Below are 72089 nucleotides of genomic sequence, written 5' to 3' on the forward strand. Positions count from 1 at the left end.
TAGGGGACGTTTGGATGTTGGCATTTACATTGGCTTTATGGTTGATTAAACAGATAAATAAAAGTATTTGCTAAATGACTTTTAAGCCAATTGAAAACTAGCTTTTAAGTCAAAATAAAAAGATACTCCAATTAGTTTTTTTTTGTTGGCTTTTCGTTTGTTAGCACTTAACCCACTTTTTTCTATTTAACAACCAACAACTAATACCTAAATTTACAAAACATCTCTATAAACAGCTGACTTTTTCAGCTAGCTTAAAAGCCAACAAAACAATCAACATTTCCGGCTAGTCAAACAAACCAACTAAAAAAGTCAACAACCAACAACTAACAACCAATTATCAAATACCTCCTTAATATAGGAAGATAGGAGCTAATCGGGGAACGAACTAGCACTAAGATAGAACTTTACAATTAGACTTTTAGCACACTTTTAATATGAAGGAGTATATGTAGAGAGACATAGAGCATCAAATGGGGTAGCAGCTATGCAAAGCACAAAGGGTCGGTAAAGGTCACTAAACTTGCAACAGACTCTGCCCGTTCGAGCTGTTTTGTCGCTTGTTTGAGCATGTGCAGGGCCAACACTTCTATGTTGGTTTCTTGCCTCTTCCATGTGTCTTATGGTCCCATTCGGTCCCCCAACACTCCTACACTTGTCCAATATTTGTATCCTTGCACTCCAAGGCCATCCTTGCGCTTTAAGGCTCAACTCAACCAATGAGTACATTGTACATTGTATAATGTAATTCTCCCCCATCCAATCCCAAGATATTACTTAGTACTCTTCTTACCTACATTAACATGTTTGATTGATACTCTTAGTCTTGTCTTAATTACTTGGTGAATCAAGTCACCTATAATCTTGTTATTAATTAATACAAACCAAAATTTAGCCTGATAGGTATTCAATATAATATGAGTCGAAAAAAACCTATGACGACAACCTAAAACTAACGTGATTTTATACCAACTGGTTCTATGGCTGACTAGACTTGATATTAACTGAACCTGCATCTGACCCAACTCAATATCGATTTGTATAACAAGATCATATTCATTTAGCTAATCAATTGATCGAACAATCTTGTAAATCTTGTATAACAAGCCCACCTACATTTTGCAGATGGGATACATTACTATACAATGGACAAATGTTGGAGGGGATTCCTTTAGAGCGAGTGTACGAGATTGGGATGAAAACATGGGCACGATGGATCCACAAAAACGTCGACTCGAACAAAACAACCGTGTTCTTCCGAAGCGTTTCGGCACAACACAATGGCAAGCCACATTGCTACAACGTAACACAACCTATAACGTCTTTAAGTAATTCCACCTACAAAAACAATTTTCCAATGTCTTTGATCAACATTATTGAAAATATAATCAGTGGAATGAGTAAACCACAAGTAAAATACCTAAACATTACAAAGTTATCTGAGTATAGAATCGATGCACATCCATCATTGTATAGAACATGGGAATGGAAAATGTATACCAAAAGTCAAAGCTTGATTCGGAGTTTTACTGATTGTAGTCATTGGTGCTTACCAGGATTGCCCGATACTTGGAATCGTTTGTTATATGTTGCTCTGTTTTTTGATTTTTGAGGCTATTTGTCTTGCTCTTACCATTTTTATAGGTTTTTGTTTATCATTATTTGTTTCATGTCAAAGATACAATGTACTCTACCCTTATTCTTTGTTTAGTGGATTAATATGCACATTGTAGAACTAACTAGGTTTTTTCTTTGTTAATAATAGAATAGATATTATTGTAAATTAATTACATTCCTATTTGTGTTTCATATGAAGATATTTATTATGAATTTCTAGTAGTATATTTCAGATAAAAATAATTTCATTGCTCAATGCCATCGAGCTCCCACCTTGTTTATAATTGTTAGTGATAATAATAAAAAGTTATTTTTAATTAATCATTGACAGGTAAGAAACAAATATCTGCAATATCGTATAAATAAAGAGTACACAAAATTATAAAGAGGTTGTTATACACTAGTATAATTTCAGATAAGTAAAATCAATCAACTGTTTACATGGTCATTGAACTAAAAAAAATCTAAATCTTCCCCATTATTATAGTTATCCTATTAAACTATTAATAAGATTTCAAACAAAAATAATTAACTAACTAAGAAAAAAAAGTGTAAATTAGAATTAAAAGTAGGAAAATCCCCTCAAATGTCCAACAAAATAGAAGCATATAACAATCTATTCCAAGTATCTGGCAATCCCGGGAGACACCAATGACTACAATCAATAGGTCGTTTAAGATTATCTTCAACCTTGTTAGGACTATTGTTCATATCCATATCATAAATAGAAGGATGAGCATCCATTCTATACGCAGAAAGCTTGGTGATATTCAAGTAGTTGACTCTCAATTTTGTCATTTTTTTGGTTAAGTTTTCAATTACGTCCATCAAAGATTTGGGGAATCCCTTTACATCATATGCATCAATTAATGGTTGAGTTGCATTGAAGCAGAAATGAGGATGGTAATGTGTAGGGGATACACTTCTAAAATACACGATTGTTTTCCTTGGATCCACGTTTTTCTTTATCCAAGATGCCCATGTTCTCATTCCACGTTTATAGGCTACTTCTTTTGCCATGTCTTCTACTAGCTTTCCCTTGTACCTAAACAAATCCCACCTACAAAACATTTATTGATGTCATAAGAGATGTTAATACAATTAATTTAATCAAAAGTTTAAGCTGTTGGTGATTTACGAAACAAAAACTCATAACAGATGTTGAGGCTTTGTTCATTAATTTACATATTATGCAATTTATAGGTATGAGTTGTCGTCTTTTATCCCTGTTCAAAGCCGATGATGGTATTGCAATTTATGGTCTAAAATCAAGTAATCAAACTAAATTATAAAATAATGTAAACAAGCGTATAAAGTAATACTTATGTTCCCTTAATTTTTGAGATCTTGTATCGTGTATCTTGTACATGCCCAAAAGTACCCTGGTTGACCCCTAGATATATTTTATATTATTGTGTACTAGAAGTGAAGAGTGTATGACATTTAAACCTTTGGGTTGTAACCTATAATCACATTGACTTATAATACCATTTTAAAGTAATCATTTCAATTTTAAACTAAAAATTTAAAGTAATTGTTGCAATTTTATAGTATATAAATATTTAATACTCTATCAAAACATGAAGAATTTGATAATTTTCTTGATATTCTCATCGTTCAATTGATTTATTATTACAACTTCTACATATTTGCCGCAAATTTATTTTTTTTTTCAAAAATCTCACAAATTTTATCATTTATTTATTTTTTATTCATTTTGCAGTTACAGATTAAGAAAATAAATTTTTAAATTATTGTGATGGAAAAAGTAACTCTTAAAATTATATATTACTTTCATTTTGAAACATTTGCAACTGATTGTTAGAGTATATAACATATTTGAGGCTTTAACTATACATTTAAGCTTTAGGTTATGTTGATTCTTTGACATGGTATCAGAACTGGGTTAAGTTTATAATTAAAAATGCAAAATATATAATATACTGTGACATTGATAGTGACATATTTAGTTGAAAAATATTACTCCCTCCGTTTCGCAATGAAGTTCCCAAAAAATATTCACGAGAATTAAAAAAAATAGAATATTTTAGATGATGGATATATTATTTAATTGAATGCTAAATTTGATTGGAGAAAAATAGGGACTACAAACATTAGTTTTATAAATTTGGAAAAAATATAGAGACCACACCTAGTAAAAAATTAGAATTTATAAATTTAATGGAAAACATGTACTATGAGGAATATAAAAATGTTTAATTGAAGTTAGTGGAGGATATGTGGGGTACATAAGCATTATAAAAATATTAAAGTGAATATGAATAAGATTATTTTTATCCAAAATTTGTGATATAAATGAAAAAATTCTCTATAAAAACAACAAATAAAACACCTAAAATAGCAAATAGAATTTTCTTTAAAGAACCGAGGAAGTACTATTTATTACAAAAATAATATAAAACGGAGGATTATATAGTGTGATGAAATTAATGAAGGGTAGGTACTTACGATCTTATAGCTTTCCCATGTGTCCACCAATGGGCAGAGTTGAAAACCATAAAATCAGCGCCTTCCCATTGCTTGGAATACGGTGATATTCTGTCTAGATTTAGCACTCTGCGGCCGCTTACGTGCTTTTTGTCCAGATCCACTAAAAATGGGGCCATATAAAATTCTACTGTGAAATTATAATCCTGCATAACAACCATAAATTAACCATTAAAAACATTATTTTTCATTGAATTACACGAGTCTAAATATGTTTATATAAAATCTTATTAGATTTATGTTGATATATAAAATTTTTGTCTCTCTGTTTGTTAAAGTTATTTTTATTTGTCTTTTTGATTTACTCGTATTTTAATAAAGAATCTTTATATTTATATTATAAATTTTGGAAAAAAATTAATCTTATATATCCTCAATTTAATATTTTAATAATGTCTATGGTCCACATATATCTTTCATCAAGTTTATTTTAACATTTTTATATTACTTCTGATCTTCACGTGTTTCCTACTAAATTTATAATAACATTTTTTATTAGTTGTAGCCTTTATATTTTTCATAACTGTCTTTTAATATTTTTAATTTTTTTTTTTGCTTTTCCTCCATCAAATTTATTATTCAATAAAATAATATATATATTCATTTTCTAAAAGATTATATTTTTCTTAATTTTCGTAAACATCATTTATAGGGAATTTTTTGAGTAACAGAGAGAGTAGTATTATATTCTCTTATATTTTAATTTACTGTCTCATTTGGTTTGACACCAATTTAAGAAAAAAGGGAGACGCTCACGCTACACCTACATGGGACTATATACGAGGAGTAAGGGAAAAAAATAAGGGAAAAATGGTGATTTATGGCAAAGAGTTGAATTTTATAGGGACATAAGTAAGGGTAAAATGTTATAATTAAGAAAATGTGATATTTAACGTGAATATGGCCAAAAAAAAAGTGAAACATTTAATTAGAATAGAAAAAAGTATTTATAGATATTAAGTTTTAAATTATCACTTAAAAACTATGTGAGAAGCAAATGTAACAAACTTAACAAAACAGATAAAGTAGAATTTAATTACCTTGGCTTTTAAAGACTTAGAAGCGGGCAAATTAACAACTTCAACAGTGGATGAAGGTATTGAAGAGTAGAGAAGGCAAGCAAGAGATTCCCACATATTTCTGTTTAATGAGTCTCCAACTACAACCATCCTCTTATTTCTAAGCCTTTCTAACATGTCTCTTCCATTAAACCTAAAATCACATGACATATATATATCAAATTTTATCCAATAATAAAACTTTTTATTAATTGAGTAACATAAAACTTTAAGACTTATGATCACACTACTTACATTTTGATTATAAACATCACAAGGTAAAGCTAGTGTAGATTATTCTCATATATATATATATATTTAATAAATTAAAGTTAGTTATTTTTCTAACAATTACTAAGATATAAAGTAAACACTTTTTCATTTTAGTATATAACATCTAAATTAATGAATTATAGATTGATATAAAACGATAATTACATCTATATATATAACAATCAATAATGTCAAACTTATAAATTATCACTAATCAATTATAAAAAAATTCAACAACTATAAAATTACTTGTTATGATTGAATAATATATAAAACAATTTGTCAATTAATATATTATATTTTTTTGTTAAGTGTTATTTTATTTATTTTGATTTTTATGTTTATTTCTGTCTCATACAATAAAAAATTATTTTATAATTGCAATTATAAATATTAAAATAATATATTAAAATAAAAAAACAACTGAAAAGAAATAAAATAATTGTAAAGCGGGTGACGATATTGGTGACGACACTTGTGGTCGCCATTATCAGCATAAAGTGGCGACGACGCAGGTGACGGTCAAAGACATTGCCATTTACAAGGCCATGACCAGAGTGGTCGCCACCTACAGAAGAAATGTGGTGACGAGCTTGGGCGATCACCAGGGCTGTCGTCCTTTTTGGCGATAAGCTGAAGTCAAATTCTATTTAGTGTTCATTTATATAGCGACGTGATTTAACACGACTGGAGTCAAATTTTGTTTAGCGTCCATTTATATAGCGACGTGATTTAACACGTAAAGGGTGACACTGTATATTGTCGCTATGTATACAGATAACACATCCAATAGTACTAAATCCTTACAAAAGTGGACGCAAAAAAGAAACGTTAACTTACAATGGTATATCACAATCTGTTGCTTCCCATCTCCACTTAGCATAGTCAAAATCCGGGCGACCATTTTTTTGGCAAGTTACACCAATTTCCAGAAAAGGGCACGTCACTGCATTATAGCTAGGTTTATCTTCAGCCTTATAAACCCATCTTCCATTAAACATATCGCATTCGGCATGCCCTTTTTGCGTCGGTTTTTCTTCTAACATGCTGCTAATGTTTAAACTTGGTTCTTCCACCGGATTAAATAATGTAACAATGGGTGTTAAATCTACCAATGCATTTTTAACACCTAAAGTATTTGTATTGTGTTGGATTTTATCCATGAAAAGGAGGATAATAAGAGACCCACATAAACACCCAAGAAAGAAGAGTTTCCATGTGCTTAAAATGGTGGGTTTCACTTCCATGACTTTGGAAAGTAATCCTCTTACTTCATTGTTGCATTTGGTGCATTAATAATGACGGAACGAATTAATAAATTAACTAGCCTAGCTAATATAATATTTCCTTTATTGAGACAAATTGTCCCACTTGATTTCATATTTTAATTTTGATATAGATGTTAAAAAATAATTTAGTAGAATCTTGTTTAATTCGTCTAGACTATTAATATTAAGTTTTATTAATTTTTAAATTATGCATAATTAGAAATATTTAGGATTAATTTAAATTAGTATTTGATCGAATGTAAAAACCAAATAAAATAATTGGTGTGAATTGAAAAGAATACCAATTTGCTTATAATTAAATTATCATTTTTTTTCTTATTTTTCTACCTATTTAATACATGGGACATTTGATTAATGTAGGGGAGAGTATATTTTTATAAATATTTTAAGGTCTATAGGATATCATATTGAGATGTGAACTCGCTCTCCCAAATACTTCTAATTTGAATACTTCCAAGGTAAATTTGTCTTTCCTAGGTCAATTAAGGCTTGACTTAATATTTTTAAGGGTATCAGAATTATAAGTTGCTAATGACTTCCAAGTCCAGCAAAGCCTTTGATATTTTGTGATTAGACCTTCGGTCATGTGTGTAAGTTTTTAGTCCAATTATTTTCAGATTATTTCGATTTTAATTGGTTTTGTCTATGATTTATTTGGAACTAGCCAACAAATCAAGAGTTTTTTTTTTTTTTTAATAAATCTTAATATTAAAAAATTTCCAACAAAATATATTATAATATTTATTATTATATAAAAAATATTTTTTTTTTCAAGAAATTCTACTCAAAATATAGAATTTTACTAGAGCTGGTCCTCACTAGATATAATAACACGAAATTAAAAAAACTCTAAAATTTGAAAAAACTGGTAAGATTATCAGATTCAAGTTATGATAGAGTTTAATCTTTCCATATATTTTTGAGTTAAAATTTAAGCTTATGATCTATTAAATTTCAATCGGACATGATATTAAATAATAAAAAATTAACGATCTACTGATACTATTAAGTCAACGAAATCTTATTTGGATAGGGACTTTGTGAGCTGGAAAAGATAGCGAAAGTTCTAACAAGATTCTTAGTATTGTTAGTACTTGCCCAAATCAGTTGCATTTGTAACGTTTTGCTCTTGAATTAAGTGTAATACTTTTAAAGACACTTTTTGTTCATCGATCTTTGAAATATGTATTATTTCTTGTAATAATATTTTGATCGTTCTAGTGGTCTACATTACACATTTGATAATTGTATTACCAACTTTTAAAAATTTAGGGACTATTTGATTTTCGATATTTACAATCGGTAATAAGTAATTAAGTAGTTATTATCATTTCAACTTATTTGTTAGCATTAAGGGATAAGTAAATCAATTACTTAGGGGTAATAAATTTCATTACTTTGTTGTCATACTAGAAGTAGCAATAACAAATTCATTTTTTATCCTCTTCTATCATCCCATTCTCCCTCTACACTAACGGTCAAAGAAATATATGGATGTGGCAACAATACTCCAATGCTGATGCACCACCTCACACGATCTCTTTCTATTGATTCCTTTTGCCCTCCTTGTACAAAACAAATTTTGATTATATCTGTTAGGAATTGTTATGCATTCGGGCCCATTGTGTTTTATAGTTTGGGTTAGCTTTGTACTAGAGTTTTTTAAATTCTGTTGTATATATACCTTGCATATATTGAATTACATTTTCAAGGGGTTAAGTTTCCCTACATGGTATCAGGTTTAGGTTAATTTTTTCCCGCTGCATTTTCTTTTCGAATTTCTTCTCCACGGCCATTGTTCACGGCAAGGTATTTCAAAGATAATTTTGTTCCAGTAGCCAAAATGACTATGGTCTGTGCTTTCCTTGCTATAGCCGCTGCAAAAAATTGGGAACTGCACCAAAGAGATGTCCAAAATGCTATCTACATGGGGATTTTTCTGGAAAAATATATGTGAAAATGCCTCCAGGTTTTTAGAGTGCTCAACCTGGTTTAGGTATGTCTTTTGCAGAAATCTCTTTATGGCTTGAAACAAGCACCTAGATGTTGGTTTGCTAAGTTGGCTACTTCTCTTCGAAATTATGGGTTTCGATAATCTTATTCAGATTATTCTCTTTATACTTATCAAAAAGGTGTTATTCAACTTAATATTTGTATTTATGTGGATGATTTGAGTAATTCTGAGAACGATTCCACCGCTCTTTGCACTTTCAAACAATATTTGTGCTCATGTTTCCATATAAAGGATCTTAGTGTGCTTAAATAACTTTTAGGTATTGAAGTTGCAAGAAATTCAGAGGGAATTTACTTATGCCAAAGAAAATATGCCCTTGATATAATTGTTGAATCAGGTTATCTTGGCTCAAAACCTGTTCATTTTCTTATGGAACAAAATTACAAGTTGGTCACCTCCTCTAGTCCTATGGAACAAAATCAAAACCTGAGCAGTATCGCAGGCTAGTTGGTCGACTAATTTATTTGTCTTTTTATATTTCTCAAAACCCAGTTTTCATGAGCGTACAAAACATATAGAAGTTGATTGTCATTATGTGCGAGATGCTATTCAAGATGGTACCATCAGTCCTTCCCATGTTCCTACTTCTATGTAACTGGCTGATATTTTCACTAAAGCTTTGGGGCAAGCTCAATTCTCATTTCTTCTTCGCAAGTTAGGCATTTGAGATCTTCATACTTCAACTTGAGGGGGTGTTAGGAACTGTTATGCAATTGGGACCATTGTGTTTTATAGTTTAGGCTAGCTTTGTACTAGGGTTTTCTAAATACTGTTGTATATATACCTTGCATATATTAATAACACTTTCAAGGAGTTAAAGTTTCCCTACAAATCACTTAACATTACTAAGGATGTGCATAGATATTGATTCGATTTTTTAAATTTTTTATTTTTTATATATAAATGTATATATTTTTTTTTTTATAAAAAACGTTGTCTAGGTTGTTGAAAGTAATAATATTTACGATTTTCAAGTACAATTAAGTTACGTAACTAATCTACTGTTAACTAAATTAGACTATTGAATATCCAACTATATTCTCAAAATGATTTTTAAAAAATCACAATTAAAAACAAAGCCAAAAAAAATTAAAGAAAAAAAGAGAAGTGAGTTTGAATATTTTTATTTATGTGTAAAAAAATCTCACTTTTCTTAAACAAAGCCAGAAAAATCGGATATACGGTATCCTATCCAGTCTACACTGAATATACAAATTTTAAATTTTGGTTTTTTGGATCAAAAACAGATCATAATTTTTACTATTCGAAAAACCGGTTAACAAGAAAACTGATATCCAATTTTCAAATCGAATTAATCTAATATCCAATTTTAAACACCCTTAATCATCCTTACACCTCTACACTTTTCCTTTCCATTTCATTTACTTTACTCATACCAAACACCACTTCCTTGTCAAACCTTGAACTAAAACTAACTAATAATATGTGTTTAACTTGATAGACTTTTTATTTTGACTTCACACACGGTCAATCGGTTGGTTTTCATGTGGGGTCATTTTCGGTAAAGATAATTTTGGACCGAGTTGTTTCTGGGTAAGTCGATTTGGATTAATCCAACGGGTCTTAAATTAAAAAATATTTTTATAAATATAATTTTTATCAAAAAGTTATTTTAAAGATAATTTATTTTTTGTTTTTATAAAAGAATTATGGAACTTTCTTATGGTGATTATGAGTTTTCGACTTTTTCAAATGGTAGACAAATTTATTTATTTTACATGGTGAACATAAGTTTTGTCATATCAGAACTTCGTGACCTTATTTTGATTTTTCCCTTTAGTTCTTCTATAACAAAAGAGTATTTGCTCATAAGAAAAGATTTCCTTGTCTATTAATTAAGAGGGAAAGGTCATTTTATTTATAAATCTTTCTAATTTTTAAGAGATATGTCAATTAATAAAATTATGGCAATCAAATCTCTTCAAATTCCTTCCAAAAAACATTATTATTATTATTATTATTATTATTATTATCCAAACAAAAACAAAATAGATCCCTCTAAAACTTACAAACTTAATAGTGGAGTCACGCAGGGTACAAGACAAGCCTTTCTCTCTCACTTGCATATAATCACACCCCAACTACTCTCATCAACTAAATTATAAAGCTTATTATAAACAATCAAATCAGATAAAGATAATGTCTCATTAAACTGCATACACAACACGCTATCGTGGACTGCTCGAAAGTTCGACGACAATGCTTGCGACCATATATGAAAAATTTGGTTCTTGCTCCGATTACATGAATATTCATATATCAGTTAAAATAGTCGTCTATATGAAGACTTCTTTTTCATTCATTTCTATTTTCTACCATCTCAATTTGAAAAAAATAAATAATATACTACATATTTTATGAAAAAGTATGAAAAATAAAAAAAAATTAAGGCTCAGTAATTAGTAAAATCAATTTTAATAAGTAAAAATCTGTTTTTTAATCAGCAAAAATTATTTATAATCAGTTACAATTAGTAAAACTAGTTATAATATGTAAATATAGTTTTATCAATACATCTCTATAAATAAAAATCTATTTCAATCACTAAAAATCAATTTTAATTAATAAAATTCAGTTTTGATCAATAAATTAATTTCAGTCAACAAAAAATAAATCGGTAAAATTTAGATATATTCAATATGGAACAATGTACTTATGAAAGTTAAAAATCAAAAGGGAAATTCCACGTGGTAATTCTGAGGTTTTGTGTTTTTCACGTCGTAACCAAAACTTTAAAAAAATCCACGCGGTAATCCTGAAGTTTACTAGATTGTTCCACCGTGACTTTTTGCACATAAAACGTTAGCAAACGTTAATTTTGAAGCTTTAAGGTAGTTGTACGCCTGTTTATGCGACTCACTATTTCAAAAATGCCACAAGTCTCAACTTTGTCCGTAGAAGATAAAACTCTACCATCTTTGGATTTTGGTGAAAACATATGATTTGGATGAAACATACTAGAGTCAGGGTTTATGTTTAAGGGAGAAGGTTAAAACTAATGGCATTTGAAATGAGTCGCATAAATAGGCGTGCAACAACCTTAAAGCTTCGAAATTAACGTTTGCTAACGCTTTATGTGCAAAAAGGTCAAACAATTTAGTAAAATCTCAGAATTACCGCGTGAATTTTTTAAAAGTTTTGATTAATAGGTGGAAAATCCAAAATTTGAAGTTACGTGGAATTTCCCAAAATAAATTGAGTATATGACGGAAAAATAAAAATAAGATAAATTTAGCAAGAAAAGATTAAAAATGGCAATCTTGATAGGCGAGATGGAGTACTTCGCCCCTTATCCTCTGTTCATCTACTCCTATTTGTTTTCAATCGGTGTTCCAACAACAGTTTCAAATTTGTTATCCTTCCTCTTGAGCTTGTTTTCATGGCAGATGAAGATAAAAATGAGATCGTTGTACTGAGTAATGAGATCAAGAATCCTTCTGTTTCTCTCCGTGTTTATCACAGGAAGAACCGTTCAAAACTAGATCACAATCTACCCCCCGATTTGCTAATCGAAATCCTCAAACGATTACCAGTCACATCTCTTGTTCGATTCATGTCTGTTTGTAAGTCCTGGTACTCTCTTATTACAAACCCATCTTTTATTTCTACTCATTTATCCCATCAATCTGATCCGACCTCTAAAAATGGTATCACAACTCTATATAGTACACAATTTCACTATTTCTTGCATAATCTTGATGAACCTTTAGAAAATTGGTCTGAAATTCATTCCCCTATTGGGAATGTAAGTTTAATTGTCGGTTGTTGTAATGGGATTATTTGTTTGTATGCTGATTTACCCCGTGGTTTTGATCCTTTGATTTTATGGAACCCTTCAATTCGAAAAGGGTTTAATCTCCCCCTTCCAATCGCACCTTTTAGGGTTCAAAATGGGAATTGTAGTTTTGGATTTGGGTTTGATTCAATTTCAAAGGAATATAAAGTTGTTAGGATAATTTGTAAGTGGGAAATGGAGAAGAATATTACTTTTCTTCATTTTGATTTTTGTAGCCTTAGCAAAAGTGATTGGAAGAACGTTGTTTCATGTATTGAGGGTGGCAAGTTTCTTGTCGAGTGTCGAGGGGTCCATGTAAATGGGGTAATTCATTGGGTAGTGAAGAAGATAATTGATAATAATGTTGTTGTCAAAACTATTTTGGCTTTTAATTTGGCTACTGAGGAATTGAGTGAAATCTTTTTGCCAAATCCCTTTTCAACTGCTGTTTTGTTCTCAGTGAAGTTAGATGAGGATAAGCTTGCGGTTTCGAGTAAGGGTGATGAGAATAATGTGTGGGTGATGGAGGAGTATGGTGTTCATGAGTCATGGAAAAAGCTTCTTGAGTTTCATTTAGGAGACAATGTGGGTACAATTTTAGGTACAATAGTTGCTGAAAATGGTAAAATTGTGGTGTCAACTTCTGTTGGAAATTGGATTTCATGGGATCCAAGCAATTTTAAACTCAAGAACCTTGCCCTTCCTATCCTAAATCCAAATTATGTGCATACGTATATCCAAAGCCTAGTCTTATTTAACTTTAAAAATCGAGCTCTAAAATGTCGTCCTTTGAAGAAGAAAGTGAAGAAGAGGTTAACAGCTCGTGAATACAGGTATTCTTAAAAATTGTAATGGTATTATATATAGTATATTGTTAGCTTGATCTCAGAGTTTGTGTATTCTGATAAGTTGAATGGTTTCCATGGTTTTTATGCTTTGCTAACATATTGAAGTCTTGTTGAATGTTATGACTACTCAATATGCTAACTTAAGATATGAAACTTGTATTCATTCACCTGTTTGCGTTTTAGAAGCAAGGATCCTTTCTAATCTCAAACTAACATAACAAACAAGGCAAAATACAAGTTATCTATTCGAATACCTAACAGATGGCACACAGTGCCTATTAGTGTATGTAAGTTGTGAGTAATAGCATGTTTGGTTTATTAATTACCTCACAAGGATACACATTGCTTTTCTCTGCATTTTTGGAAGATATGAGTTATAATACTTGCACCAACATTAGCTCTTGCAAATGATAACAATTTATCTACATATATAGCCTTCCCCTTAGTGCAGAATATGTTCACAACATCGTATATTGACCTGCCATATCGTTAAGGTTTTTGAACTAACTCAATCAAGACATCTACCGTGAAAGCCACTCTACAATTGTGCCATAAAAACAAATGCTATGATGTTAAGCATTGTGGACAATGCTTTTGATAAGCATGGGGTGAGTCTACACCTGTTAGCTGTAGATTTTATTGCTTTCCTAGTATAGTAATGCTTTCTTTTGGAGATTAACATAGGAAGCCTCTTATTTTTGAGGAGTCATAAGTAGAGTCAGTGTTTCATATTATAAGAGATAATATTGTAATTGATGGTGTTATCCTAGTACAACATTGGTGTTTCATTAGTTAGGCTTCATTCACTGTCATTATACTTTAACTGATTTATCAATGGTTACTGAAGACCCTATATTTGTAAGGGGTTGCTGAACACCCTCATGCTACCCACCATGAAAAGCAAGCATGGGGGAACTCATTGCTTCTTTATTCATGTTTTCTATCTTATAGTTTTGTATGAACTTAGCTTTTATTTACATTGTATCTTTAATTTTTGTAACTGAGTGTGTACATGTTATTCATTGAAAAAGGGAAAGAAAAAGATAAAAGAAAAAAATATATTGAAAAGAGAAAAGCTCGACTAGGTTGAAAACTTGAGAGGGCAACCTAGGAAAAAGAGCGACATGAGTGGGTGAGCAAGTGAGAATTGGAAAAGTTAATGAGTGGTTAGGCAAAAACCCAAAATGAGTTCCTGAGCAAAATGAGATATAAACAGAGATTTTTAATTTTTTTGCATCTCATTTGTACTTGGAGTTGGCGACATAAGATGTGGGAGCTATAAGGAAGATATTTGAGTAATTCACCATTAGAAAAATAAGTATAAGTATTTTTCTTTTTTATGTTCTTTAGGAGATATAAGAAGGTTGAAGTGTAGGGATTTGGGGTACTTCTTTGTTTTGTACTGTTATTTCTTTTGTGTTGTGTTAGTGTTAGCCAGATGAAGGGGATTAGTGCTTTGGATATATTTAGACCTTTGGCAAACACTAGGGAATTAGTGAAGTTTAGGAAAGGGAAGTACAAGAAGTGGATTGGAGACCGTGTCTTAATCGTGATTTTCACCTTCTCACCTTGATTTGCTCGAGGACGAGCCAATGTTAAGCATGGGAGAGCTTGATAAGTGCAATTATTTGCACTTATTGTACGGCTTCTTGGTCATACAATTGGCCGCGGAGTCGGTGTAGCTCCTGGAACACGTGCTGACGGTTTCTCTCCACTACTTCATTTAATTTGTTTTATCTTTATTTTTATTATTAGAAATCAGTTACTGTTTGGGGATTTTGTCCCCTAAAATAGTCATTAGTATAAATAGGTTAGTTAATTTCAGATTTTTTTTTTTATTAAGTCTTAATTTATGTTTTTATGCCCGAATGTTCTAGTTTTGAGTTCTTAGTTTAGAAACTCAGTTTTTATGTTTTCCATTGCTACTTTCATTTATTTTCATGCAATCAATGGTTTATCTACAGTCCATCGATTGTTCATTTAATAGTCCCTACCAATTTCTCAATGCTTGTGTCAATTGTTGGTGTCGCAATCTTTTAGGGACGGATGGAATATTTTATAGCACGTGTGATCGTGAAAACGAGAGGTCTATGAGTGTTGCCTTTTACTTCATGGAAAGGGTTGCAACTCAAGACACTGTTGGCTAATATTGAGTAGAAACAGTAGAAATACAAGTTAAACTACAATTAGCAAAACTGTAAAATGTGAAAAGGTGAATTCAAAAATGTCAATTCGATTTAATTATAGACCTTTTATCAGCTACTTGATCATAAACCTTCAGTACGTGCGCTTCCTACTAGCTGTAATATTTATTGAATTTACTTATGCACAAGACATTGTCTGAATCTTCTGTTATGAATGTAAATGCACAGGAAGCTATTCTGAGTGATGGGCCGGCCTGAAATACAATTACACAGAAAGGGGGCATTTGAGCAAATAACCGTATGGTCGTTGCAATGGGTGAAAAGCTAAGTCGGGAATTTCCCATTTCAGTTTTAGCAACATTCTCTCTAAGAACTTGTTACAAAAAAGTTTCGTATGTTTGTTTTTTCATTAATTGCTTGAGCAAACAACACCTTCTGTATATATAATGAAGAGAATATGAAAGTTAGAACTATACTTGATATTACAAATCAGTGTATTTACACATTTGGAGTGTGAGTTACTAGAAGAAACTCTTTGATGAGTTCTTTGCTCATTCAATTACATGGTACAAAATCTGAAATTCCCCTCAAATTTTGCCACTGTTACCTTCTATTCTTTTAATTCTTACCTTCTTTTTTTGATTCTCATCCCATTCTTCAGATCTCTTCTATTGCTTGCTTCCATTCTCATCTTTCTCTTCTTTTGATTTTCACAAAAATCTGCAGTATTACATTGGTATTTGGGCATACTAATCTATGGCACCAAGCCACCAACACATATTGCTCACTTTGAGCAATATGAAACGAACTTCAATCAATCAAGGAGTCCGTACATGTCAAGATACAATCCATTGATTGCGCGGGTAAAATTGAGGCTAAATTGGGCATGTTTCGTGTGCCTTAATTCATACCCTAGCAAAAGCCATAAACACAACATCTGGAGGTTAATTAATTGGAAATTCCAGGAGAAAAAGGACAATGGATTATGCTTATGTTGTGACAAAAGTGGATTAGGGAGTTTTTGTAAGAAAAAGGAGCTTAGTGTTCTCGTTGTTCATGAGGACATAAAGAAAAATTTGAAACATGAAATTGAAGAGCTCAATGATCTTTAGGACGTAAAAAAATTTCGTAGCATGGAATTGAAGAGCTCAATAATGAAGATCTCGTTTCTATTCCTCCAGTGAGTGTCTCTCTCAATATTGTTTTAGGTATTAATAATCCCAAAACGTTGAGGCTACTGGATAAACTAGAAATTTGAAGTTATAGTCATGATAGATATGGTTGTTACCAACAATTTCATTATGATAATCATGATAAATACGAGTGCCACCAACAATTTTATTTTTTTCTTTTATTTTTGAAAAATTAGATCAACAAATGTTGCGTATGGAGTTTAAACTGGCTTTTGCCAGTGGGGCTTCGAGTAGATGAAGGGGTGAGCGTCATGTTGTGCTTAGGAGAATTTGTTTCCTTAAGAGCTTCTTATTTCATTTATTATTCTAGGATTGAGCGGTTAGAGAATTAGTAAGGTCTCTTAGTTGCTTAGTAGTGGCTTCATTTGCAAACATGAGAGCGTCACTCCATTAGTTGATAGAAAGGTTAGGAATTAGCAATATATGTAGTAACAGAAGCTACTGCAGAATGGTTTTCATACTTCTGATAATTATCATCTGTCTGTAGTTTAGCTACGGACTTATCCTCTTTAAGTGCAGAAAGTATAATCTTCAGAGTTTATCTGTCCTTTAGCAGCAAGGAATTCTTTGAAATAAATACAAATAGAGAATGTCTAGCAGTTTTATCAAGTGACCACACGAATAGAATTATGCCCATTTGAAGGAGTCTAGTAGTTTTTTTCCACTTTCTATAAATACAAATAGAGAATGTCTGCCAATTTCATGTTCACCAACAGCTGAATCAGCAGTCAATGATAATTTAATCTCTAAATACTGTGATTTTCGTAAACTGTCATTCAATGATTCCTGTTCTGATGATTAGGACTAAGTGGCAAAGTAAATTTATAAGATTGCACTGTGATTGCTGATTTTTTCGTTGATGGATGTATAGAGGCAGACTGTGTGTTAGCTCAATGAATTCTTGAAAGTTGCACCGTTATGGTTCCTGCTTGAGGAAGAAGATTTGGGACTAATGGGCTTTCAGATCGATTGAAATCACCTAGACAAGTAAACTGATTTTGAAGCTCTAATAGATGCTGAACTTGAGGAACTTCGCTGTAGGTATTTTTTTTTTTTTTTTTCATATTGATTGCTTTATGTTATAGGTCACCACTTCACCTTAACAATAGCGTGAAAAGAGATAAGGGACAATTTTTGAAGATATGGATTCAAACCATTAATGGGTTTCGTATGACTGGTTGGGTCATTGTTAGATTGAGTTTTGTTTATTGGTCAAGTTTTCTACCTGGAGTGTGATGCTTGTTCATGGATACCTAAAGGATTAGGTTATGTCCCTTCTATTTTTTCTCAATATTAATTTTTTTTTTTTGGGAGGGGGGGGGGGGGGGGGGGGTGGAGGGGTGGCGGCGTGTATGTGTTAGGCATGATAGAAGGTTGATGTTTCCAAACTGGAAAGTGAGATACTTCAGGTGGGATTTGGTTGCAAATACGGATCCACGAGCATTTTATTACCCTAATGATATCAAGTGACTCTTATTGAAGCAGCGTTTAAAGTTTGCATGTACACAACCTAACCTCAATTAGTGATAGCAAAGAACTACTCCCTCCTACCCACGGGTTTTGCTACATTTTTCTTTGTAGTTCCTTCCTTGAGTTTTGCAAGGCCATGTAATCTTGTTTGCCAAACAAATCCACGTTATAAATTGAAGTATTGAGTAATAATCACCCAAAACCAAAATATTTGTCAAAGCGCCATTTTCTCTAACCTTAAGAATGTCATTGTTCGTTTTTACTAACAGCGGACGATTATTATACCGAGTCAAAAGTCATCTTAATAATTTGGCTATTTGTAACAACGGATAGTTATTAAGCTAATTTTTAACTTAGTTTAATAATGGTCCGCTGTTCGATAGTATTTGGCTATTTGTATCTATTTGCCATACAAATCCATGTTGTAAAATTTTTTTTATAATACGTTATTAACTGGAATTTCATTGTATTCAATGCGTGATTGTTTACCAAGAATTGACAATCCCAGTCGAATTTAACCCTCTGGGGGTACATCTGTACAAATATCATTAATGGCCTTATTGGAGCTTAAAGAAAAGAAAAAAAGTTAAATAGTTATCCATTTTAAATCCTTTTTTTTTTTTGAAATTTTAAAGAAAAAAAGTTGTTAGAAGCTGATCAGTGACAAGTGATAACTGATAACCCTTATTTTAAATGTAGTAATATTAACATTGGATTTCTAATTTAATTTTAACAAGATTATATGTTGATTTAACTTTGCTACATTTTTGAGGTTTAGCTTTAGTCTCATATTTTTTTAATTTAATCTTAACAAAATTATTCTCTCTTTTATTTGGTTTATATATTTTTTAAATTACTTATTTTATTGTCTTATTTTAAAATTGAAAATCGATGAAATAATACTCTCTCCCATCTTTGCTATTTGTCCCGTATGAGATTTGACATTATTTATCGATGATTTTTAATTTGTATTTGATTCTTACTATATAAGTTAAAGCATAGTTTAGTGGAATTTTATTTAATTCTTTTTAATGTAGATTTTATCAATATTAAATTTTTTTTATTTTTTTGGAAAAATTGATATTAATAATATAATTTTTTGCTCATATGATGTGAATAATCTCACATATAGAATATTAGTTAGCAACATATCTATTATTACTTATTATTAGTAGTATGATATATTGTGGGCTAATATATAATAAAAATTAGAATATTAAAAAGTAATTCAAATGTGAGATTTTTAATAGTAGATGAGTTTAATTTTATTATAAATAGATAGTAATATATAGTAAGCATTGAATCAATACATTTACGAGCGTGGAATTTGCAAATGGAACAAATACCAAGGCTAAATAGTAGTTCATTATAAGGTGTCAAATATCCCGTTTTTCAAGGATATCGTTTATCACCGACATAACAAATGAATTTAATTAAAAATATTGCATTATATTTGTACTTAATATTATTATTGTAATTATTAACGACCTTTTAGGGAGTTTTGAAATTTTCAATCTCAGACCGCTAATAGCAAAGTAAAATATGAGAGTCATGAGCTGAATCATCCCATCCTACCAAAATATATGTAAAAAGCAAGTTAAAGTCGCATAAAACTAAGACATTTATATATCTGGTTTTCCTTTCCCCTCCGGAACAATAAAATTCACTTTACCTTATTTACTATATATGACAATAAATATATCAATTTAATGGTTCAATGTCGCAAAACTTTGTGAGGATGATATAATGACACATGAAAATTTTCAATTCTTTTAATTAATTCTATAATTAGTCAAGTCTTTTCAAATTTCTCATTTCTATTTTAGTTTTTTGGTTTTTTTTTTTATTTTTTTTTATTTTTTTTATTTTTTTAATAAAAAAATCATAAATGGACTCTCTCTCCTACACATGTGGTCCCATTTAACTATAAAGTGGACTATCTTTCCTTCGCATGTGTTAAACACCAATATGAATTGAATTCTCTCTCCTACGCATATGGTCTCGTTTAACTATTTTAAAGTTGATGAAAAATCAAATGCGACACATATGGTGAATAGAAAGGAGTATATTTTAAGGAGTATTAGGGTATTAACTGCGAGAATACATAAGTAAATGACGATTATTTAAGAAAGGATATTTTGAGAATTTATTTCATCTTTTTTCTTATTTTGTTTATTTTAATAGTATGGATTTAGTCTTTTTGTAATTATTTGCAAATAACCGTTATTGTTTATAATTTTTGCTCACCTAAAAATTGAGTTAAGAAATATCAGAAATACCTAATTAATAGCTTTGATTTTTAAATCATCAGAAAAGAACAAAATAAATACTAATAAAATAAATAAAACAAAGAGAAATAAATTAAAATTCTAAAAGCCATACCTTATTACATTTTTTCATATAAGGGTGATTTGTCAATATTATAAATAATTGTTATTTACTTAGACTATCTCAGTCAAGAGTCCATGATAAAAACTGCCACTTCAACTTTGATGTAAAACAAGTTTGGATTTTACTAATGTCGCTGCTGTTATTTGATGTAAAATAAGGCCATATTATATCGCATTGAATCGGCAGCATTGTAAAGGTTTTCAAAATAAACGAACTGATATTTCCCGTATTGTAAAGATATAAAAAAACCGCATTTTGGATCTCACTAACAGATATCTTATGGTTTCGACCGATATTTAGGCGCTATGATAACCGCATCACTCTCATTACCGCATCAGTGTTCGATTACCGCGATCGGAACCGTTATCGCATTTTTACACTATGCGTATAGTTAATAATAGGTATTTAAGAAACTAGTAAATTATTTTTATGAGCCCAAATAGAAAGACTTTTGAGATTTTATTTTTTTATTTTTCTTATTTTATTTAATTTAGTATTATATATTTAGTTTTTTTGTGATTATTTACAAATAACCATTAATATTTAGGATTTTTTAATCTCTGTCAATTCAATATAAAATTGATCAGCATTGACCAGTTTCATTGGTTAATTTAGCTAACCAACACATTTACTTATGTTAATGTTGATGTGACTTGAGTGCATCAAATAAATTTTATGAATTAGTGGGTGCATAGAGATGGAATTCTATAAAGGATTTATGATGGGTGAGTTAAGTATGTGATTGATGATAGTGTTTAAGTGTGGATTAATTCTTGAAGTTATGAGGGAATTAAGGTGTGACTTAAACACATGAGAATAATGATGATAATCAAACATGATGAATAAATGAGAAGTTCAAGAGGTGTGTAAGAGTCAAGCTTTGTCAAGAACAAGTTGTACCGTCATCAGTAGTCTCAGTATGCCATGCTCGAACGAGCCCCAAACAGCTCGAACGAGCACTTCAATAAACTGAAGACATAAGTTGCTGCATAAGGCAGCTCGAACGAGCACATGGTGGTGAGCATCCTTGGATTCCTTTTCTTCGGTTGTTGAAGTCCTTGAAACTGTTTTATATGCCATTTATTCTTAGTCATAATTATGTATTATCATTAATGTATATCCTCTATAAATAAGAGGTCTCATTTGCTCATCAAATCATCCATAAAATACGCCCAAGCCAAACACTAGTCTAATATCTCTTCTCTATTGTAATTCTCCATATTTGAGAGTTGTTTGAACTCCTTTGAAAATATAAAAGATACTACACACCGGAGGACTTAGTCTTAATTGAGTGAACCTCTTTAAATCCTTGTGTCATTTTATTGCATTATTATCTTCTACAAACATCGATATCATTGATAGTGTAATTTGTTTGTCACAAGACTTCATACATTCAATCTTGGTGATTTTCAACTTACTTTTGTGGAATTTTGAGTTAGTTGAACAAAAAAATTTTAATTGTAAGTAGGTTAAAGAATTTCTACAGTTAAAATGATGAAGATGATAAATTTTTACGAACTATAAGTGGTGAAAATTAAATTCTATTATAGAATAAAAGAAAAGATTCTAAATCACTAAAATATATAACCGTGATTTTCAAGTTAATTGTATAAGTTAATCTTTATTACGGTTCAAACATCAATTTTTTAACTAAGGTATAAAACAATTTATCAACTAGAAGTTTTATGTCTACTTATTAGTTGACCAATAAAAATAAGCTAAAAACTAACTCACCTAAATATCAGTTACCTACCAAGGCGTAGATGCCAATATTAAAGTTACTTTTTTCATAGGGATTGTAGAATAATAATTATTACAAGTATTAAAAAATTAATATGTTTTAGTATATATTGTTGTGGATTTAATTAAAAGTGAGAGGAAATAGAAAATAATATGTTACTAAAAATTTTTAAAAAAAACAGAGAAAACACTACTTAATTAGAAATGTTTAAAAGATGGACTAAAATAAAAAAATATAATAATTTCTTAAATTTTTTTAATGAAATAATTCAATTACAAATTGCAAATATTTGAAATCACTCACAGCCTTTTAATTTTGGCGAGGATTGACACGTGCATGAGAAGTGGTCCTCAGGTGACAGAAAACGATTAGGCTCACTAAATTAGGGCTATTGGTGAGATTAACAAATCACTCCTATATGCTAGGATTTAATAGGATGAGAGTTTTATTATTTTAATTTATCTTTTTTGATTTTGTTTATTTTATTATTATTCTTTTTGTTTTAGTGGTGATTTACAAATCACAGTGATTAATTGGGGATTTTTGCACTAAGTGAATGTCTTGTTTCTAGAGCTGTTTAAAAGTGACCCGACCCGAAAATTCGATCCGAAATCGAAAGTAAACCGATCCGAAAATGTGTTCCTTTTTCAGGTTTATCGAACTAATATTAGCCGACCCGAAGCTATACCCGAACCGGTCGACAACCGAAAATGAGAAAACTGAACCCGAGCTGTAACCGATTTTTCTAACCGACACGTAACTATTAACCGAGATTACCCGAACTTAATAGTGACCGACCCCAGTAATATCCGACCTGAATCATGCTCAAAACCAAACTCGATCCGACTAAAACCGACTTAACCCGTACGAAGTTTAGATCGAACTGCTGTAAACTGGAGCCAATATTTTACATAGAAGTATGATTGACTCATATTCAATCATCTTATTAGTTATTCTAATAAAATCATAAATATTTTAATAAAATAAATTTTATAAATACATGGTTTCATATATTTAGAGTTAATAATCAATGGTCAATGTTTATTAACTACTTTTAATCAAATTATATGAAAATTGATAGAACTTTATAATTTTAATTTTCGGTCAAACAAGCAAAAGTAACAATGTAATAATGATCACTAATTGATTTGCATTTTCACTATTTTGCATTAAATAAATGAACCTTATCATCAATTAAAAAATGACTAACAACTTTATCTGATACTAACTCGATCAATAGTAATTAGTAATTCGCAATTTGTAGCCGAATTCTACTTGAAAAATACCCGAACCCGATCTGAATCCGGTAAAACCGAATCAAATATTAACCGATGACAACCCGAGACCGATTGAAACTCGACACGAACTTCAACCGACACCGAACTGATGCTAACCCGATAGCTCGAATAACCGATCTTCAACCGAACCGTGACTAACCGACCCGACCCGAGTATGACCCGTCGCAACACGCATTCGAAATATAACCGATCTGAAATACAACCGAATCGAATGACACCCGTTCGAAACCGACCCGATTACCCGAATGAACACCTCTACTTGTTTCATAAAGCCGGTCCACTAAATTGTGTGAATTTAACTTTTTTGTCCTTTTCTTTTATTTTTCAATTTAAAACATAAAAAGAAGTTAAACGGTTTTGAACGATTTTGGACGGAAAAAATTTAAAAAAATTATGGTTGCAAGACGCTCAATAATATAATGGTACCATTTAGGGTATATTTGGATTGAGTGTAAATATTTAAGAGGGTGAAAATAAATTAAAGTAAGAAAATGAAGTTGATAAATAAAATTTTAGTGAAATTTGATTGTTGTAAAGGTGAAAAAATAGTTGCAAAGTGATGAAAAATAAAGGGAACTTTTAATTTTATAGAACAAATATTTATCCGAGGGGAGCGTGGAGGAATTTATTACCTCCACAATAGGAGAAATCATCTTATTTTTCCTTCATTATTTTTATTTTATGCTTATTTTACCTTTTTTAAAACTATCTCAACTATTTTAAATACATTTTTATTATTAGTTTGACTTTATTTTATTACCTCAAATCTAAACATGCCCTTATAAAAAAAAACCTAGACGTAACATTAATAAAAAGTCAAAACACATAAATTTCAATGACAATTTCCCATTAAATTAAAACTCAAACTAGAGAGAGGGAATAAGCGGCAGCGCGATATTGAATAAGATAATTACTGAAGGGCGGAGAAATGGATAACGAGGAATCTAAAGTCTAAAGTGGATAGTCAAGTTAGCAATTTCATGTTCTTCAAGGTATAATACTGGTAAGTAGCTAGTAACCAACTAACCAATATTAAAATCATACCCAAGTCTTCCAGTTTGCTTTTTCGTAAAAATAAAGGTTATTTTTCCACAACTAGGTGCATCAGCTTCATGTGAAAAAAATAAAATAAATTAAATTTAAAAATAAAGTAAAATAAAAACAGATGCATAAACAGCTTAGCATAATGTCTGAACTTATTTACTTTATCACCTCATCACATGCTTAAGCATATGCATGTGACTGTAGCATTATAGCATACAATATTGACCCATTTTAGCTACTTAACCATAACATAATACTAAATTAAGGCACAAAGGAATCTGTTTAGCCTTTAGTTATGGAGCTTACTTCGTCTGTAAATGATACATGGAAGTATTTTGCTGCTGGAAGCTTTGCTGGCTTCTTCCTGCTGCTTCTTTTAGCCTATCAAACACACCCATATACTAACTTATTAGCTGCACCAAATTCGGTCGTAGACTTGACTCCATTATTGGGTCACATTGATGCAGCTAATGCTAGTCCAGCAGCCAACCCAATTCTGCAGGACCGTGCTGACGATTTGGGTGAGGCCGGTGCAGCTAATTCTAGCACCGCGGCCAAGCCTGTTCTGCAGGGTCCTGCTGATGATTTGGGTGAGACTGATGCAGCTAATTCAAGTACTGTTGCCGAGCCTGTTTTGCAGGACAGTGCTGATAGTTTTGACACTGATGCAATGAATTTGAATATTTCAGTAGAGGAATCAGAGAAAAAGAGTGAAAAGAAATGTGATATATTTGAAGGGAAATGGGTGTACAAACCAGAAGAAGATCCTGGGTATGATTCAGTTCGGTGTCCTTTTATTGAGGAGAAGATGAGTTGTCGAAAAAATGGAAGACCGGATTTTAAGTATGAGAATTGGAGGTGGGAAGCTAGGGACTGTGATATACCAGTGTAAGTACTATTGTATTTACTTCTACTTTCTAGTTTTAATGTTTTTATTGGAACATTATCCATATAGTCCACATCGAAGAATTAGAGAGATGTTAACTAACATATATATTTGATGGGTTAATCCTCCTAATACCAAATCTCATATTCTATTGGTCTTGTAATATAATGTACAAACCCAATAATAAATTTATCGGTTATTACATGAACTACACAAAATTTCATAGTCCCATGTCATAAAATGGCACCCACGTAAGTAGAGTTATAGAGGATTAGATATGCGCAACCATTGAAATAATAAGGGGTGTTTTACATGAACTAACAGGATATTTTTCTTGTGTTAGGTTTAATGGAACATATATGCTAGAGAGGCTAAGAAACAAGAGAGTGATTTTAGCAGGGGATTCACTAAACAGAAATATGTGGGAGTCATTAGCATGTCTTTTGTATTCCTCCATTCCATCATCTACTGTTGAAGTTCAAGCTGTAAATCCAGTTTATAAAGTTTTGAAAGCCAAGGTAATTAATCAGGATTAACAGTAATTATATATACAAATAATTACACCAAGTTTGATTGTTGATAGTTAATTAATCACTTTTTACAGGAATATAATTGTACAGTTGAGTTTTATTGGAGTCCTTTTCTAGTGGAATTTGTTGAAAAGCATGTGAGTGGTAAAAAAGTTCTGGTGCTCGACAAGCTTTCACAAAATTCTATGGAGTGGTTAGGGGCTGATGTTATGGTGTTCAATTCAGGACATTGGTGGCTTCATGGGGGCAAAATGAAGTCGTAAGTTTCTAAACTCTTCTTAGTCTATTCTCGGTGTAAGTTTTTATGTTTGAATTGATAGAGTATATAACATTTTGGTGACCCAACCATCAGCATACGATTTTGATGATTCCATGTGCAAGGAGTGGTGGGCTTGGGCTTTGATACCAACAAAAAGTTTAGGCTGATAGTTGAGGTTTCAAGATATGTCGCTAATTATCATTATAACTGGTGTAAATAAGAATTTTAATGTAAGCTTCATTTCGGATTTATAAATATGCAAAAAAACTCAAATTTTTAGCACAAATTTGCAGATGGGATGTGTTTGAATACGAGGGAAAACTAGTGAAGGAAATGCCAATTGAGTTAGCATACGAACGAGCAATGACAACATGGGCAAAATGGATGAAGAAGAAGAATATTGATCCTAGAAAAACAAATGTGTTTTTCAGGAGTCTTTCAGCAGTGCACCAAACATCACAAGACTGGTGCTATAATGCAACACAACCTATAACAGATGACTCCTACATAACACAAGCCCACCATTCGGATACATTGGTAGAGGTAATCCAAAGGGTGATACAGGGAATTAAGAAAATACCCGTAAAATACTTAAATATCAGCAAATTGTCTCAATATAGAAGGGATGCTCATCCATCAATATATAGGAGTAGTCAATGGAAAGTTCTAATCAAAAAATTTGAAGATAATTTAGCAGGTTATGCCGATTGTAGTCATTGGTGTCTACCTGGATTGCCAGATACGTGGAATAGATTATTGTATGCTTTACTTTTCTTTGATGCTAATGTTGATAATTTTAGTTCTTAGCACTTAACTAATAACCCTTGTTTTACTTTTTATTTATTTTATTTTATTTTATTTTTTTCTTTTTGTGGGTAAAAGAAAAATACATTAAGTAGAAAGGTGGTAGTGATAGTGGAAGTGGTAATCGCACAGCAGCGCAAGCTATGATTCAGCTCGCTAACTACTCCTTTGCCTTTTATGAAACAACAACACTTGTCATTTTTTTTATGATCTAAATAATTTGATCAATGCTATTACAATATTTGAAATATTTGTGTCACTATTGTAGTATTCTTTTGGCCTATTCAATAAACTTTAATTGTTTCTACAAAAACTATTGTCCTCTTCTTAGTATAATTGTTTTATATATTCTTCTTAAATTCAATTTACGAATTTTAGTGTCAAATTTTGACTACAATTTCTCATCGATTTATAAGAAAAAACATATTCATGTGGAATCTTGTTAGATTCGTCTTAATATATACTTTCTAAATATTAACTTTTTAGAATTTTTAAAAACTCACAATTAAAATTATTTAATTTTAAAATTTGTATTATAATCTGCGAAAAAAATAAATGAAAAAAACATTTGAAAACATGGAAAGTACTTTTTTTTCTTAATTTATCACAAGTATTATGGGTTTTTTATATTTAGAAAGTTGTTTATGGCCTATATTTGTTTGATTTCCAAGGATTTTTCAACTTTGGTTTCTATTCATTAACTTATATTTTTTTTATTCCTCTCATTTTGCGCAACTTTTCATTTTAATATGTCTTATTAAATTTTGACAATTGTCCCACTCTCATTTTTTAATCTCAAACACAAACTTATACTATCTCTTCATTATAACCATTTATTTCTATCCTCAACTTATTTTTAGTCTCTCTATTCTCCAACCCAAATTCCAATTTATCTTTTCATTAAATTTCATTCATTTTGTATAGTTCCAAAATAAAAGAAATAAAGAAAGTATGAATTAATTATAATCACAAATGAAATTGATTTTTCTTGATATGCATAATCACATGATATTTCAATATTATTTTACTTGGACGAATCACATATGAAAGGTCATACTTATTATTTTATTTTCTAGATTTGTTATGATTTATAAAATCCATTCTCATTTATTAGCACCCCAAAAAGATAGAGTGATTTTAGGTGAAATGAAAATTTAAGCAGAAAAAAAATATATCAAGACTTAAAACAAAATATTGCAATTACCCTTTGAGTCCTTCCTTACCCAAGGGTCAAAGTTTTCTGAGTTACTCGAGAGGTCAAAATATATAGATAAATAAATAATTTGTGATTTTAATTGTAATTAATTGAAAGAAGAAATTAAAAACAACGACTTTGTGAGCATATATGTCATCCATAATATTTGTTTAACATGACTTTTATTCAAAGCAAGCCCCTAAATTGTTCGCAAGACTTTTTCTTGTACGCCTATTTGTAATATATAAATAAATTGTATCTTGCTAATAATGGAGGTCTTCGAGATGTTTGTTAATAGTAAAAATAGACGATGATAATCTCAAGTATTATTCATTTGCTCAAAATAATTTTAATTATTAATTATTTTATAAAATTCCAAGTATAATTTGTACTTAACTACTCCTTCAAACGTCTTATTATTCTTGTAAATGGGCGTTTGTCAGCTTTTGCCATATAAATTTGTATGATTTCAAAACGCGTAAGGGCAAATGTATTCTTGTTTCAATAATTGTAAAAATATGATAATTGTGGGCTTTTCTTATTACTTTAGTTAATGGCGGATTCATTAGATTTAAAATCACAGTTAGCATTGATTTTTTGAAGTAAATAATTAAAAATTATAAAATTTGATAGAGTTTTATTTGTAAAAGTAACAACTTACAAAAATTTATTATTCCAAATCGACCTATACAAGCAGATTAATAAAATAATCCCAAGATATAAAAAGGAATAAAAAAAAGCCTAACTCCTAAAATTGGAAAATGTTAAAACTAAATATAAACAAAAATCATGGATAGCACATGCTACCTAAATTTAAGTGTAAATCTGCCTATAAGTCCCTAGTAATACGAAAAATGGCGAAACTTAGACAAAATTTTATGGGACGGGGGTTACTATAACACATTGGTACATTTTTTACTTGGTTTTTCCACATAAGATCAATAATTATAACATATTTAAGATCATACTTGTATTATGCATAAATATTTATGAGAAAAATAAAATTCAAACTAAGAAAGCAATTATTAAAGTAAAATATTAAAAGAATATTATATTATTGTTAGTTGTCAAAGCTAAAAATTTGTTCCAAAATAATGAAAAAAGATTTTCCGTTAATGTTTACCCTATTGGAATGGATGGCAAATACAAGTTCAGTAATAGTTATTACTTCATGGTGCTCTTGTATCAATCCTTCATATGTTTCTCGTTAGTCAACTAAAAGAAATATGCACCGAATTAAAGTATAAACTAATTCGCACTAATTATTACTTTCTCCGGTTGTTTAAGAAAAATATAATCTCTTAGATATTAGATTGAAGTATATTATTTTATTAAATAATAAATTTGATAAAAAAGTAAAGATATAAATATTAAAAATGTATTAAAAGGAGGCTAGTGAAAAAATATAGAGACAATAACTAATATAAAATACTTTTATAAAGTAAGTGGAAACATTTAAGAACTATAAAGAATATAAAAATATTAAAATAAAGTTAGTGACAGATATATAGGGACTGTAAGCATTATTAAGATGTATTACAATGATGATAAAGAAAGTTATTTTTGTTTAAAATTAGTGATATGAATTGAAAATTTTTTATAGAAACAACAAATAAAACAATTCAAAATAACAAATGAAAACTTTTTTAAGAAAATCTAAAACTTTAGAAATACTTTATTTTGAACAGATTTAAATTTATAATCACATTTAAAAAGGCCGATATTATACTATCAACTTGCATAATGATTCCTTAGCATATCATAAATTAGTAATAAGATTTAGACTAAAGATCCATTAATATTTTAGAGGCACGTTAGCGAGAAATAGCTGTACTCCGACAGCGGTCGAGAAGCAGTTATAATTAATTCCGGTAGGACGTCTTCATCGTAGGACGAAAGTCTAAATATTAGGAGACCTAATACAAAATGCAAAAATTTTCGAAAATAACTTAAATTTTCACTCATCCGCTATAGATAATTTCATTTATTGAATATTTTTTAATAATTTTATTTTTAATATGTATTTGCTTTCAACATATCTAGTTTGAGAGGTGAGGAGGGTTATAGACCTGTGCAGTGTCATTCCTGATATTTTTAGGCCCTAAGCGAAAATAAAAATGGACCCTTAGATAAGTAAAAATTCTGTTTTTTCTCCAACTATACATCATATAATTTCTTTTTTTCTATCACATCAATGTAATATAAATATATGCATTTAAGATCATATAATAATAAAGTACAAAAATATAATTAAAAAACTGATTTTAAGTAATAAGGATGGACTCAATTTGGGGCCTTGGACGATTACATTTCAAAACTACCTTCAGAAACGGCCCTAGACCTATAATAATTTAAATCAATAAATATGCTGAAAGCAAAAATATAATAAAAATTATATTTTATATAATAATTCAAAAGTGATATTTTTTACGGTATAAGAGTAAAAAATTAAATTATTTCCAAAAATTTTTATATAAAAAAATCAATACCGCATGTGCTCTCGAGTCTCGTCCACTGGTTACGGCCCTTACGGGCTAATTAAATTATTTTGCTCTTAAGTCTTAATAATGTTTACATTTTCAATGCTCTTAATTAACGAGCTCTGACTTTTCAGACTTTATTCCCCTCTCCATCGTGAACACGTTAAACTTACTCCTATGTCCTTTTATTGCATTAGTTTTTACGTACAATTGAATTTTTTTTTTTATTACATTCGTAAAATGTGTTTGTTCTTCATTCATAACACTACAAATTGTTAAATTTGCTAATGATAATAAGTGAGATTGATGATATTTAAATGTTACTCTCACAATCAAATGTTTCGATTGGTTTTGCAAACTTGTATGCAATATTTTAGTCTCGAATATCTCTTATTATGCTACGTTAAAAATTAAAAGATTTAATTTAAATAAAATTTACATTAAGACGAATTAAATAAAATTTTATTTAATTATGCTTTACCTTAAAAATTGAAAATACAACTAAGAGTGATTGATAAGAGCATCACAAAACAAACAGCATATTGATTAGAATATGAGGTAGTATAATGGTGAGAGAAAGAGGAGTGTTACGATATACTCTTTTACTTCACTCAATTTGCTTTATTTTTCAATTGGAATTCGTTATAATAAATTTGCCTCATTGAAAAATTTTATAATACAAATCAAAAATTAGAATTAAGACAATTGATTAAAAACTAAGATAATTGATTAAGACGGAAGACCGACTCAATTTGATCAGAAAGGTGCAATTAATTTTGTACATAGAAAATCCAAAACAAATAAAAAAAGGAAACATTGATCCGCATAAGCAGGATGTTAGCCATGATGCATCAGCCAATCCAACTCATGGATTTTATTCTTCCAAAATCTGATGGTAGTAATTAGTATACTAGTGCTAGTCTGCTAGTAGCCAGTGGGGAGACGATTTCCGAATTTGCTATACGGCATTAGTATTCTTAAATGCTCAGACGTCTTATAAATGATGGTCAATGAGTCGGTTCAATAAACTTAATCCCACTAAATAGTCTTATTTGTTTTTAATATGGAAAATAAAAATTGAATATAATACTACCTCTAATCTAATATAGTAGTAATATTTTATTTGCTTTATACACTCTGTCCAATATATTTGTTCAATTCTTAATATCTCTAACCATACATAATTAAAAATTATGAAAACTTGATATGGATAATCCTTGTTTTGAGACGAATTAAATAAGATCTCACTTGACTATGTTTTAACTTATAGATTAATAATAAAATATAAATTAAGTGTAAGAGATGAATAGTGTCTAAAAAGCAAATAAGACATTATTAGTGAATTGGAGAGAATAGTTTAAAATATTGAAATAATTTAAAAATAAAATAAATATTATAGAAAGTAAAAGTAATAGTGTCATTGTTAAGGAACTAACTCAACCGAAAGCTTAAGCTTATAGTTGAGGCCCCAGGATATCTTATATACTCTAATACGCCTCTCATACGAGAGCCCTTTAGGCTAGAAGTATGGATGCAGCACATGCTTTCCTCATACCTGGCGCTAAATATTCCACTTTAAATGAGGGGTGATTGAGATTCGAATCCGTGACCTCTTGTCATCACGTTGGCTCTAATACCATGATAGAATTGGTAAAATGATTGGTTTTCATTTCATTCAAAATGAGAGAATAAATACAAGAGTAATCTTGGAGAGCAAGGAAACTAACTATAAGAGTAATCTTGAAGAGTAAGAAAACTGGCTAATTACAAAATAACTACCAAAATATAAAGATTTACAAGATATGCACAATATTTTATTCTATTACACCACTGCAGTTGAATCGAGAGGTTTGCGAACGCTGAGATTGGATCAAAAATCATCAAAAAGAACTTGAGGCCGACCCTTGGTAAAGATATCGACAATTTGATATCGAGATGGACATGAAGAACCCGAACATCACCACGCAGAACCTTTTCACGAACAAAAGGAATGTCCATTTTAATATGCTTAGTGCGTTGATGATGAACGGAATTACCCAACAAATAAACAACGCTAACATTGTCACAATAAACAAGAGTGGCCGTGGGAATAGGACAATTAAGCTCAAGAAGCAAGTTACGAATCCAACAAGTTTTAGAAAACAACATTAGCAACACCACAATACTCAGCTTCGACACTAGACTTAGAGACCGTAGGTTGGCGCTTTGCAAACCAAGAGATCAAATTGTCACTGAGGAAAACACAGTAACCGAAAGTGGAACAGCGGGTGTCAAGACAACCGCCCCAATCAGCATCGGTATAGGATAAGAGAGAAGAAACTGGGGACTTGTATAGCTGTAGTCCATGGTCAAGAGTCCCTTGGATGTATCGAAGAATTCTATGAAGAACAGCCATATGTTCAACTCGAGGATCATGCATAAATAAGCACATTTGTTGAACGACATAAGAAATATTCGGAGGGGTGAAAATTAGATACCGTAAGGCTCTAGCTAAGCTGCGATACAAGCTAGGATTATCATATGGAGACCTAGCATCAGCACAAAGTTTGCTGAATGTAGTAACAGGAATAGGAGCATGTTTGCATTGAGACATGCCAGCTTTATCCAAAATTTCAGCAGCATATTTGTTTTGAGAGAGAAATAAACCTATAGGAGTACAAGAAACAACGATACCCAAGAATTAACTGAGAGGATCCAAGTCCTTCATAGCAAACTTCGAATTTAATTTAGATTTAATAGACTGATGGAGAAGATCAGAAGAAGCAGTGAGTATAATATCATCCACATACAAAAGAAGATAAGCAATATCGGGCCCATGACAATAAACAAATAAAGAGTTATCAGAAATGCTATTATGAAAACCTATGGTAGTCACAAAATCAGCAATCCGTTGATACCAAGCTCGAGGGGTCTGCTTTAGACCATAAAGAGACTTTCGGAGAAGGCACACATGATCGGATTGAGTCGGATCAGGGAAAACCAAAGGTACTCCTATGTCCCAATTCAATAGCTTTATTGTTTTGCTTTGGAGACAAGAAAATTGGATACAATGAGTTAGAGCGGTTAGATATTTGAAAACAAGAGATAATATAAAAATAAAAAATAATATAGATATAGCTAAAATTAAAAATAAAATAAATTTATTAAAATAAATTAAAATGAAAAATAAACAAGTTAAATGAGACATTCAAATATTGCGGACTTGTAAAAAGATCTGATCTGTATTCGTCGGAGAACAGAGATCTAGCTTGTAAAATCAATTATGTATACTAACTATGAGATCGGCAATCACATGGTTTAGTTATGCCCACTAATTACATACCCAAAGCTTCTGTTTGTTAATTTTTCTCGCAATTGTGTGGTACAGATTTGCTTTAATATTCTGTCAAAGTAGCTTGTATTAGGGGTGTGTATAATTATCTAATTTGAAATATTCAGTTTTTGAAACCAAATAACTCATATCGGATAGTAGATACCAGATCTGTATTGAAATTTTAGTGAAATTGAATATTTGGGTATTCCATTTCAACTTTTTTCTAGATTTGTGTGAATAAAATATTTGTTTGGTTTTTATAGATACTAATATTTACAATTCTCAACTACAACTAAGTTACATAACTTATCAATTATTAATAAATTTTGCTTTTGAATGTCTAACCTTATTGCCAAAATGATTTATCACTTCAAAAAATAAAATAAAAAAATAATTGTTTTTCAAACTATAAAATTAATTTTGATTAAAGAAAGAATATATGTTTATGTGTACAAAAGTGCAAAACAATTCAAAAAGAATTTTTATTAAATGGGATATCCGATATTTGATCTGGGGTAAATCGATTATTCGAATTCTGCATATCTAGTTTATCCGAATCACATAAAATCGTTTGAATAATTCCAAATAATCTCACCTTTCGCTCATCTATTGTGAATATTCCTACCTTTGGATTATTTTTATAACAATTTAACATTTGAAACACATTCTTATATGTTGTGAATACTCCTAAATAATCTCACATTTTACTCATCTACTCGTGACATACTCTCAAACCCTTTTACCTATTATAACCCTTTCCTACCCTTCCTCCACCTTGGCCTAACTCCAACACCACTGCCCAACCCCCTCTCCCATCCACGACTTCCTACACACCCTCGACCCTCACCCATATCATGCTACCCTATTATAATTGTCACCACAACAACTTCCACTACCTTAGGAACAACCCATTTAGAGTTGTTGAAATGTGATTCCATCTGAAAACTTGAATTGAAATCTAAGATTATCTAACCCCAAAATATGCTATTTTTTAGGTTAACGAATTGATAGTACTTGAACCAAAATTGCACATAAACCGATTGATAACTAAACATTTGAAAATTGATTTTGAACCGGCAACTAATTTTTATAACCAACATATATATAACTCTTAGCCGAGATTGCTAAAATCTAATAGTGACCGAACCGAGGCATATTTGACCTGAATTATGCATGAAATTAAACTCGATCCGACTAATACCGACTTAATCTGAATTGATTTTTAGTCAAACTTATAATAGATAAAAAGTTAGAAGCTTACTTGCACAAAGGTTGCACGGTGGGGGAGGTGACTGGGGAAGGAGTAGGGGCTGGGGGGCTGGGTGGGGTAGAGGTGGTGGAGTAGGTAGGGAACATGGGGAGTGCTATTTCCATTTTATTTTTTTTGTTAACAAAATAACTAGTTATAATAGATGAAAGGTTTGAGGGTATGACACGAGCAAATTTTTCGTAAAGGATGGATTATTAAAAAATAATCTAAAGGTGAGATTATTGAAGACAATATATTTTTCCTATTTTTATAAGGGTAACATGCTATAGAAGGTTTTTAAAATTGAGGGTATGCTATGAGAAAATGTGTTACAAAGGTAAGATTATTAAAAACTAATCTGTATATAAAATCATTCAAAGCGTATGAGAGAAGGTAGGATTATTTATACAATTTTACTTGAACAGGCAGTCTCTTGAGACACCGTCTTTCTTAGAAACGGCTCAAAGACGGTCTCTCAAGAGTCCAACCCATTAAATTTTATTAAAAAAGACGGCTCAAAGGCGGTCTCTCAAGAGCCCAACCCATTAAATTTCATTTAAAAAAATTGCTATCAGGTTGATTTAATTTAAAAAATACTGTTGTCAGGTTCAAAAAATCACGCGTGTGAAAAGCAATGTGAAAGGTAACTGTCCATCTTCCTCTTCCCCGTGTTTATTACTTCCTCGAAATGAAGAAATCAGTTTTTTTCATCTCCCTTGTACAAGCTTTAATTGTACCATCATTGTTTGCTCTTCAAATCATCTAACAATGGAAGATATAATGCTTGAATTCGATTGTAATTATGCGAATACAATGTTTTGATTTTTTTTTTCAATGGTGGAAAACAGTGATGTTAAATAAGACAACAATGTCTATCATTTGGAGAAAGGTAATAAAAACAATTTTGTTTATACATTCATATATTTGGGGATATAACCAAAGATAATTGGTATTATAACTATGAACATTTGACATTAGGCTGACAGAACAAAAATTTTTCTAAAAGGGTTTAGAGTTTTAATTCTGAACATTTGGTAATATAATTATACGTAATTGGTATTATAACTATGCATGTTTGCTTGTATGATCATATATAGTCATATGTATAAAAAATGTGTTAAGACCCAACTTGAACATATAACCCCAACTAATCAATGTTATAACCCTTAGTAAACTGTGTCATAACCCCAACTAAACAATGTTATAACCCCAATTAAACTATATTATAACCCAAACGAAACAATGTTATACTCCCAACTACATTATGTTATAGCCCCAACTAAAAATGATATAACCCACACTAAATAATGTTATACTCCCAACTATATCAATTTATGTCAAATGTTCATAGTTATAATACCAATTATTTGGTTATATCACCAAATATATGAATTTATAACTGCAATTGCTTTCATTACTTTCTCCTAAACAGTACACATTGTTGTCATCTTCAACATCATTGTATCCACCATTGATGAAGCTTAGCTTTTTTTTTTTTTTAAAAAAAAGAAGATTGTACATTTATGATTACGATCATTTCAACAAATAAAATCTTAAATTTTCATACCTTTCAAAATAATCGAATTCTCACATTAAATATTCCATTGTAATATGATTTGAGAAGAAACCCAAAATGCTATACTTGGAGATGAAGAGGAAGAAAATCAACCCAGAATGACACTTGAAGAGGAAGAGGAAGAAAATCAATGTCAAGGAAGAAAGAGAGATATTGAATGAATCATAAATAGAAGTTGTACAGTTATTGAGAGAAAGAAGTTTTAAAAATGGAACAAAGAGAGAGTAATTAATTGTATTTGATTATTTTTTTTAAATTTTAAAAATGGGCCGATCCAAAATGGGATGTCTCTATAAGAGACAATCTTTAGTAAGAATTGGTGTTACTTGAAAAATTGCAAATATACCTATCAAAATGATATTTGGGATCACTCGTGTAGGACAAATTTGGAGTTTGTTCCGTGCGGCCCGTACTTACCATGAAAAAGTTCCTAAAATAAGCGTCTAATTTCCAAGCCTGAGGTCTGAAGCTGTTCGCAGTTACTAACTACGAACAGAAGAGCTGGCTAAAAAAGTCAAAGAACTGGTCAAAAAGGGTCAACCCCTGTTCGAAGTTCTTGGTTTTCCTTTGTTCGCAGTTACGAACTGCGAACAGCTCTTTGACTTTTTTTGACCAGTTCAATCTTCTATAAATACCAAAACCTTATAACTCAATTCATTCATTCATCTTCACCAATTTATCATCCTAAGTTAAGGTAATTTTCTATAATTTAGATTAATTTTTTATTGTTATTGTTGAATTGAATTATTGTTGATTTTGTTAATGCTTCTAAATATATACAAATGTTTGAAATATACAAGTAAATAAACATATATATACATAGTCAATCAAAATACTCAAAAACCTAAAGCTAACGATCATCACCCTCATCTACCCTATCCAACTGATTTGGTCTCCTACGCCTCCTACGCCTCCTACGGTAGTAAGAGGCGTTCGTGTGTCGCTCTGGTAGGGGAGGGGATTGGTATTTTGATGGCTGGGATGGCCCAGCTTGCGAGATCCCGCAATGTCACCGGGGTATGACAAGTCCATCTCCTCCAAGTGAACGTCACAAGGAGGAGATGAGACGTGCAAATAGGCGGTAGCCGGTGACGACTCCGCAGCTACTTTCGGTTTGAAGTGTTGGAACTGCGTGCCGAGGAGCATGCCTTGCGCAATCTCCCTCACTGGCTCCTCGTGGCTAAACCGGATCACGGTTGCCACACCTTGTGCCTGCAATTAATAGTTAGTTAATGTAACATTATATTATGTAATCGGCAACTGAATCATTTAAATGCAAATGAAGACTTACATATTGGGTCATCGTAGGCGCTGCAGGAGCATAATGGACCGCTGCAATGATGCTACGTGGTGTCATCCATCGGCGAGTGATGGAGAGGAACCACGGCATGTAGTCACGTGTAGAAGGCGCACCAACAACATCGATTGGCGCACCTTGGGCTAGTAGCTCCAGTCTATGATCCCAAAGAGCGATGTGGCACCCGTTGATTTCCATCCAATTCGCCGTACCCTGATTCTTGCGCGAAATCAGGTGTAAGTCGGGTTCAGTGTCGCAAGATGGTGGAATGCCTTGTACCAACCCATATTGGCGCAGTATGCACTCCAGTAGATGTACTTCGACAATGTCGAAGCATATAGTGGCACAGAAGCCCTCCATGCACCTGACTGAATCCCCGAGTGCTCGGGCATAGCTGCGTCGGCTTCGACAGGGTATGGGTCCCACAAAAACTATAACATATGTTATGAAAATGTAAATGATGTGTTAACTAAATTGCAGTAATGTTAATGAGTACTGAAATATCTACCTGGTTGGGTCGCTGAAGGTCTAACTGATCCCGATAGAATCCTAGACCGGTCCTTGTGTGTTTGCGCGTTCGGCGCGCAAAATTCCACCGTGATCCATATGCAACATCTGGTGGAGGTTGTTGCGGAGGAGCAGCTTCACCACGTCCAACAGTTTTGTAAGGTTGGCTGATCAGAATATGCTCCCACGCCTACAACTAACAAAAGCAACTGTAATAGCATGAAATTTACCAAGTATAAATTAGAATCAAATGTTAATGTTGTTACCTGTAATATGGATAATGGTCCTGCAATCTCCTTGACATTCTTCTTTGCAGCACCACAAAGCCTCCTGTACATGTATCCTAGGGCTGCGGAGCCCCAACTATACTCGGCGATGCGTTCCCAAGGGTTGTCAAGTAATGTCAAATATAGGAGTTGAACTTGCTTGTTTGTTTTATCAGCAAACAAAACAACTGCTATCAAATATAAGAGGTACGCATTGCCGTACCTTGAAATGGTGCCCTTATCAGCACCTTTAAGGAGATGTGAAAAGGTCTTAACTTCCTTTGATTCATGTCCACACGTTGAATCTTACCCCCCCTTAGACGATCCTCTATTTCCCCTCCCAGTCTTAACTTCGAAAACACCTCTTCTATAGTCAAATGCAATTATCTCATGAAAGTTTGCCTTCTGCATGTTTCTATTGATAATTTTGGTGGCATGTGATGTGTACATGTGTCTTCCAAGTAACCATGCACTAGCACGTTCACGTCTTTGAACGAAATAACCGTTTACCCGATAGAAGGTGAATTCAACTAGTGTTGACAAAGATAAGAAACGTAGACCATTCATCACATAGTTGAAAACTTCAGCTAAGTTTGTGTTAGTGACGCCATACTTATGACCTCCATCATGACACAACGACCACTTAGACATTTCATCAACGTCATCAATCTAGAAAATTGCCTCTCGTTTTAGAGTCCCGATTGCCTTCAAGGCATTCATTAACTTAGCTTATTGTCTTTGCTCAGCAGTTCTACCAAAAAACTTATTCAGCTGAACATTACCCATAGCACGATTAAAGTTGCTAAGCAAGTTACGTAAGAAAAACTATGATGGGCATAAGGTGGTTGCCACTCCGGCTCTTCCATGGTTGCTAAAATACCCGCATGTCTATAAGAAATAACGCATAAACCCATCCTTGTGTGACATGCTTGCAAATAAAAGTCATGAACCACGATCATGCACCTATACGCTACTTCTCAACTAAGGCAAACGCTATGGAAAGATTCCCTTATCACCATCTTGGGAAATGGCAGTCAATAAGGTATGTCGATACTTACCATACAAGTGTGTGCCGTCAATGGCGATAAGAGGTTTACAATGATTGAAGCTTTCAATGCAAGGTTTAAAGGCCCAAAAGACACGTTGGAAGGTCCTAATATTTGGTCGGACATATACACTCGCATCATGGTCTTCCTTAAAAAACCACTCAACTACTAAGCCCGGGTTGGAATGTTGCAAAGCTTTTAAAAAGCGTGGAAGGAGAGAGTAAGAACCTTCCCATGTTCCATATATGGACAACAAGGCTTGTTTCTTAGCACACCACGCTCGCTTATAATTCACTTCTATACGAAAATGATCTTTAACCATTTGCCTAACGACAATTACCTTAATGGATGGGTCTTTGCCAACACAGTTCTAATCACATTGTTAATGACAGAAGATGTCAAGTGAATGTGTCTAGCAGAGACAGTGTCATTACCCAAAACACAAGGCCCATGCTTACCATTGTACGTAATGATACGCCATGAAGATGAATATGAATCGAGCGTAGCCCTAAGCCTCCACGAACAGCCCCGCTTACACTTCAAGTCAAGGACAGTTTGGTTTGAAGTCTCTGTTCTATACTCCAAATTTCTACGAATATGATACACTCTTATAGCTTCCAAGAAAGCTTCCTTACTATCGAACATCATACCCTTCTCCAACTCCTCTTCTTTGGTGTAAGTGGTATCACAAGCCCAAGTCCACTAGGAGTTGTCCTCCTCATACTCGTCTAGGGGTGGACATAGGGCATAGGGTGTTGAAGCAACAATTGTAGAAATGTTGCCTAAGGTCATATCATTTGCTAGGGCATCCTCATCGACAACCACATCATCCTCAGAAGGATCGTCAACGAGCTCATTACTCTCATTACCATCATCCCAAGGTTGCATCTCATCACTTTCTCCTAATTTAACCACTGCATCACTTGATACTTGACTCGGAGGGGGTCGGGAAGGAGTATATGATGGGGCAGTAACAAAGGAATTTTGAGTTTCTTGAGTTGATATGGGCATAGGCGTAGGAGAAGGATTAGAAGCACCTACATTCCCTAAGAGTACTTCTTCTACATATAACTCCAAAGAGGGTATTTGGGTAGACTTTGAATGCTCCCACATAACATCTATAACCTCATCTTCCTCAACCGGAAGGGCTAGCAATTCTCCACTCATGTCATATTTAAAGCTTATATTTACAATATTTCTAGCTTATATTTACAATATTTCTAGTGGGGTCCAATCCAATCTTAGAACATATAAAACGTTTAAAGGGATTCAAATCCATGTTCGAGCTGCATGCAAACAACCTATGTCTACCCCCAACATAATGAACTTTGCCACTACTTTCTCGAATAGAACCATTTCAAAAACATACTATAGTGACACAAAATGATGCCATTTTTACATGAATACAAACAAAATCAACATCATCATCAACTTTATGTCAATACAACTACATTATATTCATTTGATTATAATCATTTTGATATATAAAGTAATAAAGTATATAATGTAACTAAGTTCATACATTTATAATATACATAAAATTCAACTAATAAATCAATTAATAACAACATCAAAATTTCTAATAATATATAATGTACATAAAATTCAAATAATAAATCAATTAATAAGTTCATAAGTAATATTTCAAATAACAACATCAAAATTTCTAATAATAGATAATGTAGATGATATTCAACTAATTCAATACGCCCATCAACAATAATACTTCAAAAAACAACAAAATAAAGCTATTAAAACAATCAAACATTACTTTGATCAGTTGTGGATGAATAAGAAGAATGTAGATTTTAGAGCTAGTGACCTACATTTGAGTAAATAACCAAACTTCATTAAAACCCTAAAAAAACGATATATATATATATATATATATATATATATATATATATATATATATATATATATATATATATATATATATATATATATATATATGTTCAAAAAAATGCGCAAAAGTTTACCTTCGCACAAGCTAGAGTATCCCAGACTAAATTTGAAGTGCCAAATTGAAAGAGGAATGTAAGAATTGGTCTAAGATTGGTTTTTGAAAGGGGAATGTCGAGTTTTGGTAGGTTAGGATTTTGAATTTGGGGAAAATGGGGAGGAAGGGACTTGCAGCTGTGTTTATGCTCGATGGTGTTCGCATTTACTAACTGTGAACAGAAAACAAGCCTGTTCGCAGTTACTTATTGCGAACAACTTTTTAAAAATTTAAACACCTGTTCGCCCAAACCTCAGGTTTGAAAGTTACACGTTTATTTTTGGAAATAAGTTAGATTTTCACTTATTTCGTGCTTTTTTTTAATATATTAGTTTATGCATTTCATTTTTTCTACTTACCATAAGCCATATAGGCCCAAACAACATAATTTTTAGTGAAATTATCGTTTATATCGCCATTAATAGGAGAGACTAATGAAATTATAAATGAGATTTAAAATGGGTGATGAGGACCATTACCAAAATGATAATGGGTATAAAGTAATTTTAACAACTAAAAATAAAAATTAAGTGTAAATCAAATGGAATATGAAGAGAATTTTTATTTATTATGTAGATATATTTAGATTGTAAGAATACAAAATGTAGCATGTTTTCTATCTTTAATTCTGATATAGATATTATTTGTGTTTAGAACTTTGTATATAATTGTTTACTGGGGATTGAGGATTGATTCTACCAAATATATAAAATAAAGCTAAGTAATGAATTCGGGATGGAGAAGTTTTTGACATATTATAGTTTACCACCTCTTTATTAATTTGTTATTACTAAAGTTGGTCAAATTCAATTCGACTCGATAAAACCACTTAAATTCAAACTAATCACACATGAAGGTTCTGTAGCGTATGCTTTAACTTAAATAGCATATATATATATATATATATATATATATATATATATATATATATATATATATATATATATATATATATATATATATATATGTATATATATATTTATATATATATATATGTATATATATATATATGTATATATATATATATAATTCTTAATCTTCTTCTGAGTATTTACAGGCATATATAATTACATTCATCATCTAATTTAGGAAGGAAATAAGGACTGAATAAAACAATTCCTAAAATACAATATACTGATTTCTAATGAATATTCTTGATTTTATTTGATTTCCTATTGATTTCCTACACTCCCCCTCAAGTTAGGTCGTAGGATTCAGCGAGACCTAGCTTGCATATGGTGCTGTTGAATGTCTCTGTAGAAACAACTTTAGTGAGAATATCTGCAAGTTGTTCTTTAGACCGAACGAACTGGAGATCGATAACACCTTTCTCAAGTTTTTCTATGATGAAGTGTCGTCAATTTCCACGTGTTTTGTTCGATCATGTTGTACTGAATTACCGGAGATGCTGATGGCTGCTTGATTATCACAGAACATTTTACATGGTCTTTTCTGTGGAAAGGTTAATTCCCCAAGAAGTCTCTTGATCCATAGAATTTCAGTGATACCTTTTGCGATCCCCCGGAACTCAGCTTCTGCACTAGACAGTGCTACTACCTTTTGTTTCTTGCTTTTCCAAGTGACTAGATTTCCTCCAACTAGGGTAAAGTATCCTGAAGTTGATTTTCTGTCGTCTCTATCACCGGCCCAATCTGCATCTGTATAAGCTAGGAGATCCAAATTATCATTCTTTCGAAACAGAAGCCCCCTGCTGTTGGTTTTCTTCAGATATCTCAGTATTCGCATAACAGCAGTCATATGATGGATTTGTGGTTTGTGCATAAATCTGCTGACTACACCTACTGCATATGCGATATCCGGCCTAGTATGTGAGAGATAAATGAGTTTTCCTACCAATCTCCTGTAACGGTCATGATCTGTGGGCTTTTCTCCTTCAATTATCTGTAACCCATGGTTTGTTGTAATGGGTGTATCTGCAGGTTTACAATCAAGCATGCCGGTTTCTGCCAAGAGATCTAGGATGTATTTTCTTTGGCTAATGAAAATTCCCCTTTTTGATCGTAAAACTTCAATGCCAAGAAAGTATTTTAGATTTCCCAAGTCTTTCATGTCAAATTCTCCTGACTGTCTTTTCTTCAATATCTGTATCTCATCTGTATCATCACCTGTGATCACCATATCATCCACATAGATGATTAGACATGTAATTCAATCTTTTATTTTCTTAAGGAACACTGTGTGATCTGAATTACTTTGTGTGTATCCAAACTTCTTCATAGCAGATGTAAAATTCCCAAACCATGCACGAGGAGATTGTTTGCGACCATATAGAGCTTTCTTGAGTCTACACCCCTCTTTTAAGTTGTATGTTTCTGAGAATCCTGGAGGAGGTTTCACGTACACTTCTTCTTCTAGTTCACCATGTAAGAATGCATTTTTTACATCAAATTGGTGTAAGGGCCAATTTTTGTTTGCTGCTATCGAGAAAAGAACCCGGATGGTATCAATCTTGGCTACTGGTGAGATTGTCTCAGAATAGTCTACACCGTATGTTTGAGTATATCCCTTTGCTATAAGTCAAGCTTTGTAACGCTCAATGGCTCCATCTGCATGATATTTGATAGTAAACACCCATTTTGCAGCCTATTGCCTTTTTCTCTTTGGGTAGCTCACATTTTTCCCAAGTTTCATTCTTGAGAAGTGGAGATATTTCTTCCTCCATTGCCTTTTTTCACTTAGGATTTTGAAGAGCCTCTTCCACATTTCTGGGTATCTTATTGGAGTACAGAGATACGTTAAAGGCTAATGCCACCTGAGCTAGAGATTCAACATTGTTTCTGTCTGTGGGATATCGAGATCGTTTTGCTTCATATTCTGGATCATACCTCTTTGGGGGAACACCCCTTGTTTTCCTCGGAGGTAATTCATACCTGTTAGACATCTCAACACCCTGATCATTATTAATTTCAACACTGAATTCTGTATCTTCATTATCAACACTGAATTCTGTATCTTCATTATCAACCATCATATTATCAGAAGTATTACCCATTACCTCAGGTGATTCAGGAGAATCAGGATGCTCAAGAGCAGGAGTGAACTGGAGAGTAAGACGTTCAAGGGTTTCAGAGGCAGTGTCGGTGGTGTAACCTACTTGCTCTTTTGGATCTATCCTACTTGGACTTATGAGCCAGCTTAGATCCTCACTACGATTCTCCCCTTGAGATCGAAGCGGGGAAAAATAATAGGAATCCTCAAAGAACTCACAATCTAAAGTCACATACATCCGGTGAGAAATGAGATCAAAACATCGATATCCCTTTTGTGTAGTACCATATCCAACAAAAACACATTTGACAGCCCGGGGTTCAAGTTTGCTACGACTCCGTGAGGGTAGATGAACATACACAACACACCCAAAAACCCGAGGAAGAAGATAATGGGAAGAGGGGACTTCATGATGTGTTTTAAGAGTATTAAGGGGAGTTTGGAAGTTTAGGGATTTGGTGGGAAGGCGATTGGTTAGGTAGTTGGCGGTGGCAAGAGCTTCTGGCCAATAAGATGTAGGAACCCGAGATTCAAGCATGAGAGCCCGACTAATCTCAAGAAGAGTTCTGTTTTTTCGCTCAGCCACACCATTTTGTTGGGGGGTATCGGGACATGTAGTTTGGTGTATAAGGCCATGATCATTAACAAAATGTTTCATGTTTAGATTAACATATTCCCCCCCATTATCTGATCTAAGAATTTGAGGATGAGTGTGAAACTGGGTTACAATCATGTTATAGAAGGTAACAAACACATCAAAGACTTCAGATTTGTGTTTTAAAAAATAAAGCCAACTCATACGAGTGCAATCATCAATAAAGATAACAAAATATGAGAAACCCTGAGAGTTAAAACCAGGAGCGGGGCCCCATACATCAGAATGTAACAATTTAAAAGGTTCATGAGTCCGGGATAAGCTAGAAAAATATGAATGTTTATGACTTTTAGCTAACACACAAGATTCACAGTCCAAAGAATTATTACAACTACGAAGAGATGGAAAAAGACGTTTCAAATAACCTACTGAGGGATGTCTAAGACGTCTATGCCACATTCGTAGTTGGTGATTAGGAGATCGACGAGCAAGCGATGTATGACCTTTATGACCAGCCTCATCCACATAGTATAATCCTCCTCTCTCAGTACCACGCCCAATGATCGCTCCTGTCTGAGCATTCTGCACAGTACAACCAGTAGAGGTCATGAGAACAGTACAATGTAATTCCTTGGTTAACTGACTAATAGACAGAAGTTTATGTGTTAATTTCGGAATTAAAAGACAATTATTAAGTTGTAGAGAAGGGGAAATAGCAATCGATCCAGCTTTAGTATCATTAACAAAATCACCATTCGCAGTCTGGATTTTAGTAACATTAAAAGTTCAATCTTGGACATGTAGTTACTTGCTTAAATTGGCCATGAGTCTAGATAAAGAGGACTGGAGTTAAAATTTAGAAAGCACAAGAAAGAACAATAGATTTGATGCGTTGACATCCAAAATATTTGGAGTGAGATAGAGTTGTAGGAGTATTTGTTGATTTAAGAGAATTAGGAAAGGAAATTGATTCCAATGCTAAGCAACCATTAATATGGGAACAACAATGAGGTTAAAAAAGTGAAAATTCATTTTTAGTATTAGAAATTTTTTAGATGTAAGTTAGAAAAATGGATATAATAATGTGAGGGAAAAAATATTTAAAAGGACAAGTTGTATGTAGGAAGATGAAATAGCCATGACGAGAGAAGAAGAGAAAGGTACATAGATCAACTTGAAGAGGGAAAAACATTAGATGATTTGATATTTTTGTCAGAGAAAGACTATACATTAAACATTAGATGACCAGAGGGAGAAAAAAAAAATTTATCAAGATGTACTTGCTCTCTGTCAAGGAACCAACTCAACCAAAAGCTTAAGTTGATGGTAAAGGCCCCTGGATATGTTATATACTCTAACACGTCTCCTCACACGAAAGCCCTTTGGGCTAGAAGTATGGATGCGACATAAACCCTTCTCATAACTGACACTGAATATTCCACTTTGAATGAGGGGTGATAGAGATTCGAACCTGTGACCTCTTGTCACACTGGCTTTTGATACCATATCAAGAAACCAACTTAACCAAAAATTTAAACTAATAGTAGAGGCCCTTAAATATATGATATACTCTAACACTCTTTTTATACCATGTAAAGAATATGAAAATATAAATTTGCTCAATTATATTGTTACAAGAGAGGCTTGATACATGCCTAAGATCAAGCAATCACTATAACAAAAATACTAGTTACTTTAATAATTAGGATAGAAAAATTTACACATTCATAAAATTATAGAATATAATCCTATAACTAAATAATTACATTGATAATTAGAATAATACAAAAAATATAAATAGGATATTTACTTGACAACTATCATAGCTATTGGCTAGGATTATGATCAAAGTCAACTTCCAGTAAATAAGAAGCCTCATAGTTTGAAAATGTATCATATATCTCATGCATCATTGCTAAGAGTACCATCAATTTTGCTTAGAAATCGGCTAATTCTGCTTATTGTTTCAAGTGTACGTAAAGCCTTTTATTGAAATTCATATGATGAAGTCCAAGATTTGTCATACATGATAAAAGAGGCATGATTTCATTTTCTTACAACTTGTAAAAATCAGTTATTATTAGTATAAATTAGTTCAACAAAAATTAGTTAAATAAAATTTAGTTATAATTAGTAAAAATCAAGCTAGTTACAATTGCTAAAATTTAGCATCAATCAAAAAAAATCAACTTTAATATATAAAAATCAGCTTCAATCTGTTTAATCAATAAAAATATAGTTGCAATCACTAAAATTTAGTTTAAAATAGTGAAATTCAATTCTAATCGGTTGTTTAGTAAAAATTAGGTGAAATAAACAAAGCCTTATTCACCTTTTTAATAACAAACACTCCATATGAATCATTTTTTATCTAATCTTTCTATCAACAATCAAAATATCAAATTACTCCTTCCTATTCAGTCTAAATGTTACATTGACTAGGCACATTTATCAATGTACGAATTTAATTATTAATATCTTTAATTATACATAATTAAAATTATTATAATTGATTAATCTTTGTATGCAGATGAATCAAACGAAATCCCACATAATTACATATTATAGCTTATAGATTAAAAATACAATATTATTTATAAATAGTTGATAGGATCAACAGTCAGATGTAACAGGAATTAATATTAAATTCCAAAACTAAGCAAATCAATTTGTAGAAACTCAAGGGACATAGGAGTAAGTAAAGATTTACGTACTTTAAAATTAACCTTTTTTATTGCTTGATGAGAAAAAGGGAGTGACATAAAGTTAGACATATATATTTGAAACCACCACTATATTCCATATATACATGAAACTTAGCCCTACATTAAATATACATATAAAATTAGCTCTATGGAGCTAAAATCATCCGTGAATGAGACATGGAAACTCTTCGCCTTAGGAACTTTAATCGGTTGGCTTTTTGTGCTTCACTTTTTAGGAAACACTAACCACAATGTAAGTCTTTTTACTGCTACTAAATCTTTTTTTGCAGTTATGGATCCTTCTAATTTTAGTTTTAGTGATGGAAATAAATACCCAAACAAAAACAAAAATAAAAAATGTAATATGTTTGATGGAAAATGGGTTTATAAACCTGAACAATTTCCGAGTTATGATCCACTCAAATGTCCTTTTTTGGAAGAGAAAATGAGTTGCCAAAAAAATGGAAGGCCGAATCTTGCTTATGAAAGATGGTTTTGGGAGGCTACAGATTGTGAGATACCGTTGTAAGTACGTATTTTACTTAGTTTTGCCTTATTTTTTAATTCATTTAATTTCTTCGCCTTTTAGTATGTTAGTATGTGTAAAGTGTTCCATCACGTCTGATTCATCATAATTTTATTTCAAGTTTATTATTGTTTTGCTTTTGTGTAAAAGATAAGAATATTTTTACGGATAAAGTGAAGAGAATATTATTAATCTTTGTCATTTGATATCATAAAATTTCGAAAAAATGTAAAATAGAGGGCTAGCTAACAAATTGTTGTGGATTTCTTGATATATGTATATATTTTGATGTATTATTGATCATAATGTTGTTTTTAATCTGGTAGGCTAAATGGAACAGATATGATAGAAAGACTGAGAAATAAGAGGGTGATCTTAGTAGGAGATTCATTAAACAGAAATATGTGGGAATCTCTTGCTTGCATTCTATACACTTCCATTCCTGCATCTGGTGCTGTTGTTCGTGACAATAGTTCAGTCCCTGTCATCACCTTTACAGCTAAGGTATTTAATTATTAAAAATTGCTCCTTAAATCGTGGAGTATGAATTATTAATTTTCTAAATTTATGTAAATTGTACATAATATTTGATGATAATATTATGGATTAATTGAAATCTCCTCTAATTTCAAATTTCGTTTAGGTTGGAGTTATTAATAATTAGAGCGATGGAATATTGTTGTATGAGAATTTCTCAAGATCTTGATCTGATCCTAATTTGATTTTGAACAATGTAGGACTATAACATGACTGTTGAATTTTATTGGAGTCCATTTCTAACTGAATTCGATCTAAACTACAAGGAGAGTGGTAAAAAGGTTCTTGTGCTGGATCGACTTTCACCTAATTCAGTGCTATGGTCAGACGCTGATATCATGGTATTCAACTCCGGCCATTGGTGGGCTCAAACTGGAAAATATAAAAGGTTTGTTTCATTCGTTATAATATGTCCTTTATTATATCTTGTTATTAAATTAATTTTTATTAATTTAATGATACTTTGCATCTAATTTGAGTTAGTGTTTTGAATATTTTGTTGAACTGAAATATTATAAGTGATACAAAATTTAATGTGTAAATCTATTTTGTTATAATCCTTCAATTCCTTTAATTTTAAAACATGTGAAAATCAAAGTATAGACTTTTTGTTTATCGTGATTCAGAAGGCTTATATTATTATTACTATATATTAAGTTGAAGTTGCAATGGCACAACGTTTAAGATAGGATCGGATTTCCTTAATAAAAGTATGATATTAAATATACTTATTATATTAAAATTGTTAGTACTGATGCAACTTTTTGTACCGTTCAATCATATTAATCATTAGGTAATTTTATAGTACTTGACTTTTAAATCACCCATCATAAATAAATAATCTAAGCCATTTATTTTTTTTTTAGTATTTTATTGAAAAAATGATTAAATACAAACATAATATTTAAATAGTAAATAATTTCTAAAAACTTAATATTTTTTCACAAATTAATAAATGTTTTTAATCAGTACCAATAATCTCAAACTTAATATAAAAATTAAAGAGAAAAATGTCAAAAAGTATCTAATAAATTTTTTTTTTTCAAAAAGTACTTAATTAAAAATTTTATCAAAAAATACCTAATAAAATTTTTTTCTTTTTCGTAGAGTACTAATTAACATTTTCCTTCAGTTGACCATCAAATATAATGGTTGACTGATCAAAATCGAAAATTCCTCTTCCTCATCTTCAATTTCTTTTCCAATTTAATTTCTTCATTGTCTTCTTCTTCTACTTTTTACTCAAAATCGAAGTTAAATTGAAAAAAAAAAAATTAAAGATGGGGAAGAACAATTTTCGATTTTGAGTAGTCAACTGTTATATTTAACGGTCAACTGAAGGAAAATGTTACTTGATACTCTTTGGAAAGAAACAATTTTGTTAGTTATTTTTTGGCAAAATTTTTTTTATTAGTTACTTTTTGAAAAAAAAATTTATTAAGTATTTTTTGGCACTTTTTCCTAAATTAAATAATTTTTTATTAATTTCATTACAGTGGGTGAACCATTGTAGAATTACCCTTAATTGATATACACTTGACAATAATTATTAATTTATATATCAAAATAATTTCTTCTAAATTCATCTTTTACATAAATTTATATAATTATATTTGCATTTCTACCCATTCTTACTTAATTAATAAGAAAAAGGTTAGACTTTGATCTTATATTATAATAATCAACACGGTATTGTGTTTAATTATAAGCATTTTAGCCATTCTTACTTAATAAGAAAAAAAAAATGACTTTGATCTTATATTCGTAGTCTGTGTAATTATAATGGTTTACTTTAAAAATCGAAAATGGAAAATGGAATTTGGTGTGTATTAATAAGAATAATCTTAAAATTATGTAAGAATTTAAATGACTAACTAATAAAAGTACTCAAAAATTGCATTGGCACAACTTTTCAGATGGGATTACCTTGAATATGAAGGGAAGTTAATAGATGACATGGCATTAGAGAAAGCATATGAACTTGGCATGAGAACATGGCAGACATGGATTGAGCAAAATGTGGATCCAATTAAAACAACTGTATTTTTCAGGAGCATTTCTATGGAACACAAAACTCATTTACATGATCAATGGTGCTACAACAAAACACAGCCTATTATGGACGAATCCTATAAGTCTTCCTATCCTAAGCCATTGGTTAATGTTATAGAAAATATCATTAAAGGGATCAGAAAACCCAAAGTTAAATACTTGAACATCACAAAATTGTCACAATATAGAATAGATGCACATCCATCAATTTACAGATTTAAGGATTGGAGGAATCTTACAAGGGTTTATCAAGATACTTTGTCTACTCGTGCTGATTGTAGTCATTGGTGTCTTCCTGGTGTTCCTGATACTTGGAATAGATTATTATATATTTCTCTCTTTTTCAATAGTAGTGTCGTTGGTGATTTAACAATTCTATAATTTTGTCTCTATTTTTTGTAATAGCATCTAGGTTTAGTTAATTATAATACATTAGAGCCTAGATGATTTTAAAATTAAGGAAATTAATTGGAAATATTATTGAGCTTCAAAATATAATATTCAAATAATTTATCATATTTTATGATACATAGAGTTGAAACATATATTAGAAAATCGAGTCTTATTCAAGTTAATAGCAAATATTGTTTGATAGTAGTTATTTTTATCTTTATTAAATTGTTCGTTTATCTACTATTTGATATATATATATATATATATATATATATATATATATATATATATATATATATATATATATAGAGAGAGAGAGAGAGAGAGAGAGAGAGAGAGAGAGAGAGAGAGAGAGAGAGAGAGAGAGAGAGAGAGAGAGAGAGAGAGAGAGAGAGAGAGAGAGAGAGAGAGAGAGAGAACTATCTTTATATAAGAATTTTGAGAACCATAAAAAGGTGTTACTTTTTATATAAAAAGATGTTACTTTTACCAGAAAAACGTGTTACTTTGGGTTTATATTTTTTTCTGACAGTTACTGTTTTTTGATAAAAAGTACCAGATTTTTTTAAAAACAAAAGTAACACAGTTTTTGTGTAAAAGTAGCACCTTTTCTTTAAAAAGGTAACACATTTTTTGGTTCTCACGGTTCGCATAGAACTGTGGTTTGCACCTGAATGCGACCCTATACATATATATATATATATATATATATATATATATATATATATGTATATATATATATATATATGTATATATATATATATATGTATATATATATATATATGTATATATATATATATATGTATATATATATATATATATATGTATATATATATATATATATATATATATATATATATATATATATATATATATATATATATATATGTATATATATATATATATATGTATATATATATATATTTATATATATATATATATATATATATATATATATATATATATATATATATGTATATATATATATATATATATATATATATATATATATATATATATATATATATATATATATATATATATATATATATATATATATATATATATATATATATACACACCCGTCAATGGAGATAAGAGGTTTACAATAATTGAAGCTTTCAATGCAAGGTTTAAAGGCCCAAAAGACACGTTGGAAGGTTCTAATATTAGGTCTCACATATACACCCGTGTCATTGTCCTCCTTAAAATACCACTTAACACATCCCGGGTTGGAATGTTGCAAAGCTTCTAAAAAGCGTGGAAGAAGTGAGTAAGAACCTTCCCAGATCCCGTAAATGGACAACAAGGCTTGTTGCTTTGCACACCACGGTCGCTTATAATTCACATCCACACCAAAACGATCTTTAACCATCTGCCGTAAGACAGATACCTTAATGGATGAGTCTTTAACAACACAATTTCTAATGACATTGTTAATGACAGAAGATGTCAGGTGAATGTGTCAAGCCGAAACAGTGTCACTACCTAATACACAAGAACCATGCTTACCCTTATACATTACAATACACCATGAAGATAAATAAGAATCAAACATAGCCCTAAGTCTCCATGAACAACCCCGCTTACACTTCAAGGTAAGGACAGTTTGGTTCGAGGTCTCCGCTTTGTACTCCATATTTCTGTGAATATGATACACTCTGATAGCTTCCAACAACGCTTCCTTGCTATCAAACATCATACCCTTCTCAAACTCTCCATCTTCGGTGTATGTGGTATCACAAGCCCAAGTCCTCCATGAATTGTCCTCCTTATACTCGTCTAAAGGTGGACATAGGGCATAAGGTGTAGGAGGAATGATTATAGGAATGTTGCCTAGGGTCATGTCATTTGCTAGCGCATCCTCATCGACATCCACATCGTCCTCAAAAGGATCGTCAATGAGCTCATTACTCTCATTTCCATCATCCTCAAGGTCCTATCTCAGCAGTTTCTCCTAAGTTAACTATTGAATCAATTGGAACTCGATTCGTAGGGGGTTGAGAAAAAGTACAAGATGCGGAAGAAACGACAGGATTTACAGTTTCCTGAGTTAAAATAGGCATAGGGGTAGGAGTAGAATTAGAAGCAATTACATTCTCTAATGGTACTTTTTCTACGTATAACTCCAAAGAGGGAATTTGGGTGGACTTTGAATGCTCTCACATAGCATCTATAGCCTCATCATCCTCAACAGGAAAGGCAAGTAATTCTCCACTCATGTCATATTTAAAGCTTATATTTACGGTACTTCCAGTAGGGTCCAACTCAATCTTAGAACATATAAAACGTTTAAAGTGGTTCAAATTAATGTTCGAATTGCATGCAAACAACTTATGTCTTCCCCCAACATAATGAATTTTGCCACTACTTTCTCGAATACAACCATTCCAAAAACATACTATAGTCACGCGAAATGATGCTATTTTCTACATTAATACAAAGAAAATCAACAACATCATCAACTTCATGCCCATACAAGTACATTATATTCATTTGATTATAATCTTTTTTTGGTCTAAAAATTATTAAAATCCATAACGTAACTAAGTTTATACATATATAATACACATAGAATCCAAATAATAAATCAATTCATAAGTTCATAAATAATATTTCTAATACCAACATCAACATCAACATTTCTAATAACATTATCAACACTGAATTCAACTAATTCAACAACATTACTTCAAAAAACAACATAAAGCTAAAAAACAATTAAAAATTACCTTCAATACTTATGGATAATTAAGAAGAGTCTTAAATTAACAACTAGTAACCTACATTTGAAAAAATAAGCAAATTTGATTATAACTACATATATACCAAAAAAACACAAACAAGTTTACCTTTGAGCAAGCTAAAGTATCCCAGACTAATTTTGAAGTGCCAAATTAAAAGAGAAATTTAAGAATTGATGGATTGAATCTATGGTTTTAGAGGGAGAATGTCGAGTGTGAAGGTAGGGTTTTGAGAAATGGGGAAAAATGGGAAAAAAGAAAGCTGATCCGCGTTTTTGTGAAGCATCGCAGTTACTAACTGCGAACAACCAAATAGGACAAAATAGTTGTTCGCAGTTAGTAACTGCGAACAGCTATTTTTTCCTATTTAACTGCGAACAGCTATTTTGTCCTATTTTGCTGTTCGCAGTTACTAACTGCGAACAGCTCCAAACATCAGTTTGGGATTTTCACGCTTACTTTTGGAATATTTTTGAAACTTGGATTATTTAATTCATGTTTTTGATTTTTCTACTTATAGATTTCAAATTTTCACCAATATCATCATCCGTTACACTACAAAAGAACAGAAATAAAGCAACAAACGGAAATCAGTATGACGATTTATCGCTCCTCGCAAAGGTTATTCCATATTAACAAATTAAACGGTCTCTTTAAGAGACAATTTCAAATTGGATCGACACATTATATATTTTATAAAATATTATAAGTAGGAACTAAGAATGATGTAAGTAGACATTTGAGATATTGAAAGTAGCCATTAAGAATACGGTAAATAAGTATTAAGGATAATGTAAGTAGAGATTAAGAATACGTAAGTAGACATTAATCGTTAATGGGCTTGAGATATGTCTCTCAAAGAGACGGTCTCTCAATACACTAGTTGCTCCATATTTCCATCGCAAACATGGTTACTGAATATTGCAACCACAATGTTGTCGTAGATTTTGTTATGGAAACTAACATGTATTTTTCTTTGCGAGTACATTCCACTATTCGTTGTGGATACCTGCGACGACCATAACTGTGTTATGCCCATCTTGATAATAATGAGCATATAGCATATGTATTATTTTAAATTTTATTATGTCAAGAATAGAGAAAATAGTGTAGTATATTTTATTAGGGTATACACAAGTGTAACATCCCGGAAAAACTCGGATCGTTAAAAGAGAAATTTTTATATTTTAAAAGAAAACTAAGCAGGACCCGAGTTAAACCAAGATGTCATAAAGGCACGAGAAAACAAAATTTTTAAAGAAAAACTTGCGGATCGAGTTCTACTAGAGTTATTGTAGATTATTTAGTGATATCATAGTCTTAGCAGCGGATAAAAGATATGACACCAAAAGTTCAAGGAGTACATCTCGAGAGCGAAGTCGCCTCTTAAACAAATCCATTCCTAAAAAGTTAACAAAGTTCAAAATTAAAATCCTTCTGTACTCTATCTATTTTATTCTTCAGGTTTAATCCTCACTCCCCAGCCTGCAACTTAACTCACTGCTAGTTATTAACCCCAAAAGGAAAACAACATCATCGCAGAATCGTTAAGATCAAAGGTACACGTCAGCAAAACATCTCTTATAACATTAACATTATAACATAAAGCACAATGGCAACCTACCATACGTCGGCTACAGCTCAATAATTACTTTTTAATAAATTTCAAAGGATTCATTGAGTCAGTCAGCGATACTGCTGTACTTTCCCGGCCATACTGTCGGACCAAACCCCAAACTTCAAGAGTGAGACAGTACATTAGGGGGAGCTAACCCCTAAGCAAGTCTCTACCATAGGCAACACGCCTTACTTCGGTGCCTATGGTTAAGTATGCATACCCCCGCGGTGGCTCATAATGCCCCCATAAACCGCGAGTAAAATCTTTCCACCAATTGACGTCATACTACGTCTACTTTAAAGTTAGTGAGGTCATACTACCTCTACTCATCAAGTTATTGAAATCATATCTCTTGATTAAGAAAGCATAACATCATCTTCATACTTTATTCAATATATTATTATTATTATTATTATTATTATTATTATTATTATTATTATTATTATTATTCCTTTATAAAAACCAATCCACGATGTACAAAGTTTTACTGCGTGTACGTACCTTAAGAAAGCAAAAGCAAATCTTAAATGAACCTATCAACTTTCCGTCACGAATACTTCCTACATGATTCAATCGTACATACGGAAATAAGCATAAATTCACACTTTCTCAAACCACAATCAAAGCACACACACACATACACACATCTAACATCAAGCCACACTTGCAAACAAATCATGATCACACAACATACTTCATCACAACATAACATCAAATAAAATTCAGATTTAGTATTCTGTCCAGAACAGTATGTTAACACTGTCAAACTGAAATTCCGACTTCACTGTTGTGTTCGAAAGGCGTCAAAACCCCCGACAACCAATTTTCATAATTCATAATGTACTCTAAGCATTTTTAACCTATTTTCAAGCCAAAAAATGCTCCAAAAACAGATTTTTTTACCATTTTCCTAACCCTACGGGATTTACCAAAACTCATCAACAAATGAATTCCAAATGGTACATTGCCTATTAAATATCAATGGCCAAATTTATATAATTCTTCTGAACCTTCTTTGAGATTAAATTCGTTGTTCAACAATAATTTCATTATACATATTTGTATTTATTTTTTTCTAGCAAAAATTATAAATTTCTCATATTAGCCAATAAAATAAATAACTTTTCCACCAAATATAAAAATCGCACACACATTTTTTTTACATGAACATTCATATTTATATATAAATTTCAAAATCACCTATCAGACAAACCAATCCTATTCTTCACATATATGCATATCTAAAAACCCTAAAAAGAAACATCCTTCATCAATTTAGATAGAAAAATACATCCCAAAATCATACATGAAATTATAATTCATAAATTAAACATGAATTATAAGATAAAACATATAATAATCAAATAATTTTAAATTAAAACTTACGAATCAACATATATTAGGAATCACACTTACAATTGTAAAGGAAAACACCAAATGATGAAGGATAATGGAGTTAGGCAAGTGGACATGAGGAATTCTGAGAGGATATGTTTTTTTTTCTTGAAAACTTTAGAAATGAAAGGATGCCAAAAATAAAAAATGATTAAGGAATTAAGAAGTGTTAATTATATGGGATTAATGCCTTGATCTTTCATTACACTAAGAGAGTTACAAACTCCACCAAGAGTCCCCATAGGGCTGGCCACTTTCCCTCCTATTATCTTTTTTTTTAATTTTTTTTTTGAAAATAAAAGATGGGTTAAGGAAAAGTTTGGGCCCAAAATAATTCTAATTGCCAATAAGGGTTGCAAATCTCATGACCAAGCCTAATAATACATTATATATATATATATATATATATATATATATATATATATATATATATATATATATATATATATATATATATATATATATATATATATATATATATATATATATATATATATATATATATATATATATATATATATAAATAAATAATATTACTAGTGAATTATTAAATACATTGGGGAAAAATATCAGGGTGTTACAACAAGAGTATATTTATATACAACCTAAAGATATTAGAACAGGCTCATAACAACGGCCCAAGAGCTATACACTAAATAGGCTTAACACCCCCTTCAAGTTGGAGCATGCAGATCACAAATATCTAACTTGCCAAGTAAATACAAGAATTGTCGTTTACTCAATGTTTTGTGAAAATATCAGCTAATTGATCAGTCATCTTCACTTACGAAGGACTGATAACACCTTCTTGAATTGTGTCCCGAACATAATGACAATCAACTTCAAAATGCTTAGTACGTTTATAGAAGACCGGATTTTATGCAATATATAATGCTGATTGACTGTCACAAAATAAACTCATCGCACGAGGATGCAAAACACCTAAACTGTGAAGTAGCCCCTTTGACCATTTCAACTCATTTGTGATATTAGACATCGAACGATACTCAGCCTCGGTAGAAGACTTAGAGACTGTATGTTGCTTCTTAGTCTTCCAAGAAATAGAAGAACCACCAAGAAACACCAACCAGCCAGAAATGGATCGTCGCGTTAGGGGATAGCTAGCCCAAACCGAGTTACACCAACCTGTCAAATGTAGATCACAAGAGGTGCTCAATAAAATACCTTGCCCTAGACAACCTTTCAAGTAACGAACCGTACGAAGGGCGGCTTCCCAATGATTTTGACGAGGTTGTTGCATAAATTGAGACAAAATATGAAATGTATATGCCATATCAGGTCTAGTGAAAGACAAATATATCAGACGACCTACTAGACTCGATACATTTCAGGGTCAGATAGAAGAGATGTCTTTGATTTTGCTAGGGTATGATTTTGCTCAATGGGAGTACATGTCGGGCGTGCCCCTAGCAGACCAGACTCTGCAATAATATTAAGAGTATATTTTCGTTGACATAAAAATATACTCTCCAAACTCCGAGCAACCTCAATACCAAGAAAGTACTTCAACACACCCAAATCTTTCATATGAAAACAGTCACTTAGATACGATTTAAATGTGGATATTGTAGTAGAATCGTTACCCGCAATTATTAAATCATCAACATACACCAGGACACTAAGTTGATTAGGACCATTTTGCAGAGTAAATGGAGAGTAGTCAGAGTATAACTGCTTGAATCCGTACCTTTTCAAAGAATTAACCAACTTTGAGAACCAACAACGAGGGGCTTGTCGTAACCCATACAAAGACTTCCTAAGACAACACACCAAGCCAGATTGAGAACCATGGAAACTAGGAGGGGGCTTCATATAGATCTCCTCATCAAGATCGTCGTGCAAGAAAGTATTATAAACATCCATTTGATGTAGTTCCCAATTTTTTGCAGCTGCAATTGCAAGAAAAACACGAACAGTGACCATTTTAGCAACTGGAGCAAAAGTCTCATTATAATCGATGACCTCAGCCTAATGATTGCTAAATACAACAAGGCGAGCTTTAAATCTTTCAAGTATGCCATCCAAGTTAAGTTTGACCTTGTACACCCAACGACAACCAATGCAAGAGCTTTCTTACCCTGAGGCAATGCTACCGTATCACAAGTTTCATTGTTTTCAAGAGCATCAATCTCCTTTTACATAGCCTCATGTCACCCCGCTAGCTGCATTGCCTCATTGAAATTGCGAGGCTCAGCCATCGTTTTCACAGCTGCAATAAAAGCACTATGTCGCACAGAAAATTTATCATTATTCACAAAATGTGCTGAAGGATAGGAAGTACCTGAGGAGCATGGATTAGACGATGAACGGAAGGAGTGAGATGGCCTAGAAATAGTATGTGCGATATAATCTTTGTGCCAACTCGGTGGATGTTGAGGTTATTGAGCACGACCCAAATCAGAAGCAGCAGCCTCCATAGTAGGCCCTGTTGTACTATCTAGACTATCTATAAGAGGGACCACGGGGGGGGGGGGGGGGGGTCAGTAGTGGCAACCGCAGGTGGGCTGGGTTCCATGTTGTCTGCATCAATCGTAGTTGAGCCAACAATAGTTGTAGTGGCTGGAACAGTAGGAGGAGCACCTTGGTCAATAGAGACCTCTCCAAGCTCAAGCACATGCTCGAGATCATCCAAAAAATCAAATAAATCCCATTATCAACCCTATACACCCTTTCGGCACTATGAGGACAATTATTTGGTTCAACACTATGCATAACAGGGAATTCATTCTCATGAAACTTAACATCACGAGAGACAAAAATATCACCCGTCTCTAAGTCATAAACCTTCCAACCCTTCTTGCCATGAGGATATCCCACAAACACACACTTTCGACTTCTAGGAGCAAATTTGTCCCCCTTAGCTTTTTGGTTATGGGCAAAACAAAGACAACCAAACACCCGTAATGCATCAAAGTTGGGTTCATTGTTAGAAAGTATTTCATATGGGGTTTTGTTGGCTAGTAAGCGGGATGGAGTGCGTTTGATTAAATATACGGCCCTGAGTACGCATTCACCCCAAAAAGTGATCGACAAATGACCTTGAAACATCAAAGCACGACTAACATTTAGGATATGTTGATGTTTACGCTTAACCCTCCCATTTTGTTGTGGTGTACCAACATAAGAGGATTGGAAAAGAATGCCATGTTCATCAAAATAAGGGAGCAATGTTTTGAATTCCGTACTATTATCACTACACACACATTTCACAGAGACATCAAGTTGACACTTGATCATAGGAAAGAAAGATAGAAAAGAAGAGTAAACTTCAGTTTTGTCATTCAATAAATAAACCCAAACACCTCTTGAGTAATCATCAACACTAGTCAAAAAATAGTGAGCACCACAAGTAGAAGGTGTCCTATATGACCCCCACAAATCACAATGTATCAATTCAAAAATACGACTAACTTTACTATCACTAATAGGAAAAACTATCCCGTGTTTGTTTAGCTTGCGGACAAACAGTACAAGCTTTATTCAAAAAATTTTACTATTAGAACTACCACTAATAGCTGGCACCAACTTCACAATATTATCCGACAGATGTCCCAAACGACGATGCCGCAACTCAAATATAGAAACTCCTGTGTCTGCCACTGCACATACTTTAGGAACACGTCGGAAGTAGTATAGTCCATCAACCCGTTCACCGGCTCCAATCAGGCTCCCCGAGAGTTGGTCCTATATAGCACATAAAGAGTCAGTGAATCGGACAAAGCAATGTGAATCATGAATCATTTTTGACACCGATATTAAATTGCAATTTAATGTGGGAACAAATAAAACATTTTAAAGTATAATGCCTTTCGCCAAATATACTTGCCCTTCCTTCACAGTCATAGCATGAGCACCATCTGGGAGTCCAACGGGACAAGGCGAAATACAATGTACGTCCATCAAACAAGAAGCATCACCTATAACATGATGAGAAGCTCCGGTATCCACTATCCAAGACAAAAAGAATGTTCACCAGTCATCTTATCTTGTTGATTATTAACCATATTCAACAATATTCGAACATGCTCAAGTTGAAGCTCGGATAATGCCACAAGAGTATCATTAAAAGGCAAGGTAGAACTACCAACATGGGTGCCCACGACATTGGCTCGTGCCATGTACATGCTGGAATTTATGGCAGCAGCAACATTAGACGAAGAGGGAAGAGAAAAGGAGGACTTTTGCTGGAGGCAGCAACACCTCTTTTCTTACCATATTTTTCAAGCCACCAAAGAGGATAACCATGGAGGAGAAAGCAAACCGCATTGTCGTGCCCCGAGCGTTTACAATGAGAGCAAAAAAGCTTCGTTTTATCAATATGAGCAGTCATAGAATGCCGTCAATCAGAAGAACGAAGGAAGAGCAAAAATATGGGCATCCTCCTTTGCCGCAAGTCTTTCGGCTTGAGCAATACTCCGGGAACGTTCTTCTTGAAGGAAGGCATGATATGCACGCTCAAGAGTAACTGGTGATTGTTGTGAAAGAAGATTAGTTTGAACCATGGCATATTGGCTATCATCAACACCAACCAGAAATTGATGCAAGATCCGTTCATCCCTGTTCATTGCATATTTCGCAGCAACATCACAAGAACAAGCCCCACACTCACAACCATGTGGTGGTTTGAGGCGCACAAGATCATCGAAATAACCCATCAATTGATTATAATAATCTTCAATAGATATATTATTCACTTGTTTGGAATTGGTTATGGAAACCTGTAATTGTTGCAAGCGAGGGCCGCTAGCTTCATAGTACCATTCTCAAGATGGTCCCAGAGATGCTTGGCTTCTTCAAAATAGGAAATGGAAACAGTAAGCTTGGATCAATGGTCTTCAATATCCAAGAAACCAGCATTGAGTTCACTGTATCCCAAACAAGTAGCTACTTTGATTCAGTGGGTTTGGAGATGGTGCCATCAACGAATCCGAATTTACGTAGGGATTTTAAGGACAAAGAAATAGCCCTAAACCAAGAGAGATAATTATCACCCTTCAAGATGACGTGAGTGATCAAATTTCCGGGTTGATCGTCGTAGTCGAGGTAGAATGGGGATGAAAAATCAATCTTGCAGTCATCCACCATTGTTAAGCAAACAGAGAGAAGAAAAAACTGAGAGAAAAAATTTAGAGTAATTAGGGTTTAGTATGATAGTGGCTCCGATACCATGTCAAGAATAAAGAAAATAGTGTAGTACTCCCTCCGTTCTTTTTTGATCTTTCACATTACTATAGTGGGTAGTTTCAAAAGTTCTTCCACTTTAGAATACTTCCTATTTTTACAAAGTTTTTATCCCACTTTTACCCCTTAAAACCTCCCCTTTTCCTTTAATGTACCCATTTTCTTTTATTTATAATTATTTTCTCTCTCATACTTTCAATACAATCATTACTTCACACTACTATTTAATTAAAATAGTACCCACTACAACCTCATACTTCCAATACAATCATTACTTCACTCTACTATTTAATTAAAATAATACCCACTACAACTCAAAGATTCTATCTTTTTTAATATGTGTGAAAAACCCAAAGTGGAAGATCAAAAAAGAACGGAGGGAGTATGTTTTATTGGGGTATACACAAGTGTATATATATACAACTAAAAGATATTAGAACGGGCTCATCACAACAGCTCAAGAGCTATACGCTAAATAGGCTTAACATATTATTTATTTATTATGATAAATATTATTATTATAATTTATGTATATATTTATATATTTATTATTTAATATTGTCTAATTAATATTTATATCTATTTATTTTTTGATATTTTTATTTAATTATATGAACATAACATTCACTAATAATAATATTAAATTTATATTTAAATTAATAAAATAGAAAATATCGAAAAAAATTATTAATATTAATACATGAAATATTTTATAAAAAAACCAACATTTTTTATCCTTCCTCCATTCTCAAATAATTGCTATGTTGTGGTTATTAAAACCATTCATCGTTCAAACTTATTTTACATATTGCGGTTAATGAGTTATAATTAATTGGGATCTTATTTGAATCGTCATTCACATACTTTCATAATATTAAGTTTTTAAAAAATTTAAACTTGTATAACTCAATATATATGAATGATGAAAATAACAAATTGGATTAAAAAAAATCTACATTTGTATAGTAGAATAGAGGAAATACAAGATATTATGAAAGTAGTCTTAGTTCATTTCATATTGTTGCTAAGTTGGTCATTTAGATATTTTCTTCCCTTTTTGTTCATTTTTTTTAGAGTAATTGAGACTTAAGAAATCAGAAATCAGGATTACTTTTGAGACTTTAGAATAAGAAATGAGGGGTATATGAGTTCTTTTTATAGACGGACCAATTTAACAAAGTATTAGTTTAGTGACAAATCTTAGTCCGTTGCAATTTTTAAAAATTGGCGAGAACGACGGATTACACGTCAGTTTTAATCGTCACTGAATATAAAGCCCACTATAGACTTACGAAGTCTGTTACAATTTTTTAAAATTTGCTGATAATTATAGTCCCGGTTATATTATGTATTATATCACTCTCCCTACAGAAGCAAGTGCCCTTAAGTTAAAATTGTGAATATAACATGTTCTCTTTTCGTACATAACACTAAATATTCCGCTTAAAGTGTAATTAGTTGATGAATATCAAATTATAACCTTTTATCTAATTGATTTCTAATATTATATTCACTATTTCTTATCAATGATTACAAATACATGCAACACATACACTAAATCAAAAGGCCCGCTAATCTATTCAAAATAACAAATATACTACTCCATATTACTATGATATTTATCAGCATATCTTGTATGATACCATCTCACCATAAAACACCTCTATATTAAAAGTCTGTTCATAAAAAAATTAGAAAAACAACAAAAATACTTGTATGTAGAAAGCAGTTATTTTTGGAGTTATTATATCCTTTTAATTGCCAAAAAATTTATTAATTTTTAAAATTGATTTGAGCTAACCTAATTAAATTGGTTTATTTTTGAAACAACCTAGAATATTTATTATATCAAATCCTTTAAAGCATTATTTTTTAATACCTAAATTACATAATATCTGAAAAAGCTGACCGAATACACAATACACTTCTTCACGAGTTACCAAAGTGAACAACAACTAAAAAACATACCAAGAAATTGTTTTCATCAACATGGACTTCAAATCCTCCATTAATGAAACATGGAAGCTTTTCACTATTGGAACCCTTATACTATTCTTTCTTCTTCACCTTTTGCTAGACGATACCCACCAAAACACAACCCCAACTTCTATGCTCCAGCTTACAATACTGACTTCATCAACTACCATAATCAATCCATTGAATTCATCAAATTCTACACTTAATCCCATTAAATCTTCAAATTTTACACTTAACCCACTAGATGTTTCCAATTTTACAGTTCATCTTAAAGATGAACAAGTTTTTGGTGTTGAAGATATTGAGAAACAAGTAAATAAAACCAAAAAGAAGTGCAATATGTTTGAAGGAAGATGGGTTTATAAGTCAGAAGAGATTGGCAGATATGATTCAATCACTTGTCCATTTCTTGAGGAGAAAATGAGCTGTAAACAAAATGGAAGACCAGATTTTGAGTATGAAAAATGGAGATGGGAAGCTAACGATTGTGATATACCATTGTGAGTTCATATATGGCATCAAGTAATTTATTTGGATTACCGGGTAGGCCGAGGATGTTGAGAACCAACTCAACCAAAAATATAAATTGATGGTTGAGACTCTATGATATATTATAACATAAAAGTTATTTAGCTTAGAATTTTTAGAAGTATGAATATAACACAGACCCTTCTCAAACTAACGCTAAATATTTCACTTTAAATGAAGTGGTTGAGTTTTGAATTTGTAATCCTTTATAATGCAGGCTCTGATATCATATCAAAAAATAATCTCAACTAAAAAAATTTTAAGTTAATGGTTAAATTTCAAAATATATTATATAGTCTAAGGAATGAGAGGGTAGGGTAGGAAAGAGGGCAATAAAAATTAAATTAAATCAGGTTTCTCTTGCAAAAAGCAGTACATAATCAAATTGAGAAAGATCATATTCTCATAATGTGAAGTAAGTTGAAGTTTGATCATATGGAAGTTTTCTAATTCTGATATCTAATATGTCCTGTTTTTGTAGATTTAATGCAACAGATATGTTAGAAAGGGTGAGAAACAAGAGAATGATTATATCAGGGGATTCACTAAATAGAAACATGTGGGAGTCTCTTGCTTGTCTTCTTTATACTTCAATCCCTTCTTCTAGAGTTGAAGTACATGCTGAAGATGTATTATACAAGTATCTAACGGCAAAGGTATTTATATACTATTTGCAATCCTTTTTTACTACCCTCATTCATTCCATTATCTAATATCATTAACGATAGATATATTTTTCGTGCTATTGTTTTACAATAATATACTACTCTGAATATTCTATCACACCCTTACAGTCGAATCAAGTGATTTTGCAGACATTAATAAAAAATGAGCAATATGATATCTTTCAAATAAGCGGCTCTTATCTAAGCGGGATTTGGTGCGGAGAAACTATATCTTACCCTTGTTAATTGATGAAAATGTTTCCCATTTTTACAGGATTATAATTTTACATTAAAGTTTCATTGGAGTCCATTTCTGGTTAATTTCAATAAAAAGCATAGAAGTGGTAAGAAAGTCCTTGAGCTTGACAAGGTTTCAACCAATGCTAAGCTGTGGTATGGAGCTGATATTATGATATTTAACTCAGGCCATTGGTGGACTCATCATACAGGCAAACTAAAACCGTATGTTTCTCAATGCTCTATCATACTATTTTTATCTCAAATGTTCATAAAATTCCATTCTTTTAACTCATAACGATGGAGTATAGACTTTCCTTATTCCTGACACTGATATTCCATCTTAAGGGACCTCTAATATACTATATAACCAACTCAACCAAAACGTTAAACTTTTGGTTGATCCTCCATGATATGTTATACACTACTCTAATACGATCCTTACAGAAGAGCCCTTTGGAAAATGTAAATGAAGCACATGCCTTCTTTACACCTGGCATTAATATTCCACTTTAAATGATGAGTAATTGAAATTCCAACCCATGAGATCTTATTACGTTGGCTTCTGATACCATATAAGGAAACCAACTCAACCAAAATCTTAAGCTTTTAATTGAGGTTCCAAGATATGTTATATACTCTAACACATAAATTTTGTGTAAATATGTGTAGGTGGGACTTATTTGAGTACAAGGGAAACTTAACAAAGGAAATGCCAATAGAATTAGCTTTTAAGAGAGCAATGAAAACATGGGAAAATTGGATAGTAAAAAACATTGATTCACACCAAACAACTGTATTTTTTAGGAGTATTTCAGCAGAGCACAAAATGAGGCAGTATAATCAATGGTGCTACAATGTAACACAGCCTATGAAGGATGATGAATCTTATGTATCAGTATATCCTAATTCTTTGATTCAAATTATAGAGAATATGATTGATGGGATAAGAAAACCAAAGATAAAGTACTTGAATATTACAAAGCTTTCAGAGTACAGAATTGATGCACATCCATCAGTGTATAGGAGCATTCATTGGAAGAATATTGCTAATAACTTTGAAAGTGTGTTGAGATATGCTGATTGTAGTCATTGGTGTCTACCTGGATTGCCCGATACTTGGAATAGACTATTGTATGCATCATTATTTTTTAATATATAAGATAAGATACTTAAAATAGAATTTGTTGCTCATTATATTTTTATCACATAAAATTTGTGATTTTTCTATTTTTGTCTGTCTACTTGGTTATTATATTTAATGGTTACGTAGTTACACCCATATTTTAATGTTAGTGTATTTTGATAGGAAAATCTCATTATATATTTAATGGGTGAATTTTCATACTTTTATTTTATTTATCTTAATTTCTTCATAAAATTTATATTAATGTGTTATCATTTAAAGATATGGCTTTAGGTGGTAATGAAAATCTTTTAAAAAAATTTACTTATATTTGAACAACAATTTAATCATAGATAGAGTAATGACTATTGTTCAATAGAAATTGTTATATAAAAAGTCTATACATGACTTAAATAGTCCATCTAATAAAAATTATGAGAATATGAACTTTTTTGAGATCATCTCATTGAATGAGAGTCTCTTGCAAGCTCTTTAATCAATGGGGTGTTTGGCAATTATCTTTTCTAGGAGCTTTTTAGTTTGCATGTAACCTTTGACTTTTAAGTTAGTCAATCATTCACAAAACGTGCTTGATAAATGAATTTTAAGCTACTTAAAAGCTATATTTTAACCAAATATCTAATTAACAGCTCGATTAAACATGATAAATGATTTTTAAGCTACTTAAAAACTATATTTTAACCAAATATCTAATTAACAGCTCTATTAAACAGTTTACTCAAATAGCTAACAATTAATATTTTGAACTGGTTAAATTAACAAGAATTTCAGCCGACACCCATCTACAAAATACATCCAATACAAAATTTGTTCTTAAGCGAAATTTCTTAAGACAGATCGGAGGTAATTATGGCCCACAGAGCTTGGATTAACTTCAAACTTTGAGATTTTAGTCTTGATTTAAAATTATATAAAAATAAATTCACTTACAATGCAAGCTAAGCAAATTCGATTTAATCGATTTGAAAAGCGATATACAATTATGTAAAAGTCAATGTAGACACAAACATGATTTTAATTGGTTTTATATATCTGACTCGAAATTGATTTGATAAACCGAAAAAACAACCGTAGAGTATAACTTAGTAGGTGAAAAAGTATGCACAATTTTCAATGTTGTTCAACAAAGGGATTCTGCACAAAGATGAGAATGTTTGCATGACAACAGATTAACAATAATTCGTGTCTTCTATCTGAAGCAGTTCGCCAAATGTCGATTTATATTTAAATTAGATTGATTACATCCATTCATGTTTCATGACATCTATGTTTTGTTTATTGGAGGTCCACGATAGAATTACTCGGTCCGTTTTAGTGATTTAGCATCGTTTGAAATATTGGTTACATTATTTCTAGCGGGCACGTTTGCATATATTTAGTGTGTCAAAATAATTATTTGTAATTTTAATATGATTATTAGAATAATAGGTTGATTATATGAGTCCGTTTCATAGTAAAATGACCTTATACAAGACGAGTTGTAACTAATTTGTGTAACTGCACGTTTACTCAGTAGGTTTTAGGATACCTCAAATAGGCGTTTAGGATACGTCAAGAAAGGGTTTACAGTATGTTAAGTAGGCACTTAGTATACTTAAGTAGACATTAAGAATAACTGAAGTAGGCATTAAGAATAACTGAAATAAGCCTTAAGGATATATTAATTAGGCATTTAAGTATGCAAAGTAGGCCTTAAGGATAACTAATTGCTTTTAACTTACACAAAATAGGTATTCAGAAGAAGTGAAGTATGCATTTTAACTATCTATAGTAAGCAATAAAAAAATTGCAATAGGCATTAATGATACTTCAAGTTGATATTAGAGATATCTGAAGTTGTCATTTAGTATATCTCAAATTGACATTAAGGAGTTACTAAGTAGATATTAAGGATATCTTAAGTTGACATTAAGAACACATCAAGTAGTTAAGTCGGCATTAAGGACACTTCAAGTAGTCATTAAGAAAATCTCAAGTTGGCATTTAGGACACTTTAAGTAGGCATTAAGGTTATCTGAAATTGGCATTAAGGAGACTTCAAGTAGATCTTAGTCTATCCACCAGCTTAATGTCAAAAATGCCTCTTACAAGGTCATATGCAGGAAACTGTGTATATTGATGTGCAAATTTTATTTAACCGCAAGAGCACAGTGTACGTGTAGTCGCGGGTCGAACACAAGGAAGTTAGGTTAAGGAACTGGCTAATCTCTACTAATTATATTGCTTGAAAAGAGAAAAATAGTTTGATTGGTTATTTAACTAGTAAACTAAAATGCAACGAAAATATGGATTAAAACTATATGATAAAAGATCTAGGGTGTCGTGAACCCCCTAAATTCTTGTATGATCGAACTCTTATTAGCGTCTATTGATAAGTGCGATTATTTGCACTTAACCATGTCATTTTTATGCTCCTTATGTGATATTTTAGTGGGTTTTAGGTAGTGATGATAGTATTATTTGATATTTTTGTCTCATATGTTTAATATTGTATTTTATGTAAGTTTGAGGCAAAAATCGGAGTTTTGTTTGGTTTCGGGGGGGTGATAAGAGGGTGAAGGCTTGGAGAAATAGCCTAAGACCCCTAAAAGAAATGAAGAGATCGAGCCAAACAAGCCCTAAGGGAAAGAAACGAATCGTAGCTAAGCCATGTCAAAAAGCGACGAGTTATCCCCATTCTGCCACGACTCGTCGCATATCCACTTAAGTCATCAGAGCATTCCATAGCCAAAGCAACGAGTCGTCCCACATATGCCACGACTCGTTGCATACTTACTGATCTATGCATATCAATCCAGAGGCTAAGCGACGAGTCATCTCCAACTTGCCACGACTCATCGCACATTCATTGAACTCACATATCCCAGGCACAACAAAAGCGACGACTCGTCCCCCCTGATGTCACGAGTCGTCGCCAGCACGTCGCCCCTGATGTCAATAGTGGTAGTTATTTTTATCATTACTTCAGTTTTAATTTTTGGTTTTCAGAATTTTCTTTTTGTTCTTCTTGAAGAGCTTTCATTGTTGAACTACATTGTTATATTTAATTTCTTTGTAATTTACATTTATGTTCTTCTCCATCAGTAAGTTTTCTTAATTTATTACTTTATCACTTGTCTTTTTGCATTAGATTATTCATTATCTCCATGTGTAGTATTTCAATTAGGGTTTCATTCATCATTAATTGCATGTTCATCACCATGTCTAATGAGTAGATTTCCTTCCTAGGGTTAGGGTATAAACCCTAATTCGAAGCATGGGATAATATTTTATCGATTAATTGTGTGAAATTTGGGTCTATGATTAAATCTATGCTTAATGAATCTTAGTTTAAACATCTTTATTAACATTTTCAATAAAACAGAAGTTTGAGATTAGGATTAATTTAGGATTGAGATATATTTAAGTTAAATTCCTATTAGTTTAGCCAATAAAACGAAAGTTTGTGGATTAACACTAGTAAGGTCTTAAACCGATATTGATCAACAAAGCAGAAGCTTGAGATTAATTAGATCATGTTTAATTATGTCAAAGACTCAATTTCATACAATTATGAGAGTAATTGACTCCCATGTTAGAATTAGGTGATTCCTAACGCCTTAGATTTGTCATATTATTATTATTATTATTATTATTATTATTATTATTATTATTATTATTATTATTATTATTATTATCTTTGTCTTAATTATTGTCTTAGCTTTATTTATTAGTTTCATTTGCATCATTTTGATTTTTGTTCATATATAGTAGTGTTAGATTCTCAAACCGATTATATTGTTTGTCCGTATCTCGTAGTTATAAACTGAACGAATTTGTTAACTCGCTTCCCTGAGTTCGACTTGTATAGTACGCGTACACCGTGCGGTTGCGGTTAATTTAAAATTTGCACATCATCTATGAAATGTCAAATTAATTATGTGATTAAATATGATCTTGTTAATCTCAAACTCTCGCTCTGTTGACTAACAAATAGATTTAGGCCCTATTAATTCAATTCTCACACGCTAGTTTTATTGAACGAATTAATAAGAATTTAACTAAAATTTACCCTAAAGCAAAGTTGATCCTAATCTCACAAGCAAGTTCTATTGACTAGTCCAACATCGCATATTTAATATAGGGTTATTGGCATAATTCAATCACTTTAATCCTAATTTGATAGACACATTCAATAATCAAATCATACTTGAATTATAGGTTCAAACCCTAACCCTAGAAAATAAATCTACGTACTATTCATGGTGGAAACAATGAACACAAACCCTAGAATGAAATTAAGCATGATAAAAGATGATAATAATGAAATTTGCAAGGAAAAAAAATAATTAAACTATAAGACACACAATTAAAGATCCAAGAGACAAAAATAGGAAGAATAATACTACTTTTATTAAATGACAATTATTAAGAAAACAATTAAAGTATGACAATTAAACTAATATAAATTTGATGAAGAAAGATTAAACTAATAATAAGAAAGTAAATCAAAGACAAGAAATTAAAAGTTTACAAGTATTAAAAATGGAGTTCTATGAAGGAAGATGAAGGAGGAAGAAGGAGAAGAGGTTTTTTAGTCACTCTCCTTGTGCTCCTCTAAAGGAGGCTTAATCTAAATGTCTCTTATTAACCACTAAATAAATCCTAAGAAGTTAATTAAAAATAAAG

At 31.7% G+C, this 72089-nt stretch overlaps 7 protein-coding genes across 7 annotated transcripts in view; 5 read left to right on the forward strand and 2 right to left on the reverse strand.

Annotated features, from left to right (window-relative positions):
- LOC130828209 (protein trichome birefringence-like 36) overlaps positions 1-1784 on the forward strand; it is a 7495-nt gene extending 5711 nt beyond the window's left edge. Inside the window, exon 4 of the mRNA XM_057694068.1 lies at positions 1126-1784. Within this exon, the coding sequence (XP_057550051.1) occupies positions 1126-1612 (487 nt within the window). The 3' untranslated portion in view covers positions 1613-1784. The remainder of the gene's footprint in view (positions 1-1125) is intronic.
- A 245-nt stretch (positions 1785-2029) lies between these two features.
- Positions 2030-6701, reverse strand: LOC130822898 (protein trichome birefringence-like 40). The gene is made up of 4 exons (XM_057687692.1): positions 6297-6701; positions 5166-5337; positions 4087-4271; positions 2030-2677 (listed from the first exon to the last, which is right to left on the reverse strand). The coding sequence occupies exons 1-4, from the start codon at positions 6617-6619 to the stop codon at positions 2200-2202; spliced, it is 1158 nt and encodes a 385-aa protein (XP_057543675.1). The 5' UTR covers positions 6620-6701; the 3' UTR covers positions 2030-2199.
- Positions 6702-12030: 5329 nt separating this feature from the next.
- Positions 12031-16121, forward strand: LOC130822438 (F-box/kelch-repeat protein At3g23880-like). Its single transcript, XM_057687659.1, has 2 exons — positions 12031-13388; positions 15776-16121. The coding sequence occupies exons 1-2, from the start codon at positions 12160-12162 to the stop codon at positions 15786-15788; spliced, it is 1242 nt and encodes a 413-aa protein (XP_057543642.1). The 5' UTR covers positions 12031-12159; the 3' UTR covers positions 15789-16121.
- An 8707-nt stretch (positions 16122-24828) lies between these two features.
- On the forward strand, positions 24829-27420 carry LOC130820979 (protein trichome birefringence-like 42). The gene is made up of 4 exons (XM_057686565.1): positions 24829-25572; positions 25914-26088; positions 26175-26359; positions 26653-27420. The coding sequence occupies exons 1-4, from the start codon at positions 24980-24982 to the stop codon at positions 27164-27166; spliced, it is 1467 nt and encodes a 488-aa protein (XP_057542548.1). The 5' UTR covers positions 24829-24979; the 3' UTR covers positions 27167-27420.
- Positions 27421-48448: 21028 nt separating this feature from the next.
- Positions 48449-51911, forward strand: LOC130822490 (protein trichome birefringence-like 40). Its single transcript, XM_057687664.1, has 4 exons — positions 48449-48925; positions 49253-49430; positions 49664-49851; positions 51380-51911. The coding sequence occupies exons 1-4, from the start codon at positions 48549-48551 to the stop codon at positions 51894-51896; spliced, it is 1260 nt and encodes a 419-aa protein (XP_057543647.1). The 5' UTR covers positions 48449-48548; the 3' UTR covers positions 51897-51911.
- A 6631-nt stretch (positions 51912-58542) lies between these two features.
- Positions 58543-58959, reverse strand: LOC130798226 (uncharacterized mitochondrial protein AtMg00810-like). Its single transcript, XM_057661166.1, has 2 exons — positions 58866-58959; positions 58543-58811 (listed from the first exon to the last, which is right to left on the reverse strand). Exons 1-2 carry the CDS (start codon positions 58957-58959, stop codon positions 58543-58545), a joined length of 363 nt encoding a protein of 120 aa, XP_057517149.1.
- A 5897-nt stretch (positions 58960-64856) lies between these two features.
- LOC130798395 (protein trichome birefringence-like 40) lies at positions 64857-67436 on the forward strand. Its single transcript, XM_057661392.1, has 4 exons — positions 64857-65344; positions 65854-66028; positions 66312-66499; positions 66947-67436. The coding sequence occupies exons 1-4, from the start codon at positions 64857-64859 to the stop codon at positions 67434-67436; spliced, it is 1341 nt and encodes a 446-aa protein (XP_057517375.1).
- The last annotated feature ends 4653 nt before the right edge of the window (positions 67437-72089 follow it).

This window comes from Amaranthus tricolor, chromosome 1, assembly GCF_026212465.1.
Source record: "Amaranthus tricolor cultivar Red isolate AtriRed21 chromosome 1, ASM2621246v1, whole genome shotgun sequence".
Taxonomy (NCBI): Eukaryota; Viridiplantae; Streptophyta; class Magnoliopsida; order Caryophyllales; family Amaranthaceae; genus Amaranthus; species Amaranthus tricolor.

Coding starts and splice junctions, on each gene's coding strand:
- LOC130822898 (XM_057687692.1), bottom strand. CDS start 6,619: ATGGATAAAATCCAACACAATACAAATACTTTAGGTGTTAAAAATGCA. Junction 5,338..6,296: donor ACAGATTGTGATATACCATT/GTAAGTTAACGT, acceptor ATGTGATTTTAG/GTTTAATGGAAGAGACATGT. Junction 2,678..4,086: donor CATGGGAAAGCTATAAGATC/GTAAGTACCTAC, acceptor AATGTTTTGTAG/GTGGGATTTGTTTAGGTACA.
- LOC130822438 (XM_057687659.1), top strand. CDS start 12,160: ATGGCAGATGAAGATAAAAATGAGATCGTTGTACTGAGTAATGAGATC.
- LOC130820979 (XM_057686565.1), top strand. CDS start 24,980: ATGGAGCTTACTTCGTCTGTAAATGATACATGGAAGTATTTTGCTGCT. Junction 26,089..26,174: donor ATAAAGTTTTGAAAGCCAAG/GTAATTAATCAG, acceptor CACTTTTTACAG/GAATATAATTGTACAGTTGA. Junction 26,360..26,652: donor CATGGGGGCAAAATGAAGTC/GTAAGTTTCTAA, acceptor ACAAATTTGCAG/ATGGGATGTGTTTGAATACG.
- LOC130822490 (XM_057687664.1), top strand. CDS start 48,549: ATGGAGCTAAAATCATCCGTGAATGAGACATGGAAACTCTTCGCCTTA. Junction 49,431..49,663: donor TCATCACCTTTACAGCTAAG/GTATTTAATTAT, acceptor TGAACAATGTAG/GACTATAACATGACTGTTGA. Junction 49,852..51,379: donor CAAACTGGAAAATATAAAAG/GTTTGTTTCATT, acceptor ACAACTTTTCAG/ATGGGATTACCTTGAATATG.
- LOC130798226 (XM_057661166.1), bottom strand. CDS start 58,959: ATGGCATATACATTTCATATTTTGTCTCAATTTATGCAACAACCTCGT. Junction 58,812..58,865: donor TACGGTTCGTTACTTGAAAG/GTTGTCTAGGGC, acceptor TACATTTGACAG/GTTGGTGTAACTCGGTTTGG.
- LOC130798395 (XM_057661392.1), top strand. CDS start 64,857: ATGGACTTCAAATCCTCCATTAATGAAACATGGAAGCTTTTCACTATT. Junction 65,345..65,853: donor AACGATTGTGATATACCATT/GTGAGTTCATAT, acceptor CTGTTTTTGTAG/ATTTAATGCAACAGATATGT. Junction 66,029..66,311: donor ACAAGTATCTAACGGCAAAG/GTATTTATATAC, acceptor CCATTTTTACAG/GATTATAATTTTACATTAAA.